The sequence below is a fragment of the Cucumis melo genome, chromosome 5 (assembly GCF_025177605.1).
Source record: "Cucumis melo cultivar AY chromosome 5, USDA_Cmelo_AY_1.0, whole genome shotgun sequence".
Lineage (NCBI taxonomy): Eukaryota > Viridiplantae > Streptophyta > Magnoliopsida > Cucurbitales > Cucurbitaceae > Cucumis > Cucumis melo.
In genome coordinates, this window is record NC_066861.1 from 25,891,643 (window position 1) to 25,963,731 (window position 72,089).

A 72,089-nucleotide genomic window follows, 5' to 3' on the forward strand; every position below is an offset into this window, starting at 1 on the left:
GTTTAAAATGTTGAACTTTTATGAATATTTGAAAATTTGAATTTATAGATATTTGAAACTTTGAATTTATAGATGTTTGAGACTTTGAATATGAGTGTTTATCAACGTTGTATAACAATTTTAAATCGTACAAACATCAAGAACGAAAAAATAATAATACAACCCAACAACCCAACCCATATTTTAAGGTAAGGGTTGGGTTGGGTTAGGAATATAATATGGGTTATTCAGGTTGTCAACCCAACCAACTCGAAAATATGGGTTGGGTTGAAAATGTGTCTCTCAACCCAACCCAACCCAACCCGTTTACACCTCTAGATGGAGAAATGGAGAGGCAAAGGGAGATGAAAAATGGTGGGAATGAATGTACCCGGAGTCGAGTTTGGTAGAATTTTATTTATTTATTTATTTTCATAATTCTTTTTCTTTTATTCCCCACCCCCACATGCTTTTAGACTAAAAATCTATAGAAGGTTGATTTTGTTGGTAAAATTTTAATAACAAATGGATTTAAATTATATAAAATTTAGAATAATAAATATCTAACCTAAACATTACCAATAATAATAAAAGTTAATTGCTACTCAAATTATTTTACCTAAATCTCAAAAAATTTATTTATTGACATAAACGAAATGAGAGAATTTTATGTTAATGTTTAAAAAAATTATGAATAAAAAGAGACAAGTACTAATCATTCATCCTAATTAATAAAAAAAAATAATTAAATTCTAATTCTAATAAATAAAAGAAACTAATCCTATTCTTTTAGCTGCTTCTTTCTTTCTCCATTATATTAATCAAATTCAACTTCTTTCTTCTTTTTCTGTTTAAACCCTAAACCCTATTTAACTCATATTTAGAGCATGATTAGGATGGACTGGTTTTTCATGAATGGACACTTTGCACTGGGTAAGTTCTTCCCTTCTACACTAGTACAAAAAAAATTTGAATTTTTTCTTTTGGAGTTTCTCATGAGTGTTAAAGACTTCTATAGGCGAGCGACCATAAGAAGAATTTCACCTTTTTCGGTATTTTAGTCTTCCATATATGACGAATTGTGGAGGTGATCTCTTGGTTAAATTGAGAAAAGTAGACGTGTCGTAGTAAAACTGCCATTAGCGTTAGGAGTTCATTTAAGACTATAAACCACCATTTAGGGGGCCCAAGAATGAAAATTTTCCAAAATTGAGGCCACGTTGTCAAGCTCGTTATTGAGCACATTTCTTTTAAGGTCTAAGTTCTACGAATGAGTAACAATACACCAACAATCACCCACAAATTCCAACACACAATGCTCAGCCTCTTGATGTACTGCCTTTGTTTCAAAGAAGAGGAGACTCCGGAACACTTATTTTTACATTGTCTCTTTATTAGGAAAGCTTGGAACACTTTTAAAACTTTTGATTTGGAGCTTTTTCTTACTAGTAAGGTTGATAGTTGGTTGATTGAAGGGCTCAACATTAAAGGTTATAGTCCGAAAGGAAACATCTTACGGAGATGTGCTACCCGATCCATTTTTGCTCCAATGGTGAGATATGATTAGAGAGAGAATTACAGGACAGAGATGTGATATTTGAAGAGATGATCAAAAGTGATTGATTTCTTGTTTATTTATTATTTATGAAGAGTTTCATCATGGTATGCTATTTAATTTGGATAATTATGTGAAGAAAAGATAAGAGAGCAATTTTGTTTGTTTGCACACTTTATTTTGGTATGCCATGCTTTTATTTTACTTGCAGAGATGATAATGTCCCATATAAGTTCTTATAAGATTTACCAAAATGATATATCATCAACTACGAAATTAGAAGATCCGACTTTGAAATTATAGATTCGATCTTGTTGAAAAAAACTTTAGATTTAAACCGTATAAGGTAAAATTTAGTCTTTGAATTTCTAACTTATTGATTTTCTAAAAGATCAAACTTTTAAAAATGTCATTAAAATTTTAATTGTTGATTGCTAATAGATCTAGAGTCCACAACTTCTAAAATTAGTATATATAGTAGATATAAATTTGCTTTTTTTTTTAATTAGGATAATATATTTTCAATTTTGTGTTTAATATCATGAATTTAGAAAACTATAAATTAACTCTTAAAAATTTAAGGATTTACCTATTGAACCCAAAATTAGATATTCAAAGGACTAATTATTAGTAGGGAACCATATTAGAAATTAACCACCAAGACTTTGAGAGCTAAACTCATAATTTAAGCTTATTAATAATATAATATGGAAAAAGATAACCATTCCATTGACTAATCGATTCTATTTTATCACTTTTACACTAAACTTGATAAGTTTAGTATAACAAAATATCACAATCTCTTCGTAATGTGATAGACTATAATAGATCGAGATATATTACCACTATTTGTATTCATCATGATACGTATATACACAAATATATAAGAGTCTATCACGATCTAACATAGATAAGATTATGATATTTTGTTATATTTTGTAAATATTTTAGGTTTCACACGCTTTGCTATAAATTTTAACTTATTAATTAATTTTAATTAAATGATTCCATGAATTTCCTTTCACTATTAAAATTAATCTTAAAAAGTCATACTCCACATTATTTTGAATCAACTCATTTAAAGTGCGATTTAAAAGGAGAGTGTATTCCATGGGAAATGTACAAAAATCTTGAAGTTGAAAGACCGTATATGAAAACCAAAGTTTATATGTTATTGTATAAGAAACAAGATCATGTAGGTATGAATAAATAGTGGTTAAGTTATAAATTTGATCCCCACCATTAGGAAAATGTTAAAATTTAATCATTAGAATTAAACTTTATATAAATCAACGATAAGGTACAATTTCATACTCTTTTTTATTTACACAAATATATATTTTTTAAATAACAACTACCATATTTTTCATTGCACATAAAGTGTAGATTGAGTCCAATAGTAATTGAAAAGATGTTATAAACGAGAATGAATTCTCATTTTTTAAATTTTTAAGAGACTGAATTTGTAGTTTAACCAAAAACTAAACTCTTTGATTTTAACTTTCTTAAGATTACTTGGTGTGGTGTGGAACCAACAAATAATTTATATCTTCTCTTCTTGATAATAATGGTATTTTTATGCTTAGAAATTGATGGCTCAAGTGGGGTTCAATTTCAACCCTACTATCAAGTATCATCTTCAACTAATCCATAAAATTTTGACTTCTTTTCTCTATATAATTAAAGGAGAATGATTACTCTAGGTTACACGTATCTATATACAACTCTTATTTATAAACGGTAGAATAATAAAAAAAAATATCAACTAGGTTAACACATTCAATAGTAGTCTCGTGGTATCCCATAGCTAATTTCAATGAATCAAAAGAAAGCACAAAGAGCAAAGAGTTTATAGAATGATCGAGAGATGAGGTTGAAATGCAAAATTGATATTAACGAAAAAAACAAGCTTTTTCATAATCTAGAGTAATTAAGGAAAAAGTTGGACATATTAATGATATCCTTCTAAAGGTGTCATTCAAAACAAATTCTATTGTTTCGATCCAACCAAATGTACGTTACGATCAACAAAGATAAGTATACTCGAGTAATTCCATGAAAATTAAAAAGAATGAAAAAAGAGAAGTTGATGTTAGTCCAAGATGAACAATGACTAATGTCTGAATCGTGGCCATTTCTTTTGCCCTTAATTTCCACAAATTTCATGGCGGCCTGTCTTTGATTAGTTGACCAAAAATATCTTCAAGTCTTTGTGGATCCTACACTCTCTCAGTGCCTCTTGCTAATCAAACATAAATAATTAAAAAAGGATTGGATTAAAACAAATGAATATCAATTTATATCTCTAGTATTAAAACTATGACATAATAATTGTAACACCTACCTTTGTATATCAATTTACATCTTCTTTTCGATCTTGATTGTCCAACTTCATGAAGAACTTATAAATTTTTGTAGTACAATCAACTTTGACCTATCATTACAATTATTTTTTTTAAATCATCCATACATTAATTCTTACATGTGTAAATACATAAACAATTTTCAAAGAAATTTTTGTCTAAATTGATTTATTTATGAAAGTTTATGAGTTTAATAGATACAATCGTAAGTTTTACCCAAAAATTTTTAGATATAATGTATGTATGGATGGTGTAAATTGATACGTTTACAGAAGAGTTTAAAATGATAAAGTTATTATTTTAAGATTTAAATCGGTACAAAAGGACTATAAATTGATATTTTTTTTCAAAAGAATAAAATCTTGTACAATGAAACCTTGGTCCATAGTACGCTGTGCATTCAAAACTAAAAAAATATACAAAGGGATACAGTTTCTTTCCTTTCGGAATAATTTTTGTGCAATGATTCTGTTGCATATGGTCTGATCCACTACAATCCTCATATTCTTCCAATGAACATCACAAGGAACTAAGTTGAGAATCAAAACCAGCAGTTGCATCATATCATCATGTGGTTTTAATTCTACTAGGTAGGTTCATATTTTATGTCCAAGACTTGCTAATTCCTTCAATTGATTGAACGAGTTGCATGATGAATGTAATGAGTTCAACCATTTGGCAAATCTTGTGTTGCATGTTTCTTGTGAGAGAGCTTACAACATAATGAAATGTGTCCTGTTGTTTATTCCTCGACCCATCGAACTCCATGTTTTGCCCAAAGATAATAAGCTCCGATAGGACCTCTGCCGCCGAACTCGTAAAGTTCTGGCTTTATGTTATTCTTCTTAATTTCATTCAGGATCGGAGTTAGGATGTTCCACGCGATTGCAAGTTCATCACTTCTCATGAACAAATGGCTGTCCCCATCAATGACATCAAGGAGAAGATGCTCATATGAATCAGGCACGTCAACGTTGTACCTACAAAGAAAGAGAAACAAAAAGCCAGGTAAGAGAATAAAACAATATCTACATTAAAAACCAAGCTGGTAAATAGCAATCACAAAGGACAATATTTCAAATTCAAAGCAAGGTCGCACTTGTCTTTGTAAAGCAAATTGAGTTCTGGAGAGTCCAATCGCAATCCCAATCCAGGAATCTTGTTATTAACGCGGACAAGAATGGCCTCTTCAGGTACATCGCGCAAAATAATCTCATTAGTTGCGGATTCATTATTATACCCAAAGTGCTCACGGTAAATGTTCCCCGGAACCTGGCGAAATTGTATGCGGATCTCTACACTGCATTTTAGAGCAATTCACCATCAAAGTTTATAGATATTCCAAAGTTGGTGGTGGTGGACCAAGTCTAATAGTTGACTTGTAAGAATAAACAGATCTTAAATCAGAATACATGTTAAAAAGAGAATATGAAGAATAATTAAAATTATGACCATAACAAAGATTTTAACTCAGTGTCAGGAACCAGCTTGAGTAAAAATATGATTCGTATAATGGTATGTTTTAGGTACAGCTATGATATGCCCTTGGTATTTGATATTGAGGTTGATATTTCAAGTTTTTCTTTTGGTATCTGTGAGGGTACAAATCAGCATTTGCACACCTCAATTGATCTCACGAAACAACCCACCTTGACCTATAACATTTAGGTATCAAGGAAACTTATAAGATATTAAATCCTAGGTAAGTGGTCACCATAAATTCAACCCATGACCTCTTAGCCTTTTATCAAGGTCATGCCCCCTATTTACTACTAAGCCAACCTATGATGGTTTCGCCTATCAAGTTCTCCTTCCTTTCAACTTTTGATTCTTAATTTCTCTTGTAAATGGTCCTCTCTTTCTTCTATTTTTTGTTCCTCTCTTATCAATAGGTTCCAATGGATGCATGTGCAATAACAATAAAGGAAACAAACAAAAAGTCATCCATTACACATATAATCTCAGGATGACAGCGAAGTCTGCCCCAGATTCCCAGTCCTACACTTTCTGACATGCAATAGCCTTACCAATGAAATATTTACCAGTGTTTGATTAGTCCCAAGCCACTTTTAATCAAAAAAGGGACGCCATCCCAACGTGCATTGTCGATATACAAGGCACCCGCAAAATATGTTGGGGTCAGATTGTCAAGAGAAAGGTCAACTTTGTCATCAGTACTAGATTTGTACTGTCCAAGAACAACATCACTGGGTTCCAGTGGGCGAATGGATCTCAGCAACTTAACCTGTAAAGAATCTATTCATTTACGTTACGGTCATTATACCATGCAATAGAACTTTCATGAAAAGTCTATTTTTACCTTCTCATTTCGAATGGCTTCACCATCAAGACTAATGGGGGGTTCCATGGCAAGTAATGCAATTGTTTGTAGTATATGGCTGTGCACTATGTCTCCAATAATTCCACCACCGTCCAAAAATCTGCATGGAAGGAACTGAATACTTGTAGATGTTCCTGTAACAAGAAATCAAGACGAAGGTAAAAGAAAAACCAGTGAACTGTCAGGTAACCTTTTTGTTTGAACTCCAAGTTCTTCTGACAAAATGACCTGTAATATTTTTTAATTTGAGTTTAGTGAGTATTGAGTGTGAAAGGATTAGAATTTACTTTATACAAATGTGTACCTGTACACTGTTTATGAATGTACGACTCCACAGTGGTTGAAAAACTAAATTAGCAAACCTTAAAACTGTAAGGTTTTCAATAAGGTTCTTCCCAAGAAGATGATCGATTCTGAAATATGACAGTTCAAAGTTAATTTATATGCAGAAATCTAAAATAATGTAAAGAAAATGCACAAAAAGGGTTAGCTTTGCACTCAGCTTGTGGAAGTTTTGGGTATTAAGTGCAGTGTTAGTGATATGGAAGAACAAATAATGAAAAGACACCTGTAAATTTGCTTTTCCTCGAATTGAGAAAGAAGAGATTTTGTCAAAAGATGAGACGACATCATATCAAAGCCAAAAGGTTTCTCAATGATAACACGATTCCAACCCTTTTTCGTTTGAGCTTTACTGGAGAGAGAGCATGCAACATCTAGAAGAGCGTCTTGTGGCACGGAAAGGTAAAATATCCTATTAGCTTTGGAATGCCTCTGCAGTACGTCAAATATTTTAGAATCATTAATCAAAGATCTCTGACTGCATATTGAAAATTTGAAATGCAATGAAAGAAAAAACTTCTTCTCAATTAGCCAGTGCTTCTATATAACCACCTCTATCTGCTCCATCAGTAAATTAAGCTTTGACATGCCCTTATTGTTGTCATAACCTCCATTTACATGGAACGTTCTACTCAGAAAAGCATCCATTTTATCACTGCAATTTTGTCTACAGAGAAACAAAATACATTTCACCAAAATTTGGTTACTTATTGCAAAACACAATGCATTTGACGTTGCAGAAATACTTGATGAAATTCACTACAATTGGCATCAGTAATTGTCAGCTCCAAAAAAATCCAGTTTATACAGTTGGTGATCACCTGAACAAATATTGAGTTTTGAGGTATAAAAATATACTTTACTGTAGAAATCAAGCCTTAATAAGCCTCCACAGCAGGCTTCGTCTTCATTTTTACATGGTATAGTTTCAAGTTGAGCATGCACTTAGATTATACCACTCCATTACATTTTTTACATGACAATCATACATATAAGATTGGGTTTTGAAATCCAATTTCCTAAACAATGACTTATGGCATCATAGAGCTAGATTTTTTACATATTTAATACATGGCAATCTAAACTATAAAGAGATTATCTAGGAGATATAGAGACATACTGATGATCAATACGGCAAGTTAAAGTGGCAGATATAATAGACCGCAGTTCTTCATCTGTTATATTCTTTCTTGAATAACCAAAAATCCCAACATTCTGCAACCATGGAATATCAAAACAGCTGTAAGTCAACCGTGTTCACATAGATATCAAACTAGGAGATGCAATCTCCATTCATATAATATATTTTGCATAAGAATCTCCAATCAATTCTTTGGGGTAGATCTCTTCAATAACCTGGAATATTTTAATGTGCAGTAAAACTAATCAAGACGCATACCATTCTCAACAATACTAAAATGTGAGTATGTGAAGTTTCTTTAGCACAAGTAAGGAGCCCCGTAAATAAAAATGAGTATGCAGAGCAACACAAAATTGAAGGAATGCCAAATGTGTGTGCGGAATATACATTTTAAACCGAACATTTCAAAACAAATAAAGTATATTTAGGAAACAACATACAGTACAGTGCACAAAACATAAGAAACAAGGATATTCTGTATTTATGTCATAGATGTGAATATCACCATACCTCAGGAAGAAAGCCACTATAATACAGAGCAAACAGTGCTGGGAAAATTTTTCTAGTTGCTAGCTCACCAGTAGCTCCAATGACAGCAATACAAAGGGATGGGACTTGATCACCCTGAACGATGTAGTTCAACATAGTGGATTGTTGCAAGGATCCGGAAGACCAAGAGGAATTTTCAACATCCACTGAAGTATCAGATTGCAGACTCTCGGATCCTTTAGAATGTGTAGCTGCTTTAGTTGTTTCTGAATTGGAATCTGATGAATCAAAATGCTTAGTTTCCTCAAAAATTAAGTGGATGAAAAAATGGAAGCCAACTACATTGACTAACCACTGGAAATTTTGGATTCTAAGACGGATTCAGGAACTTGCCGAGCATGTGATGAAGTTTCCTCAAAAGGTTTTTTTTCAAACTCATCTTCTTTATGATTTTTTATAGTCTTCAACTTCTGTGATGATCCAAATGTCCCATTATGCTGCAGAACACTTAGGCTCTCACTTATCCAGAGCTTCAAGCCATGAAATATTTGGCAAAAATTGGAAGCTCTTGTTGATCTTAAGCTATTTGCCATAATCTACATCAACCCATAAACAAAAAGACACCCATTGCTAAGTTTAGTAAAAAGAAGTTTGTTTAAGAGAATGATATTTATATAGACAAATAAAGAAAGGGAAATCCCCAATTTTTTTAATGAGTCTTCCTGCCCCCACTCTACTTCTTCAGTTATAGTATTTACAAATCTAAAATCTCACTAAGAATTTATAGACAAAGCTTTCCTCTTATGATCACCACTTCTTTCGCAACTTGAATTAACATATTGTGGAGAAGATCTTTCAATTCTTTCAACTAATCGTCATTTTTCTTTTTCAGTCCCAGAACATAGTTAGGAATTCTAACACACTAGACTCTTTCATAAAGATCAAACAACTAGGAAGTAAAATTGGAAAGTGAGAGACAGAGCATGAATCGAAGATGTAATAGTGAGAGTTAAGGATATATCAGAAACACTCACATGGGAACTCCGGTTGGGGATTCTACGGCCATGGGAGCACAGAGGAAGAGTCCCTGTAGGAGGCGAGAAAGTTGAAACTGAAAATGACATTGAAGCTTGTGTTGTTCTGTGAAGATGGTTTGATATCGGAAAATTCTCTCGTCCTACTGAGTTTAGCCGGCCATGGTAGGCAACTCGAAGACGAGTGCATTTCTCGAACTGTGTTGCAGGGTGTAGGAGATTGTAGCCTAATCTCTTTGGGCGGCCCAATTCAACTTTTGAGAAGGGATAGTCGTAAATGTAGCGATTATATTAAGTAAATAGCAATATTTTAAAAAAATTACAATTATAGCAAAAACTGTCAAAATCTATCGATGATAGGAGTCTATCACCGATAGAACATGTAACAAATATTGGTCTATCACTGATAAACCATAAGAGTCTATCAACGATAGAAGCCTATCACCGATAGATTTTGCTATATTTGTAAAATTTTTAAAATATTGCTACATACTTAATAATTATTCTAAAAAGTGTTATCCATTATAATTACCTTTTTGAAAATGAGTTTTTTATGACATATTTTCGAATTTACATCATCACGACCTCACGACTGTTAGTCGGATATTGAGACTATTGTTATTAGATCAAACTAGGATGGTCTGATTGTGATTATTATTATTTTTATTATTTGAGATTAATAACATATATGTTGAGGAAGAATATATGTTTGACTTTTTAACTAATTAATATATGGCTTAATCTGTTTAATTATACGTAGGTCGATAATAACATGAACCAATTTTGAGTAAAATAACAAATGTTTAATGTCATATATGATAACTTTGATTATAGGTCAATCATGATATATTTAGATAGACATTCTAATGTTCCATAACAAGCGTCTATTTGAGTGTATAATCATAACTTAGGTATAAAATGACAAGTAACAATAATTGATTGAAAATATTTGAGAACAAATATATATATGACTCAAATTGACATGAAGTAATTGAATGGACTAAATACGAAAGTAACGATTTAAAAAACAAAAGAAAATAAAGAGGACCAAAAACAACACAATAACAATTAAAGTAAAGAATGTCTTGTAACTTATGATTCATTTTATTTTTTTTTATCCAAATGGTTTGCTAACTATAGAAGATTTTATCTTCACAAATAGTTCTTTTAGAAAATATCATCATGTCACATATTATTCAACTTTTTTTTTTTATTAAATATTCAACTTTTTGTTTTTCTTTTCCTTTATGATTAAAGGGTATTGTTTGTTTTATTATATTATCCATCACGAAAGTGATTTTTTTTTTCTCAATTTTACGATGCTTTTGGAACATTTTTAGTGTTTAATTTTAAAAAAAAAGTTTATCTAGAAAAGAAAAATGAAATGTTAAACAACCAACTTAAAATAGTGGGTAAGATAAAGCTTTTTTTTTTTTTAAAGATCATTGAAAATTTATAACTATCTAAGTAAAAATGAATGTATAAAATAGATAGACTTACGTTGAAATTCATCAAAGAAAACATGTATGATCCCACGTACTTAAACATAAAATACGTGATCTCACATTTTAGCATGTTTGAACATAAGAAAATAAGGTTTTTGTTTAGATTTTACGGACTCTAATTTTATAATAGATAACACGTATTTTATTTCAAAACTAATTGATCATTACTAATAAAATGAGTAGTCACCTTATGTATCTAACAAATATTTTTAGGTTGATGAAGAAGGAATAAGATGTCAAAGTCTTCCGACCACCAAATAAATCTATAAACTCTAAATACATTTAAGAGTCACAGATATTCTGAGCTCATATCCTAAAATACAAGTCCTCAAAACATAATACAAATAGTTTCTTCTTCAACCTAAGTAGAAGAGCACTTATCGTAACCACTAAACATCAAGATCACATTCTTCATAACTAAGATGAGTCTCCCCAACATGAAAATAAGGCTAAAATGGTTTGGGATATAGGAAATTTAAGAAAAAAGTTGAAGCTTGATCTTGTGTCTTAACCTAAAGAAACACTTTCACTTTCATTGATTTGTCACAACATCTTGACGTTAGGTCAAAATCTGTTGCACAAATTCTTTCCATATCGACAATGTCGTGACATTTGACCTTTTTAGGCTACTATCTTCAGTATCAAGCCTAACATTGTCATGCTAGGCCTCTCTAAGCGGCAATTCTTCTAACTTTGACACCACTTTGACCTGGACATTTCGTTTGACCTATAGTTTGATCTTGATTTTCATCCTAATGCTCAAATCTACAAAACCATCCATTAACACATAACCACATAACAAACTTGAATTAAGTCCGGTGAGATACCACCTTTCCCTTGCAATCAAATGTCCATTGATTTTTCTCTGATGTGGGGTCCTCAACAGCCAAATCCAAAACTATAACTAGGAAAAATTTTCTTTACTTCTTACGTCTTACGTTTAATTTTTCAAATATGCAACAGGAATATCACTAGAAAATTGTTCTAATTCAGTTGATGTAAAATATTCTACCAGTAACAGCCAAACATAGAAATGATTTTTTTTTACTACCACGATACATATATTTTTCATTCAGCAATTTACTCGTTGGTAGGTAATATATATTATTTTATTTAATAAATCTCAAATCATTGTTAAAGTGTTTTCCCATCACTAAAAGAAGAAAGAGGAATAAAAGTGGTGGAGAAGTTCTATAGAACGTAGGATCCACAAAGACTTGAGATATTGAAGTCAATTGATCAAAATTCAAAAACAAGCCGCCAAGACATTGGTGAAAAATTAAGGCAAAAGAATGCCTCATGATTTCATTTTTGGGTCAAACCACTATGCCTCTTCATACTAAAATCTCAACCAATCAAATTAAACAATGACATAGTAAAATGCCACCAAAAATAAATGTCCATCCAAATATAATTTTAAAAAAATGATAAAATAAATTAAAATATTTACGAATTATAACAAAATTTAGATTTTATCAACGATGGATATTGATAGATTTTTATCACTATCTACCAATGACATTGATAGAAGCATATTAAGATTTATCAATATTTAATATTTATAAAATCTAAAATTTTGTTATAACTAATAAATATTTTGTCAAATTTGTTGTTTTTATCATTTTTCTTAAAAAAAAAATCACATAATTAGATTTTATTGTTTTTTCTTTTTAATTTTCTAAGCTTTGGTAACAATATAATTAGAAATTTTGACTCATTTATTTCTTAATTATCTAAAGGTAGATTCACTATTGACATCAAAATCAAACAAATAAAAATGTGAGACATCTCAAAAGGAAAGTTTTAATTGCATAAATTGAAATAACAAAATTGTTTTTTCGTCACCTTCTCCATTATTCAAATATGGATTGGCGAAGGAAAATTGAATATTATGAGTAAGAGGTAACAAAATTGCACTTTTTCTCTCTACTTTGTTCATTATCCAAATTTGTAGTATACCCCAAGATGATGAGGCTATACAAATACATAAAATAACATACAGAAACCCAATTACTTTTTAATTCTTTCAGTAAAACTTTCCACATGTCTCTGCCAAAACCTGTCTTCAACAGTTCTATGTGAATCATCTCTCTCTCTCTCCCTCTCTCTCTCGCTAATCCATTTCCACCGGCTATGGAAGGAGAAAGAAAAAGAAGAAAATTACAGAATAATGAGAAAGAAGAAGAGGAAGAAAATGAAGAAGAAGAAGAAGAAGAAGAGAAAAAGATAGAATTGTTCTATGCTTTGATTCAAAACACAAAGGCCATGAGAGACAGAACGAAATATTCAAAAGAATTAACAGAAGAAGAGAAATTAAAAGGGGTTTGGAATCCGAAGTTTCAACCAGAAGATTTCATTGAAGAAGATGGTTATTACAATAGTAAATCCAACGTAACTCCTCTTCAACTATCAGCCGCTTCATCTTCAACAACAAAACAGAGCAATGAACAGAAACAACAACAAGAACAAGGTGAAGATGAAGATAAGGTAGGAAAAGGGAAAAATGGGCTTGACCTTAATCTCTCTCTTTGATTTTTTGTTTTTGTTTTTGTTTTTGTTTTTGTGTTTTTTTTTTTTTTTTTTTTTTTTTTGCTTTTCTGTGTGTTATGAACACTGTTTTATAATGGGTTGTTCCTGGTTTTCCTTTATCCAAATTTGGTCGTTATCATCTTAGCATTTTTGTTTATATGCTTTTGAGCTTGCTCTGTTACTTGTGTTCTGTTTCCATTGAGCATTTGAAGAACCTTTTTTTGGTATTCTAAGTGGCAAATTTTAATGTAACTTTCCATTGAAGACAAAGGTGATTGTGAGAATGAAGCAATGCTTTTAAAGGACCGAGAGTGAGGTTAATAAATATGAAGTTAATATGGTCGAGTTAGTATGCTTGTATTTAAGTATAGAGGTCTAAGACTGACTCGTTAGAATCGAAAGAAGTAGATTAAGAAAGTAAGATTTAACTACAAGTTTATTAGTGTTTAATATTGAAACTGAGTCATTTACGCCAACGCTCTAAGTGAAATCTCGATTTTAATCCAATCTCATCTTTCTTTGTTATCACATTTTCTTGCATGTCACATTGAGGACTGATCTCGATTTTAATCCAATCTCATCTTTCTTTGTTATCACATTTTCTTGCATCTCACATTGAGAATCAATAGTCCATTTGTTGATCTATGTGCTATTTTGAGCTATGCAGAGCTAATTAAAAAAATTGGGTTGATTTCAATCTGTTTTTTTTTTTTTTTTTAAAGCTAAATAACCATATCAGGTGAAAACTATGGTAAAGAAATTGGGTTAAGAAATAAAAAAGTAAAACAAAATTCTTATGGAACCTGAAAACTGATATAAACATTTGTTTCTTTAAGCATTAACTTAAGCTTAGTGCTAAAATTTATTTGTAAGAAACAAAACTCATAATCTAAAATAAAATTGGTTAGAAAATGGCATGATGTTCACACATAAGATAGTGATAGCACTTTACTCATCTATGTAGTTATTGTTCCCAATCATTTGCTTTCTTTATCCAAAATTAGGCATTGAAATTCAGTTGTTATTTAGAAGAAGAAAAGAGTCCACATCATTTTTGAGAAATTGTGCAAAGAATATATAATTGGGCTCCAAAATTGTTTCAAGTGAAGCAGCGACACATACATGAACTCAACCGATAAAAACGAAAAACAAGTTGTTTCTTAATGATATGAAATGAAATCAATTGTGGCAAAAGAAATCAAAAGGCAAAGGTGGAGTTGAATAAGCTGTTGAAAGTACTTTTGAAGCCACAATCTTGTTTGCTGCTTCACTATAATGAATGCCATCCCAACTTATGAACTTTGAATCTTCATTACAAACTTCATATCCTGGCTGACCACATGTCACTCTAATGTTGTAATTGTATGGAGGTCCCCCGGCGCCACAACACGCCATTAGAGGATTGGGAAAACCTGTAAAGACGATCGTTTGTGTGAGTTGTAATGTTTAGTAAACTTATGACGAGTGCGTGTTAATGAACTTACCGTATAATGAAGAGTTTGCAATGAGATTATATTTGATAGTGTAGATATCAACATAGACAATATTTGCATCTTTTAATTCATTTCTCATGTTCTGACATAAACTTTTTAACGCTGTGTTGAACAATGTCGCTGCGGCATTGAAGCTGGAAATGCATCCGTGTCGATCGAGATCTTTCGTGGGAAACAATGAGAGTTTCTGAGGTAAACAACCTAATGGTCCTGTGTTGTGTATCCAAAATTTCCTTCCTCCTTGATCATACAATGCCTAGAAAAAACATTGGTTTTTTCATTAGAAGATGACTTGATTAAGAAAAAAAAAAAAAACAAACAGAACCGAACATAACTCAATTGGTATACAAGTGTGTTAGTATTAGTAACCACAAGGTCCACTCTCACCTTCATAGCATTCTTGATTTCAGAAATGAATGATGGAATTAGATTAATCACTTGGGAATACGAGAGGTTTTTGGCAAAAGAGTCAGCTATGTCATTTTGGCCGATGTCGATCATGTACAACGCGTTCCTAAAACCGCTATCGTCAATCAAATTACCATGACCTAAAACGAGACAAGAAATCTCAATGGACGTCGACTTTGCTCTTTACCTATAGAAATGGGGCAAAAAAAAATAACGATGACACACAACACATCTCTATCGATATAAAATTCAAAAGAATACCGAGATTGCCGTTAAGAAGTTCGAGCATTCGGGATCTAAAGTGAAGGAATTGCATGACTTGAATGTTGAGAGAAAAAGGAACATATTTGGGGAGAGTGGAGGATCCAACAATTGCAAAGTTTGCTCCATTTTTGAAATTTGATCCTGCTAATGAATCCATGTAAGGGTTTAACAAGTTCGTGTTCAAGCTTTCACCTGCAAAAACTCAAACGAAACAAAATTCCATTATCACCTTGTAGTATCCATTCGATAACAATTTCGTTTTTTTTACTCTTTTTACATTAGATGTTCGAATAATCATAGCCAAACATCAAGAATAAAAGGGAGGTTACTTTTACAATTTAATTTTTTTTCTTTAATCAAAATCATTATAAATGAGGCTTTAGAGTTAGGTGTAACTTATAAGTTACAACTATTGATCCTTTCAAAATATCTATATTCCATTTTAAGATTGATTGAAGTGATGATTTCTTTTGCTTTTGGGTTTGTTCCCAATTAGAGTTATTCAATTTACAACCTTTGCTAATTTAATTATTCTTCTTTTCTTTTCTTTTTTTTTTTTCTTTCTAATGATTTGACAATAAGCAAAGGAAAATCCTCTTTTTTATTCTATGGGGCAATCACATAATGACAAATTATCCATTAACTCTAGAGAATTACTAAAATTTAACTTCAACTTGTTAAAGTATTTTTCTAAGAATAAATTTGTTAAGAAAAGAAAAGTTGATGCAAACTTGATTGTGTTATTTTATTATTGTATTAGAACTTAAATTGCATAAATACTATGGATATGAATATATAAATAGTATTTCAAATGTTGGGATTACAAATTTTGGCCCTTCATATAGTTTTAAAACTTAGACTAAAACAATAGAATTTAAAATCTTAAATTTTGTCACTTCGAGTTAGTATTTATCCAAATGGATCAAATAAGAATAGTAATTTTCCAAAAAGAAATCTAATATATGAATATGATTTCACATTTTAGTGTAAAAGTGTTAATAGATGAAAGAAAAAAAAACAGTGTTTAAAAGAACCAAAATAAATTAGTTTTTGAGACTAACTACGAGCAACCAAAATTAAATTATTAAAATTGTATCATCTATAAATTTTAATATTTTACAACATTTACAATAATTTCTCTTAATTTAATTTATTTTTATAGGTAAAAGAGAAAAATAAATATTAAACATATTCAACTATTTTTAAATATAGCAAATAAAAAAAATATAAAATATAGAAAAATACCACATTTTATTTGATTTTGGTATGTCACCAAATTTTATCATTTAAAATTTAAAATATATTAAAAAAGATTAAATACATTCATAAAATAGGAGAATTTTTATGAATAAAAAAAATTAAAATTTTTTATAAAGTATAGCAACAAAGACTCGAATGTGTTAAAGAAAAATTCAATAGCTATAGTTTCTATTTTTTTTTTTTTTTTTTTTTTTTTTCCTTTTCTATATTTGGAAACGAAATTCAAAAGTGAAATTAGGAAAGAATATATGTAATAAGAGAGGATAGGTAGGACCCACTTATGACGGAGAAGGTGCCACGTAGATTAGAGAACACGAAATCTATACTATTATTAACCGCACAAGATTGGGACCCCGGACAACTGTCAAGTCGTAAACATAATGGGTCCCACACAGATTTCAAATTTTAATAACAATCGTCCCCAAAACTCTCATAAATTACAACAATACCACAAAAGACTTCAGATCTCAAAGCCCATTTCATCAAACACAATAAACCCTCAGATCCAACGCCACGTAATAATTAATAAACTTTCTTCTAAAAAGTTTGTAAAGAGAGGGGCCCACTTACAGAGAAAGTCGATGAGAAGACGTCCGTCGGAGAGGCGGCCGGTGGATCGGCGGAAGAAGGATCGTCCATTGGGGAGAAGAACTGGAAACCCAAGTCCGGCGACAAGGCCGCCGGTGTCGGAGTTGGAATCCCCGAAATTAAAGATCACTGGCGGCCGGGCAATGCAGTGAGAACAAACGAGAGTAAAAAGAAGATGGAGAAGAAGAAGAGTGAAGAGACCGACAATGGCGGCCATTGTTGCGGAGTCGAAAGAACTCTGGAAGCTTTTTTAATTTGTTGGATCTTTTAAAGTATGGGTATTAGATGCCGTGCTTTTATTTCTTTTTTTTTTTTTGTTATTTGAGTTTGGAATTTGGTTTTGTCCTTTTGGAGAAAGTGGAGACATGGAGTGTCGGTGGGTAGCATTTTCTTGGAGGGTTTTGTTTTTTAACTTCATGGGTTTGGAATTTTATTAGTTATTGCCCAAAAAATCATAAAAAGTTTGTACTTTGTAGAGTTAAAGGAAACATTTTAGAAATAAATTTTTTTGAATTATTAGCAATGAGAATGATGATAATTTAGAAGGGAATTTGGTATGTACTATGAACGAAATCCTAATAATGCTATGGAGAATCCATGGAGGACCTTTACATCTTTGTGCTAGGGAAGGGAGGTACGGTAGTGGTCTAAATTCTTAGGAACAATTCATGAGGGGTTGATGAAAAGTTGAGCGAGTAAGACATTAGTTGTCGCTTTCGGCAATGGTGTTGTGACTATCCAAAAAAGGATTCTTCATCAATTTCATGACTTGATCAAGAGAATTCAGTTATGATTCTAAGCAGCAGCAGTTATATCATATTAACTCACATCAATTCTTGGTTAATTTATTTGATTATAGAACAAAGCTCCAGATTATTTACGTTTTAGAAAGTAACTATTGTTTTTCATAAATCACATATTTACTCCTCGTTGGTTTTGAACTTGTATTGAATTCTCATTCATCTTTTTTATATTACTATTTCTCATTTTTTATATTTTCACTTTTTCTTGTCTGTGATTTCTTCATCTTCTTTTCCATTATTTTTTTTCTTGTTCATCAACTTTCATCTTCTTTTTTTTCCTAAATTATTTTTTCACTAGGTTGTGTACCAAAACTTAAACAATAGTTTTTTAGGGTTTTTTTTTTCTTTTTTTAACGATTAGAGATAGATAAATGGTCGATCACTATCACTATCTATCCCGGATAGATAAAGAATAAATCTAAATGATCGTTTACTAAGATTGTTTAGATTTAGTACACGATCATGTTACTATAACCAAGTGTACCAATATCTAAACGATCAGTTGTCTATCTCAGATAAGCAGAGATAGATCAATATCATTGTCTATTTCAGATAGATAAGTGGGTTATACTATATTATACGATCGTTTAAATTATAAGTTTTTTCGCGAGCGTGTGTGACCGATTAATCACGATATACTTTTTGTTATTTCACGTCATGGGATTGTGTATGAATTTTTTCCTTTTCAAAATTGTTCTATACGATATAGATATCTTTTTGTTTTGTTTATTTTTTTTTAAAAAAAAAACCCCTCTAAATTATATTAAAGTCGTTGTTAGAAGGTATGTTAAAGATTTTCCATATTATGTACGGGCAATTTACTCAGAAACTCGAGGCTGAGTTAAGTATTTGGGTGTGCAATGTGGAGGGCAAACTATCATGATTCTCTTTTCCTTGTATTTGTAGGCCATTGAGCTATTTTGTTTCTTAATGATAATTTACAATCCATCAAATTTTCAATTATTTAAAAGTTTCATTTCTATACTTCATAAAATAGACTTTAATTTAGCTAACATCATTAGCGTGATTGATAATGTAATCACTTTTATAGAATGAGAATTATGGATCTATCGGTATTGTTAACATTATCTTTAATGTTAAAGTCCAACGATAAAAGTAACAACAAGTGATATGAAAATGATTCATAATCGTAAATAAATATGATTAAAAACAATATTTAGTTACGTCTATAACTAAGACCCATAATATAATGAATCCATCAATAGAATTTCATTAGGATTACAACAATTTTTATTAACAAATTATAAAACATAGCCTAAAATAATGAATCAAACACTTAAAAGTGAAAGAATTAAAATAGAATATATATATATATATATAAACCATACAAGAATAAATTACCAAAATAAAGGTCTTGCCCTTCTCAAATAAACCAAAATTTAGAAAGAAGAATCAATCTTATACATCTAGATTTATCTATAATTAACATGAACTTCAAGTTAGAATTTAATTTTATTCGTACTAAACAAAGATTTGTTTATTGAATGCAAGCACAAAAAATTATTAAACTCTAAAAAAAAATCCATATTTTCTCCAATCAAAGGAAAAATTTCTCACCTATCATAATCTTTGCCAACCTCCCCCATTATTCATAAGTTGTTATTACATTGCCATAAATGGTTGCATTTTTGTGGGACTTATCCTCTTCCCTAAACATTATATTATATTTCCAATGCAGCATGAAAACTTTATATTATAGCTACAAATGGATCATTTTCCCACATTAATGAATTCCTCTCTATATCCAAACAAATTGCGCCACCTTTCACTAATCCCAAGCTTCGGCCATGCAAAACCCCAAATGAGCTGTATGCAACCCAACAAGAACAAAAGTTTGGCAAATGAAAAATCCCAACAGGATTATTCTCATTGTAATATTATGGAAATAATTTCTTTTCTTTTTGGTTCAAGTTCTAATTTTATCTTTTTCTCCAAATGTGCCCATAAGAACCAACTTTGTAGCCTAGTGGCAACTTTCTGTTCCATGCAAATGCTTAAATTGTGCCAACAATGTTGACCTATGTGTCTTTCTTTTCTTCCATTGTATTCTTTCCAAAAAAATAAATAATAAATAATAAAAAAAACCTCCCTTCCAATTATATCTTGAAAGATTATTCATTAACAATGTATGATAGTTTTGATTGACAGCATAAATTTCTAGCTTTCTTACTAAATTATTTGATGTATACAGCATTACAATTTACGTATACATTTGTTCATCTCTCTGCATCGTTTATGATTAGATATATCTTTCCTCTATCGTTTCTTTAATCATACCATTTTTAAAATATTATTCAAAACTATTACCACACGATAATACATAACATATTCTCAGATTTGATACCTTACAAGTTAAAATATAATTTTGATTCTTATATTTTTAGTTCCATTCTTTTTTTAATTACATATTATCTTTCGTTTAGTGTTAAAGTTTATTCAAATAAAATTTAGTCTATGTTAATCTTATCTCTAAAAATGTTTTATTTGAAAACATATGGCCAATATGGTTTTTTTCCATAAAGTTGTTATTATTATTTAACCCTTGCCGATACAAATTAGCCTCCAAATAACTGATTATTCTAAACTTTAAAACTAAGTTTAAACACCCGAAAGCACAAAAGCATAAAATAAAATAAAATTTGGAGTACAAATGAATCGAAATAGTATTTTAGTTTTTTTTTTTTTTTTTTGAAGTTTAACAATATATAAAGAAAAAAATTCAAATCTCAATGTCATTTAGTCATCCAATCCACAAGTACAAATATAATCAATCCAAAGTACATCTAAAGAAAAATAACCATTATATAGTGCAGAAAAAGATGGCCAAAAAAAAATTGAATTAGAGTTAACAACATAAACTACTAAATTAAGATTCTTTCAAATTAACTAGTTAAACAATTAATACTCAAGTTAATTTACCATTTAAATATTGATCAAATTCAAAATCAAAACTTTTAAAATTCTCTCTCATACGTCCAACATAAATCAACATTATTACATAACTTCTCACACCTAATTCCCTCTCTCCTTATTAACCTCACACACGCACACGTATATATAATATATACTTGTTCAAAATATATCTGTCTCTTCTCTCTCTCACTCTGTGTCCCCCATGCATGGATTAACAACTTACCTCTGATCTTCTCTCTCGAAAAGATCTCTGATCAAGAAAAAAAGAAGAAGTAATGGAAGGAGATGATATTACAGCATTAATAGGGATGATTATATTACAAATATGTTATGCTGGTATTAACATTATCTCTAAACTTGCTATGCAATCTGGAATGAACCCTCTTGTTCTTCTCACTTATAGACAGATTTTTGGCACTTTGGCCATTGCTCCTTTTGCCTTTTTCACTGAAAGGTATACCCCTCAATCTTTAATTTCTTTGTTATGGTTTTTTTTAAAGTAATAATAATAAAAGAATCTTTAGTTTCTTGGTTTTCTTGTTTGTCATCTTGTAAAGATTCATGTAATGTTGTGTTATTATATTTCTTTTATACTATAAGTTTTTTTGAGTGCAGGAAAACAAGGCCAAAGATCACTTTTACAGTTTTGTTTCAAATCTTTGTGTGTTCCTTATCAGGGTGAGTCAAAACTCAAAAGGTTTCATCATTAAGTTTTGAACAATTTGAATTCGATAACGATTTAGGTTTTCTTAGTTTTCAAAAAGTTTTTTTTTTTTTTTTTTTAGAATTTTAAATATAAGTAAATAATTATAATTGAAAAATTGGACATAAATGTGCAAAAATTAAACGAAAAACACAAAGAGCAGACCTAACCTAAATATTCTGAATGTTATGGGACAGAGCAACAGGGAACCAGATATTCTTCTTTGTTGGGTTAAAGTACACAAACCCAACAATTTCAAGTGCTATGGCCAATGTTCTTCCAGCTGCTACTTTTATTCTTGCTGTTCTTTTCAGGTCATTTTCTTTTATTTTCAACTTTTCTTTTAAGCGTTTGAGTTTGATACTATATGCATCATCTTTGTTCCGTTTTATATAACGTATAGTCCACTCGTTGCATCTAATAGTCTACAATATATATATATATATATATATATATATATATATAGAGAGAGAGAGAGAGAGAGAGAGAGAGAGAGAGAGAGAGAGAGAGAGAGAGAGAGAGTGTGTCATACACTAATTCTATCCAATATTTGACACGTCGTCATCAGAGAAAATATATTAATAGTATTTTATGGGTCCAACTATAATATATTCCTTTAAGTATTGGAATTGAGGTAATATGAAAAATGATTGTAGTAATAGAAATTGTAATATAGCTTTAAGTTTTTTTTTTTTTGGGTTTAGGGGATGTTTTTTTAAGATAAAATTAAGGGTTTTTTTCCCTTCTAATTGAAAGGGCTTGATAAATAGTGTATATAATATGCAATATTTTCTTGGGCAGACAAGAGAGTGTGAGAATCAAGACCAAATCTGGTTTTGCAAAGGTAATAGGGACAATTGTGTGTGTAAGTGGAGCAATGCTACTGTCTTTCTACCATGGACACATCATTAACTTAGGTGAATCAAAAATTCATTGGTCATATGTTGAGAGATTGATCAAGGAAACAACCCCGACGAACGGTCAAGGAAAGCACGTACTCGGTTCGATTTTGTTGCTTTTGAGCTCTTTTGCATGGGCATTATGGTTTGTCATCCAAGTAAGTAATCATAATCATGTAATTATCATCAAGTAAGAAAAATCTTCTTTAATTTAGACACGGACACAACAAGTACATATTACCCTAATTTTGCGGCATTTAGTTTCCAATCCACTTGAGAAGCTTATTATATATACTTTGTAGGCAAGATTGAGTGTCAAGTTCAAAGCTCCCTATACAAGTACTGCATTGCTGTGCTTCATGGCCTTTTTCCAATGTGGACTTATAGCTGTGATTTCAGAGCACAATATTGCTGCTTGGTCTTTGAAAAGTACAATCCGACTCATCGCAGCTCTTTATGCAGTATGTACCGTACTTAGTTGTCATTACGAAACTTTTGAGAAAGTACTCTTGCATATATGATATGTTATATGTTGTTTATTGACAGGGAGTTGTGTGTTCTGCATTGACATTTAGTATCACTTCATGGGCTATACAAAGGAAAGGCCCTCTCTATGTCTCCATTTTCTCCCCTTTATTGCTTATCATTGTGGCCATCCTTAGTTGGGCTCTCCTCCATCAACAACTCCACGTTGGAACGTGCGTATTCCCATACATTTCTTCACTTCTAAACATTACCATTATCGAACGGTCGTTTTAACCATATTACTCCTTAAAAACGTATATAAAACTTATCATGTCTTAGTTTAGATTGGTGTTTAATTAAAATTTAATCTTTATATGAACTTAAGTTTGTATACCTCGTTTGAAAATTATTTGTTTTGTTTTTTAGTTTTTATGTTTTTTTTATAATGTTTTAAAAACAAATCAATATTTTTGTTTTTGAAATTCAATTAGGAAACTCAAGTGTTTCTTCTTCGCGCAATTGAAAATTTTGAAAGCAGAAAACTAAAAACAAAATCGTTATCATGTTTGGACCTTAATTTCAACGTTTTCCGTGTAGGATTTAGTCTTAATTTCTAAGATTGTTAATTTCATTGTTTTTTTTTTGGGATTTGACAGAGTTATTGGCTCTGTTTTGATAATTATTGGGCTTTATGCTGTGCTATGGGGAAAATCCAAAGAGATGAAAGTAGAAGATCATCAACACAACATGGAAAAGGCAACTATAGAAAAGCATAATGGAAGTCATATTGTTGAAGAGAAGGATGATTTGGAATTGCAAATCACAAACATCAAATAAATGTGGAGAGGAAAATGATCAAAGAAAATCAAATGATGTATGGAAAGATTCATATATATTCATTCCAAAATTTGACTTCAAAAAGTTCTTTTCAAAGTGTTTAATTCGAGTGCTTTGTATAAGTTTTTCTTTTGCAAATTTCATCCTTGTGTATAATATATATGATATGTTCTCAAGAATTTGTATTCTTCTAAAATTTCTATATGAAATCTATTGCTACAAGTTTCTTTTTTGTTTTTTTGGTCAAAATTAGAACATGAAGCAGCTGATATACATGAGTTTCCATAGAGCACTGTAGAGTTGATATATAGAAGGAAAATGATAAGTTTTTGGCGAATATAATGTCATATACATTTAATTATGTTTGGATGTTAGAAGTACAAGTATACTAGTAACGTGAGACATTTATAAGAGGAAAATTGTATGAGATGACAAAAAAGTTTAGAAAAAAATAACCCATAATACTTTTTTTTTTTTTTTTTGCATATTGTGAATATGACAAATATGACAAGTAATTAATGATATCAATCGACTATTAGATGGCTATCAGAGGACTATCAGAGAGTTATTCGCTTTTAAATTTGTTATTTTTGCAATTTAGAAAATGTAGTAACATGGATCATATTATCATAAATTCTTCTGCTATTTTTGCAAGTGTCTCGTTATAAAATTATTTATGATATAATGATATATAATATTAACCAAAGTTAAGCATAACTCAACGACAGTCGATATACGTACTCATTTACATGAAATCTAATATAGTCATAATCAATGAAACAAACTTTAGGGAGGTGGGTATCCCATTAGATTGTTGGTGTGTTTGGATTACATTTTCAAGTGTTTAATTTAAAAAATAATTTTTTTTTTTTAAAAAACTAAATTGTTTGGAAACCACTCAAAATAGATTTTTAAATGTATTTTAAATAATTAAAAAAAAAGTTAAAAAAAATGAGTTTATTGAAAAACAATTTTTTTAAGTCAATTCAAACAAACCTTATCGAAAATCCTCCCTGGGTTTAACTATTTTTTATTATGTAATATCACATTGCATATTACTAGGACCAACACCATAAATATTTTTCACTTTACATCATTTTCCCTTTCTCAATTTCCTTCTCATTTTTCATTAACTTTTTCAAACAAATTCACTCTTTCGTCTATTTTCTTTCTTTAAAAGAAAAACTAAGAACTTGTTGAAGCTTTTCGATCAAAATTTATATGCAAATTTTCTTCTCATCCTAATACTTCTCATGAATTTCTCACTTTTTGAAACAAAATTTTAGATTTATTAAGTAGGATGGAACTAAAAAAAAAAAGAATGGAAAAAAATGCTTAAATAGAATAAACTTGGAGGACGAAAATGGTATTTTGAACATTTATTTATTGTTGTTATCTTTAATTTATCTATCAAGCAAGAAAGTGTTTGAAACAAAAAGAAAAATAAAGCAACAAGAGCAAACGATTCGGTTTAGCTTGAGTTGATGGCTAAATCGAATCGAACCGATTTATTAGGGTTCGCTTTTTTCTTTTGGTTTGAATGGCCACCCCCATTACAACCCATAACCCTAGAAATCATCGAGCTCCCTCCAGAATAAAACCTTAAGCGCCGCAACACTTTTTATATATAATGCCCAATTTCCAATCTGCCGTTTCTTACTTTCTTCTCTGAATGATCGTATTCCTTTGCTACTCCCTTTGATTTTAGTCCCCATTTTATGCATTTTTGAACCCATATGAACACATCTTGCAACTTGTTTTGTTTTCAGCATGATTTTCCTCTTAATTACCACTATAGTGCTGATGGGTTTGCCTCTGTTTTTGTCAATTCCATGATTTCAAGCTCAATCTGCACCCTTTTTGTTCCGATTTACATTTTGATTTGTTTGTTTAAAGCTTTAAATTTTGTTCCTTCATTTTGCTTATCACTTGTGGAAGTTCTTGTTTTCAGAATTTTGTTGTTATTCATTGCAATGATGATTGTGAGAGCTTGTGGTTGGCTTGTGATTCTTCTAGCTTCCAAATATCAATGGCACTTTTTGTGTAAAAAAATCCACTTATTTGAAAATTTGATCTTCTCTTCTGAGATACCCCGAGTCCCTGAGTGGTTTTTTTGGTCCATTCCATGATTTAACAATACAATTATTTTATTTGCATTGCTGTATGTATAGTATTTTTCCTTTAATTGGGTCTTAGGCCACATTCATTACATTATGTCTCAAAGGTAATTTTGAGGGCTTCACCCATCTAATGTCTAACCCCAATAATTTTTGTGTTATTTAGTTTTTTCAACCTGTGGTTTGCAAAGAACTTCGGGTGAATGTGTTTACTCTGCTGTGATCACCATCTAGGATTCACGGATATACAAAAGAATTTTTTGATCTACGGTTTGCATCAGTTTCAATTATCTTTTTAAAAGATATCCTTGAACTTTCCAAGTCCTTAGCAGTTAGCACGAAGAAGGTGCATGAAATGTTGTGTATAGAAATGACATTTTTGGTTGTTTATGCTATTTGGTATTGGTGTGCTTATGTACGGTCGTGTGCTGATTAATTTACCATCATCGGCACACAACATATTCATAAGCTACATTCTTGCCATCTTTGTCTTTCAAGTTTTTTCTTAGTTTTTTAACGAAAAGCTATCCATGTTATGGCAAATATCTGAATCACAACATTGTGCTAATTTATAATCATCTGGCTGTTGGTGTTTGTGCTTATGGACGGTCTTGTGCCGATTAATTTCTCGCTATCGGTACATAACAAAAACCTAAGCTACACTCTTGCCACTGCGTCTTACAAGTTCCCCTCTATAAAATGAGGTGAACTATCTGCGCAATGGCATATATCTTTAAACACACATCTCAAGCCTATTGATTATTCTGTGGTTGTCAATGTCTTTCTATCACATAGCTCTTGCCTGTTTCTATTTTTGTGAATGACAGTTGCAATGTGCTTATATGGTCTTCTGCTGATTAACTGGCTCTCATGCATCGTGATGTTCAAGTTTGTCATTGTGGAATTTTAGGAATAGCTTCCATTCCATCGGCAAATATTTGAAACTAAGCTGTTTGTAATGTAGCTGTTATTGTTCTCGTGATTGTGCTGATGTCTTGGATTTAGTTAATTCTCTAGATTATACAATTCATATGCTTTGTATGTTGTTTGAAGTCAATGTGCTTATGGACGGTCTTGTGCTGATTCGATTGTTGAGCCATCAGCACATAACAAAAACCTAAGCTATATGAATGCCACTTGTTGTAATCCTTCAGTTTTTCCCAGACTTTCTATGTGGGGAAGCTTTCAACAATATGTGGCTACATATATACAACCTTGTTTCTCTCCTAAATTTTTCTTTTACACTAAATAAGCTGCATATTTCCTCTATACTCCAGCTAGTTGAGATATCTGGATGTGCTCTAGAACCTTTGTTCACTTTTTATTTGTTTGTACTCTGTTTAAGAAGAACGCCTCTTCACTCCAGGCATTTTTTACAATTAAATTGGATCACAAACTTGCACATTCAACAGTCAGATTATCATTTGTTGAGAATTAGACATTTGTTGAGCTTTTCCCCCTCTGCGTCCCATTGTTTCCCAAAGTTCCATTTTCTTTCATGGAGTATCAATGTAGGTTTTACCAAGATCACTGTTGAGCTTGATCTTAGTCGTTCATAGATTGTGCTAGTTTGTTTTCTCGGTGAAGACTCGTCTCTTGTGTAGCCTATCCAGCGATGTGTTTGTTTGCAGGTACACACGTAGCCACTTTGAAGCACATTTATGGCCCTATGATCATCAATCAAACTGGGTTCAGCAAGAAAATAAGTGAGGAAGTCCTTTTCGATTCGAGGAGGGAGATGCAATGGACAACTTTCCACACATATTTCTTAATTCAGGACAGAATAAAGTAGTAATTTGCTTCTTTCCTAGAGTTGGGAGGATGTCACTCTTGATTTCAGAAGAGATGGAAGCAGTAAAGTATTTAGTAGGAAAGGCACCATAAAGACAAAGAAACAAGGGGGAAGTGGAAAAATTACAATTTTAGAAATTTCAAGAGGTTGGTTTTGGCTTTGAATGAATGTTCGTTTATGTCTTGAATCTTGGACATTAATACATCAATTAGGATCATATGATAAAGAACTCCCTTTTATTGACCATCAATTCTTTGCTGATATTCAAGTGACCAAAGCATCACACAATCTTGCAAGTGCTTTTTCTTCCTATACATTACACCAATTGTTCTAAATGATTCCAGGAAGACCATTGAATTAGTTTTCTCAACAAGGAATAGGAAACTCCCAAGGAAGGGATTACATCAACTTAGCATTTAGTTCTATTAATTTTAAACTTTCAATTATATTCCTATAATTTGGTCTAGATCTCAGTTGGTCTCTTTAAAATTTTGTATATGTTAAAAAAGTTCACATTAAATCATTAGTTCCGTTGAGTCCTATACTATATAGTAACTATTTAATAAGAAATATCTTTCTATAGTAACTATTTAATAAGAAATATCTTTCTAGGATTGTTTCAAATATAGCAAAATAGATAAGTGTATTTACAAATCTAATAAATTGTCACTATGTTTCAAAATATTTACAAATCTACAAATATGGTAAGAGATGTCATTAATAAACTATGAAATTTGTTATATTTGTAAACATTTTCAACAATTTTACCATTTAACACATTTTTTTTATTCAACTTAGCTAAATAGCAATAATTTTCATACAAGAAAACAACCCTAATTCAGGGAAAAAATGTAGACGGTTAACATTTTTTCTTAAAATAACCTTAGACTAAATGTAGTATTTTCTTAAAAAAATATAATAAAAATTAATTATCTAAGAGGGGCATTTTCAAAAATATAAAAAAGCGGCATGATATTTCACTCCAAAAACGAAGAAGGCATTTTACTTGCATTTGGCTACTGATTTTTTTCTATTTTTTCCTATATTTTTACAGGAAAAAAAAGAAGAGAAAAAGTGAAACGAAAAATAGAAAAATAAAAAGGATGATGGAAAGAAATCAATAAAAGAAAAGTCAAACCTGAAATATTTAAAAATATCTAATTTAACCTTTGGGCGGTGTTTTGTTGGAAGAGTTTTTCCTATTTAAAATATAAAAAATTAAATTAAATCTTTTCAAATGAAAAAGAAAATTTAAAATAATTTTAATTAAAGTATTTTAATAGGTCATTTTATAGATGTTAAAATATTAAAACTAATATAAGTTAATACTCAAATTCTCATTTTAATTCCTCTATTTTAGCGTAGAAATTGAGAAAGAAAAAACAAATCGGCTATCAAAGTAGTCGTAATTACATTTGATCCGCCACTAGCAACCAGTCTCGCTCCCCCGAAACTCTCCCCTTAAGATCGGCGTTCACTGAAACTGGATTTTGCGCTTTCCAATCTACGTTCTTCCCCACACTTAATCCCTATTCACAACCATATTTATACTCATTTCCTTCATAATTCTTCAAAATTTGGGTAGATCGAAAGACGATGGCAGCAATTTACAGCCTCTACATCATCAACAAATCTGGTGGTTTGATCTTCTACAAGGTAATCAACCAATTCAAACTACCTGGTCATGCAATTGGAAACACAAATTTCCGTTAATTCCTACCTGGATGTAGAATTTTTATGCTTTATTTCGTTTCTGGGAACCCCAATCAAGATTTCAGTTTTTTCATCTCATGTTGCAAAGGTATATAGTTCGGTATGTGGGTATTCTATATGGATTGAGCCTCTTATTGGGTTTGTTTTAAAATTTTAGGATTATGGGTCTGCTGGACGGATGGATACGAACGATAGTTTGAGAGTGGCGAGTTTGTGGCATTCTATGCATGCCATTTCCCAGCAGCTTTCGCCTATAGCTGGTTGTTCGGGTGTTGAACTTCTTGAAGCTGACACTTTCGATCTCCATTGCTTCCAGTCACTCACTGGTACGTTTTTCCTTCCTGTATTTTGTTTACTTTTTTGCTTCAAACACATGGTTTCTGCCTCAAAATCGGTGATTCCAAAGATAAGCAGTTAAGTGAATCCCAAAATGGGAAAGCACAGCTGAAGTTCTAGAAACGTTATTGATTTTTGTTTAGTTTCTTATTGAGTTCGAGAATTTATGAGAATGGGGATTCAAACATAACCTTTGGTTGAAATTATTGTGCCTTAATTGGTTGAGTTTTGCTTGATTGTAAAAATGATATTGATGCTCTAGTTGAAAAATGCAGCCTTTTTTTTTTTTTTTTTTTAATCATGCTATAGTCTCCATAGATATGAGAGTGGGGATTCAAATATAAATTTTGGTTATTGAAATTGATGTTTGTTCAGTTTCTTGTTTCAAGTTTAAGAATGTATGAGAGTGGTGATTCAAACATAAATTTTGGTTGAGATTATTATGTCTTGATTAGTTGAGTTGTACTCAGATAGGTAGAAATGGCATTAATCCTTTATTAGAAAAATGTACCTTTTTATAGCCATACTAATATACTATAGTCTCCTTCGCAAATATTTTTGTGCTGTCAAACTTTTGGAGGAAAAAACTAGCATGTGGTGCAACAGAAACCACAAAATTAGTTTTTTGAAATCTCGATTCTGTAACTGTTTGTGTTTAATCTTTTGTCATTACACTTTGCTGCTTGCATAGGGGGAGGAGAGTTAAAGATTGTTTTGATATGGATATGAATGGCTTTTGGTGTGGAGGATTAATAATTTCTTCACTATCAACCAACCTACATAAGAAATAGAAATGCTTGTTCCGTAGTATAATTTTATATTTCCTTGTTCAAATTTTCTTTTTATCTCTGCAAAGTCTCACGGCAGTAACTTCATAAAGAACCAGAATCATGGATGGAAATTGTCTGTTGCAGGGACAAAGTTTTTTGTTGTGTGTGAGCCTGGGACTCAGCACATGGAGAGTCTTCTGAAGTACATTTATGAACTATACACAGATTTTGTCTTGAAGAATCCATTCTATGAGATGGAGATGCCTATACGGTGCGAGCTCTTTGACATCAACCTAGCGCAGGCAGTGCAAAAAGAACGTGTTGCTTTGCTTGGCCGATGAGCTTAGGATATCCTTCATTTTGTCAGTATTAAATTCAAGAAAAGGAGGCTCATGATATTATTGTGCAAAATACTTGATAATTTACCATCCTTAATGCTAAATGTACTCCGTTCCTAGTGAATCACGTGAGATTTGGTGGAAAAGGAATGTTTCTTTTCATTGTTCATCAGGAAGTCAGGGTTAATTTTATACCCATTTTTTGTCAATTGTATACAGATGTGGATCCAGTTAAATGACAGAGCAATGTTATAAGCTTTTGGGATATGGTTAATTTAAGCAGCCAAAGTATTTACATTTTACTTCGACCTATTTAGATGAATGAAAGCATCAACTTCATGATGTTCATCGTTGAAATATAACTACAAAGAAATACAAGATAAACCACCCTCGAGCACACTAACTCAAGCTCTTGATCACTAAAAGGTTGCCTACCTTCTCTAACTCACCCTATCTTTATAACAAGACTCCATAACTAACTTCCTACCAAACTACCCCTATACCCCTTAATACTACCATACAATTGTCTTCCTATCTACGTACATTACACTATAACATAGTTGTGTAAGAGGCTGTATGCACTCAAGTCTGGCAGGGATGAGCAAATAGATCAAGTGGGGAGAACATGACCCGCGACCGCAGCCATTGCAATGAGGATTCTCAATTCCCTCTTCCTCTTGACCAATGGGCTATCTGGTGTTGGTGGTCTACAGGAAGCCTCTCCTCTTGGTGCTGCTCATTCAGCCTTGACCATATCGGCATAGTCTTTCTGATTGAAGCAATAAATTGCCTGCACGAATGCCTGCCTGACCTGGCTTCAACCGATTCTGCAGGCCTCGAGAGCAGTTTTCGTTACTGGATCGTCAGTGCTGGCTTGAAGTTCAACAATGAACTGATAAGTTCTGGAAGTGTTTCTCAGCACTTGGTTATTTGCTATCAAGACCAAGCCAACGTCATCTGCTGGACCTTTCAGATTTTCATTGGAGGTTTTGTTGCAAAACCCATAATCCTCATTTTGATAGCATATTCGATCGATCCACTGCTGTGTTTCCGGGTTACCCAGAGCTGGGTGAACAACGAGGAGAATGAGGAAGAGGGTTTGCAGTTGTGAAGAATATGAGAAAGCCATTGTTACTTGGGAGCTAATGTTTGGAATTCTGACAAAAGCAGAATAAGGTGAGAGTGGCTTTTATAGGATACTTTGTGCTGCTATTGTTTGCACAATCTTGGCATGCTTTCTTAAAAATTTTCCCTTGATTTTCTGGTTCATGATTTCAGTTCAAATAACTCAAATTAAAGTAAAAAGGAAGATATACATTCATTGCTGGTTTATACAAGTTATAGTAGATCTTTTTGCATATCGTTTTGGAAATTATAAGTTGAGAGAAGCAAATCTGATCTGCATGCTATAGTGGTACATCCAAGAATTTAAATTCCTCCCTTGTATGTTATACTCCTTTTCTAAACTTCCATGATTCACATTTCTTTTCCGTATATTTACAAAATTTTCCAATTTATTTCTTTTATCATTTACTTTTCTTACTCTAGGGATAAATCAACACATTATGTAGAAGAAAGATTCAACTAACAAACTTATTTAGTTCTTGTTCATCAGGCAAAATCAAACAAAACAATAAGAACAACTGAACAAGAAGGGTAGAGAGAGAGAGAAAAAAAAAAAAAAAAGAAAAAGAAAAAGAAAAAACATGTTCATTGTTTCATTACTTCTTGCTTTTATAAAAAATTTACTGAATGTGACCATTAGCTGCAGCACATTGATTTACGCTTATTGAAATATCACAACATAGGATCATAAGTTTGTTCATGACTTCAATATGCAATGAATTGATTTTAATGGCTTGACTACACCTTAGAACAAGTCTCTTTGATGCCACCAATGGACCATTCTCTCTGAAGATCTTCTGCTGTGAGAACTGATAAGCTTTTTGGATATTTGATTGAATTTCATGGTAATACTCCACACAATGCTCAAAACTTTTCTTCACCTCAGGATCACTCTCATTCTTACTTAGTTTGTAGAAGGTATCAAGGTTTTGATCTGCTTGTTTTTTTGCTAGATTGCTGCATATAAGTGAGAGCTTAGGGAGGTCGGCCGAGACGGTACGGGAATCATTATTAAGGATTTTCTCACAGAGTGACGGATTGGAGGTTTTAGAGCAAATGGTGACCAGATTTTCATGGGGGATTCCATGAGAAGGGAAAATGGTCAGGGAAAAAGTTGCCAAAAGAAGAGCTGGGATGAAAGAGGTAAGATTTAGACAGCAATTCATTGTTGGTTTCTTAAAAGAACAGATTATATGAGCAGTGGCTTTCTTTGGAAACTTAGAAGAAGCTGTTTAAATAATGAGTTTGGGAGAAAAAGTAACTTCAAAAGTAACTGATTGTGCTTTGTAGGATGCCACTTTCTTTTCTTCAAGTACATTACAGGGAAAAAGTTAAGGATCCTTCTTGGAAAAACAGCCACATGGGCTACATGCAAGTTAAACTCTTGAGAAACAACAATGGGAAGAGCTGTACATCTCCTTCATTTTAGATATGACTAGACTAGAATCTTACCTGCTTTACGACCTTACTTCAACAAGTCAGTTCTCTAGGTTGTACAATTGTGTTATTGAGTTCAAAGAACGTTTTCTACTTGTTCACCTTTTACATTTCCTATTAACCCAATACAATTTGTTAGACTGTGGAAACTTCTTTTAAAGGTTAGAGGTTTGAGATCTTTAAGAAAATAACATAATTTTTCATCTTTGGCTGATTTATAAGTCTGGTTGGTTTGGCCAAATGTGTTTTTGCTTCACCTTTTTAATTTCTGTTTTAGAATTCTCTGTTAAGAATTTCATAGTAGGAAACAATCTTTTTTAAGTCAATGAGATTTTAGAAGTGTATTTAGTTCTTAAAATTCCAAAGCGACCATTTGGAGTTGCTTTGATTTCTAATTTGAAGTAGGGAGAGATTTAAAAAAAATAGTTACAAATATAACAATTAGACTAAAATATTAGATTTACAATTATACTAGTATAATGTAGATCTTTTTATTATTTGATATAATCAAATAAAATTCTCTCAAATTGTATGTGGTATAATTAAATAAAATTCTCTCAAATTGTATATGGTCGACAATTTTCTTGAAATTTATTTTAATGTTGATTTTCTGTCATATTATATTATTACAAAGCATAGAAGGTCACCATTTTGGAAACTTCATTTTCATTTATATTCTTTTTTTAAAATAAAAAATCTAGCTAGGATGACACCTAGTTTACTAAATTTCTTAAAACAGTCCTAAATATTTGTATCAAGGAGTTTTAGTTGGGTATAAACTTCATGTGAAAACTTTATTAGTAGAGATCAAAATGATCACTTTTAAAAATATATAGACTAAAGAAAAAAAATTTGAAGTACAATGATCACACTGAAAGTTAACAACACATGGATCAAAAATCAAAGAAATAAATTGATATGTATGATATCATTTGTTGTTAACATTTGCACCTCATTTTCCCGTTTGATATTTTTGTACTAAACAAAATACCAAAGTTTATATATACACACATGTTCATATATCAAAATATGGCATCGTGGCAAATATCCAAAGCAATTAAAGCATGCCAAATAACATATCCACCAAAATGTGGTAATGTAGACCAAGCATATAGGCTATGGGTTGTGAATGCATGCGTTTGATGCTCAAACTCCTTGTTACCCACAACCTGTTTGATTCCACAACATTTGCAAAAGAAGATGTATAAAAAACTTGCAAGATTAATAAATTTTAGGTAGGTGACTATTAGTATATTTGAACAAATTCGCTCAAAATTCTTTAGTAGACTCATGACTATTTTTTTAGCATCGAGTCAACCTAAAATAGTTAAAGTAGAGAAATAACAACAATAACAATTGAATAATATAAATTCCATTTTTATTTTTGAAAATCAATCAAAGATTTGTATTAAAGTGTGATCCCAAATGATCATTAAATGGGTTTACATCATAAAACAAACACAAGCTTTTATGAATTTAAAATCAACTAATGCTAGAGCCAGATACTATAGCCATAGCAATGAGAATTCTCATCTCCCTATTAATTTGAAAAAGTGGGTTTTGTTTGGGTGGTGGTGTAGTGCTGAATATTGAAGTACAACTTGCTTGTGCTCTCGGTGCTCTCTTCTCAGCATTCAACATTTCCTTATAATAATTTCGTGAGAACCACTGGATCCCTTCTACAAATGCTTCATTTACTACATAATATCCTTTTTCACATACTATTAACCTGTTTTTTGTTGTTGGATCACTTACACTTCTCAAAAGTTGATCAATGTAAACAAGTGTACTAGATGCCTTCATGTAGACTTGATTGTTTGCTATTTCAGTTAGTCCTATATAGTCTGCTGAACCACCTTTCAAGTTCTGATGGAAGGTTTGGCTGCAAAACTCAAATTCTTCCATCTGATTACATATTCTATTGATTTTATCTTCAGTTTCACTATCAGCTGCCATAGTTGACCGAAAAATGGTGATTAGAACGATGAACAAGGTAAGCCACAATTGAGAAGACAAAAAACTTGTTGAAGAAGTCATATTTGAATTTCGACGAAGCGAAAGGAAAGATGAGTGTTGAATTTATAGGACCATCTTTGTTATTTGATTGACCCATTTTGTCCAATTACACCCTCACTTTATTCCATTTATTTTCTTCAATTTTCTTCAAACATCTTCTAATTTTGGTTTCTTAAATGAGGAGAGAGAATAAAACCATCAACATTTGGAATGGTAATTAATGACTTGCCTACTATAGTATATATGTTTGAATTGACACATTCCTAAGTTGGATTTATTAATTATACTAAAAGAAAGGAATGTCAAGTAAAATATTTATATTGAATATCATTCTTTATATGATATTAGCACCAAACCATGGATCTTGAACAAAAAAAAAAAAAAAAAAAAGAATTGTTGTATAAACATTAATGTAAAATTCATTAGATTGGATCATGTCTAGTAATGGTAATTAATTCATTTTATTCCACATCTTTCCATCCATTTCCTCCCATTTTTCTTAAATACCTTCCTAATTAGTTGGATTATGAAATGGAATATGTATTTCCAAAACTGAATTTACTGATTTTGCTTTCCAATTAAGCAAGTGTGGAGTGAGAACTCAAACGAGACTATAATAATTTAAAAAATGTTAGAGGGTACCAAAACATTTTCTTTAAAAACATTTTAATTACTTTCATAATGTACTAGAGGAGAAGGAATTAAGCCTACAATTTGTAAACTTACCATCAAGTTAGGTTTGTAAAAGCAATTATATATATAAATGGTCTTAGGGGTTAAGAAATAGATACTCAGATTTCTTAAATATAAACTTTTTTAGTACAATATGTTAGGGGATTAGAACCTGGTTCATGTTGATTATCGTTAGCTAAGCGCACTTCTACTAGTAAATTAAGTTTAACTCTTACAACTTTCGGTAAATTATATTAACTCAAATTCTAGATAAAATACATCAATATAACCTTTACCATACAATGTCATAATTCCAAATCCCGATTTCTATATTGATTTAAGTCTAAAAAATTCATTTCATCACATTAATGTAAAATCTTTTGAAGGTATAGGGTCGTTGATTATCCAACATTTATTTGCTGCAAAAGAGAGATATGTACTAGAATATATCCAACTTTCAATAGACTTGGTTCTTTTTTCATATATACTTTCCAAAGAAGTGAAAGTACTTTTAGGTAAGAAATATTTATCCAGTTAGATTTTTTTTTCTTAAAGTAAAATAATAAAGATTCGAATCATAGACCTCTTGGTCACTAACTCATTTATATGTCAGTTCATTTGTACTCTCTTTGGCTATTAGTTGTCGTACTTACAACCATTATCAAACATTTTAGTATTTTTCCATTTTATGATATTTTTGTTCTTGCCCGTGGATTTGCCTTTTTTTAGTTAAATAACCACAAGGATGGGAATCAAACCATCAACTTAATTATTGTTTTATTTAACTAGGGTTTTAGCTCACCATGTAACTTTTCTGTATACAAAATTAAAGATAAATTAAATAACTTCAAACTGATGCATAGTTAACGAGTATATCAATATTTTATTTAACTTAAGTAATTATGTGATCGATAAATGTTTGAATGTCTAAACTGGTTGAAGTTGAAATATACTTGAGTTTTTTTTAAATATATTTGTATTTTGTATGTTTGATGTATATAAAAACTTCTTCAAATTGTTTTTTTGTTTGATGATCAATCCAAATACTTGTAAGGTATACATTATTCATGTTATTTCTTTGATGATGGCTATATTTTAAGTGTGAGTCATGAATGTTGGTGGTCATATTCTTAATCTTGTCCTACAAGATAATGTTCTAAGGACGATGTTCCTCTCAACTAAGTTTCTGGTCTAGAGATTTTTTTATATAGTTATTCTGGAAAATGTTTTATATAGTTATTCTCAAGGACTTTTTTTCTTTGGGATTTGGTAGATTATATTATGGCATTGGTCTATTTCTTCTTTTTTGTCGTTTTTATTTAAGAAGTTGCGTTATTCGTTTTCTAGGTTTACCACTTTCGAAAGAGAAGGCTTTGGCTTTTTATTGTATTTTGCTGAGCATATTAACAAAGACTGCCAATTCGTGTGATTACATATGAAGTAAAAAGTATGGTAAATCTCTTTATATAGTTGTTCTTCCTTTTAATCATTTATGAAAGTGTTGTTTTTTACTTGATAATGTATTCTCAAACTTAGAGGAAGCCTGTGTTAGTCAAGTGATAAGCGGGCTTAATTCAAGTTGAGAGAGAGTTGTCTCACACTTTTAGAGAACCTAAGTATTTTTTCACTAATTAGTCAGTTGTGTGTACCACCGTAAAATTTTTCGTATTTACAAAAAGATATAGTACCAATATAATGTTATAAATGTTTAGCTATTTATTAGTGAAAATATCTTTCTTTGGCTTCTCTGATGAGTTGAGTTATAAAAAATTTGTTTGTTTTTATCTTTTTATTATTATTATATATATATATATATATATATATTAATTATATGTTCAATATTGTGTATATCTTATGTTGTGTGTGTCAGATAGTCTTTTTTTCTATTCAAAATTATAGCACACAGAAAATTAAAGCACGTGCATGGTGAGTATAATTATATAACATAGATGGGTAGGTTATCATATATTTTTTGGAATGTGAAATGGTGGAATGCCTTTAAATTATTATGTGGCGTTAGGGATGACCTAGTACAGGGTCTCACAAGGGTTTGGAGAAGTATATGTGGTTATTTATGCATGATGTATAATAACTTTCTAAACCCTCTAACATACAATTTTGACCTTAGAAGTTTAAAGAGAGAGTTTAGAGAAGTGCAATATATAAACTCTCTAACCTAAGAGTGGCGTCGTATTGTATTATGAAATATTGTCTTTACTAATATTTGTTCTTCCTTTGCCCATTGACGACGTCGCTAAAACACTGTTAGTAAACCATGTATATCTATGTATCGATCTTTACCTTCTTTTTATTGTTTAATTGTTGATTTCGTAACAATAGAAAAATGTGGGTAGATTTCTTTCTATTTATTTTCTTTTAAGAAAATCCATGTGGGTAAATTAATAATATGACATATCCATTAAAATGCTTTATTTCTTATGGGTATTGGCATGAGCTTGGAGATGAAAAGCTAACGATTGAGTGGACGAATGACAAAGAAGAGAGAAAGAGAACTAAAGGGAGCGCCGGTGGTTCACGCAAGGAAGAAGAAGGGACGAATAGTTTTTACTTTTTCTTCTCTTTAATTAATTAATATGTATTAGTCCTCTTACAAACTCCTTATATAAGATAGATGAGCTATTTCTTTCATTATGGATTAATTTTGAGATGAAACCCTATAATATCAAATAAGGTGACAATGAATAGATTTGGTAAACACATTTGCTCAAAATCCTTTAATAAACTCATGACTATTTTCTTAGCACTAAGTCAATCTAAAATAGTTAAGTAGAGAAACAACGATAACAATTAAATAACATAAGCTCCATTTTTAATTTTGGAAATCAACCGAAGATCTTTATTAAAGTGTGATTCCAAATGATCATGAAATGGATTATTACATTAATCCTCTTGAACAAACACAAACTTTTATAAATTTAAGATCAACCAATGCTAGAGCCAGATACTATAGCCATAGCAATGAGGATTCTCATCCTCCTATTAATATCAACAAGTGGATTTTGTTCGGGTGGTGGTATAGTGCTGAATATTGAAATACAACTTGCTTGCGCTCTCGGTGCTATCTTCTCAGTATTCAACATTCCCTTATAATTTCTTTCTGAGAACAACCTTATCCCTTCTAAAAATGTTTCATTTACTACATAATATCCATTTTCACATACTATTAACCTGTTTCTTGTTACTGGATCACTTACGCTTCTCAAAAGTTGTTGAATGTAAACAAGTGTACTTGCTGTATACGTGCTCACTTGATTGTTCGCTATTTCAGTTAGTCCTATATAGTCTGCTGAATCACCTTTCAAATTCTGATGGAAGGTTTGGCTGCAAAACTCAAATTCTTCCATTTGACGACATATTCTATTGATTTTATCTTCAGTTCCACTATCAACTGCCATAGTCGACCGAAAAATGATGAGAACGATGAACAAGACAAGCCACAATTGAGAAGGAAAAAAACCTGTTGAAGAAGTCATATTTGAATTTTGACAAAGTGAAAGGAAAGATGAGTGTGGAATTTATAGGATCATCTTTATTATTGGTTGGATCATGTTATTCAATTACAACCTCACTTCTTTCCATTTATTTGCTTCAAAAACTTTCAAACATCTTCTAGTTTTGGATTGTTCAATGTGGAGATATAAGCAAGTCATCGATATTTAAAACGGTAATTAATAACTTATCTACTAAAGTATGTTCGAATTGACATTTATGAATTAAGTTGGATTTATTTACATTAAAAGAAAAGAATCTCACATAAAATGTTTATATTGAATGCCGTTATTTTCATAAGATCAACACTAAACAATGGATCTTTAAATGTACCAACTAAAATTAGAAAGTAAATAGGCCACCATTAGATAGACTTACTTTGGAAACATGATATTCTAATATATGATATAACTTCAAAATCCTCACATAAGCTTGAACAAAAAGATCAAAAAAAAAAAAAAAATTAAAATTAAAATGATTGGTGTATAAACATTAGTGTAAAATTCATTGGATTAGATCATGTAGTTTGCTCATTTTATTTCATGCACTCTCCCACATCTTTCCATCCATTTCCTTCCATTCTTTCTTAAATACTTTCCTAATGAGTTAGGTTTTCTTGAGAAGGTATTTTATTATTTTACAGCCATTTTTCATATATGCTAAGCAAAAAACTTCTTCTTCTTCTTCTTTTTTAATTTAATTTGATTGGTTTCAATATTTTAAGAATTTAAAATTTTTCTTTATGTGGTGTGAAATGGAATATTGATTTCAAAAACTGAGTTTACTAGTTTTGCTTTCCAATTAAGCAGTTTGTGGAGAGAGAATTCAAAGTATCATTTGTAATTTTGAAATGGTAGGTAGTGAACTTAACATTTCTTTAAAAACATTACACATTCAAAATGTGGGAGGAAGGAATTAAGCCTACAATTTATAAACTTATGATCAATATATTTAGGGTTTATAAAAGCAATTATATATAGGGTCTCTTATATCGGTTAGGATTTAGATACTTGATTTATTAATTAATATAAATTTTTTTAGCACAACAATTTGGAGATCGAGGAATTAGAAACTTCCATCTCTAAGATGGAAGGTCATACCAATTATCGCTAATGTAATGACCGAACTTTTTGAGATCTCTAACTAATATTGTTCATAATTGTAAGAGTAAAATACAAACATTTGAATTATTGAAGTGAAATTTTTATTTTAAAACAAGAATAATTACTTTAAATAATTTATAAAATTAATAAATAAATAAATGAAACTTTTGTTTGGCGTCTCCTAATGGTTATAATAGATAACAATAAAGTAAAATAAAAAGATATAAACGAAGATAACATCAAGTTTCCTTCAAAATATTTAAAATAAATTGAAAAAGAACCAAGCAGAAGCAATCCTCTAGTCCCATATGGTGTAATTACGGGTCGACCCGTTACTCGCTAATATAGCTCTTGCTTTTACCTAAAAAACATGAAATAAGAAAAGATGGGTATAAACATACTCAGTAAGTAATCTTCCTAATTGAGGTCTTTAGGTGAGATGTTAAACTCATTCCAACATAGACATAATGTACAAATCATAACATGGTGTAAATAGTGAATCTAAAAGAACACAAAACATAGTGTAATTAGTGATCTTAAAGAAACATAGAACATAAGATGACATAAGCCTCTTAGAAGGGTTAATAGTCACCTCTAATCTTAGGATACATAGAAACATAGTTTAACACAAATTCTAGTTCATTGCATAAAAATCATGGTTGATAGAATACATATCAATCCATTCTCAAAATCAAGCTCATAAGGAATAATTTCTCACTCACTGATCATTGACTTACTTTCCACTAGGTTATAGACTTTTTCGATCTCCAAACAATCCAAATAAATTGGAGAACAAATCTTAACATCTTCCAAACTCCTATTATCCATATTTCAACTTACAGTATCTTAGAGCTTCCAACCTGTTTAGACAATAGCTCCAATTTACTTCAACAACACTAATTCTAAAACTAGGCTTTTAGTGATGGACAAAAGATGTCACTCATCTTCTTCTTCCTTTAACTCACAAAATTTCTGCACTTGCCCTGTTTTTTAGTAGTTTTACTTAATTAAGGTTTTTAAGCTTCGTTTTCGTGCAATCCAGCCCCAAATTACCATTCAAATGTCTTCTACAAAACTATTTAACTACCTCCAAATTGAATTATCCAATAGGTTAGAGCTCACGAATTACCTCAAACAGTCCGGAATTTCGATTGAATTTTCAAAAATCAGCACATCTCATTGTTTTATCTCAATTTAATGGCCTTTCCAATCACAGTTTTCTTCACAAAACCCATGGATTTCTTTCCTTTTTGATGCTCTACAACTTTTGTCAATAAATGTCATTATTCAAATTCACGATTGATAAGCGGATTTCATTTTACACTCGAAAAGATTAAAACTATCGTCGACAAAGAGTCTCACACTTAGGATAGCTAAATATTTCTTTCACTGGTTTGTTAGTAGTATGTGCCACCCTAAAATATTTTGTATTTACAAAAAAGTACGATAAAATGCTATAAATATTTAGCTATTTATTAGTGAAAATATCTTTCTTTGACTTCTTTGACGTAGGTGGTATTCCACACCGAAATGATGTTTGTTTTTATCTTTTTATTATTTTAACTTTTTAACTATATGTTCAATAGTATTGTGTATTTCTTACGTTGTGTGTCAGGTAGTCTTTCTTTCCATTCAAATCATGGCAGAGAGAAAAATTAAAGCACATGCATGTGAGTAATTATATAACATATGGTAGGTTATTATATATTTTTTGGAATGCGAAAAAGTATTGGTGAAATGCTTTGAAATCGTTATGTGACCATAAGGACGACCTGGTACGAGATCTCACAAGGATTTAGAAAAGTATATGTAGTTATTTAAGCAAAATGTATATAATAATTCTTTAAATAACCCTAAATCATATGATTTTGACCTTAGAGTTTAGATAAATGCAATATATAAACTTTCTAATCTAACAGTGACGTCGTCGTAGTGTATTCTTGAAATATTCTCTCTATTGATATTTTTTCTCCCTTTGCTTATGGACATCATTAGTTAGTGTTAATTAGTGAACCACACACATATATTGTGTATCGATCTTTACATTTTTTATATTGCTTAATTGTTGATTTCGTAACAATCACAAATGTGTCTTTCTATTTTTGTAAGAAAATACATGCATGTGTAACAATTGAATAATATGACATATCCATTAAAATTCTTTATTTCTTAGAAATATTGGCATGGCCTTCATATCAAGAGGCCAAAGTGTCAATCCCTCCTTATCTTTCTCATTCCGATTTCAGTGTGACTGATGATAGACTTTCCTTCCTTTCACTTCTTCTAGTAATAAATATCGTTTCGTTGCTTTAATTCATTTTGATTATTGTATATTTTTTGTGACATCCCAATTTAAAGGCAATTGTCTATTTTATTTGGATTTATATTATTTGGAGTGATGATGCACGACGTCGACGATGAAAAGCTAACAACTGAGTGGGAGGATGATAGAGAAGAGAGAAAGAGAACCAGAGGGAGAGCTGGTGGTTCATGCAAGGAAGAAGAAGGATGAAGAGTTTTTACTTTTCCTTTTCTTTAATTAACATGTATTAATCCCCTGACAAACTCCTTATAAGATAGACAATCCATTTCTTTAATTGTGAATTGATTTTGAGATATGAAAACCATAATATCAAATAAGGTGACAATCAATAGATTTAGTAAACTCATTCACTCAAAATCCTTTAGTAAACTCATGACTATTTTTTTTAGCACTAAGTGTAACGACCCAACTCTTTATACTAAGTTGAGGTCATTACTAAAAAGAAAACAATAACAAGAGACACTTTCTTGAAAAGAGGAAAACTAAATTTTCATTAAAAACAGAATACTGAAACACTAATACATAGACGTGGAAGCAAAACTAAGTCCCCATATGGCATGCCACGGATCGTTATCTGTCGCTCGCCAGTTTTCTTCTACCTTTACCTTTGCCTGAAATATTAAACATAGAAAGAGTGGGTATAAACATATACTCAGTAAGGGACCCGGAACGATAAAACTGGTCTTCGGTGAATTCGAAAGAACACCTAGGATAAACTGGTCTTTAGTGAACTTGAAAGAGACACTAAGACAATCGGGCTATGAGTGACCCCGTCGAGTCACTCATATAAGTATCATCTCATACTGGACTGGTGATCCCGTCGAACTATACAGTCATAAAAAGGTGGTGATCCCGAGGGACATCCATGTAGATACGACTCTAATAGACAAAGTTAACAGAATGCCAATTCATAGCATGTAGCATATCATAAACATCATAAACAAGACATGAATATTAATCTTAACGTCCTTAATCATGTGATTAATATATAATGCATCAACATTAACATCAACAGTCATCATCATCAACATATTATGCATCTTAGCTACATCAATGCATAATGAAAAATTACATGCAAGCTCTTAACTTCAATTCGAAAGTCTAGTAGGAGAATCTCTTACCTGAAGATTTTAGCCAAACAAAGTACTCCCTAGCTGATGGTAAAAATTTTCCAATTAATTTGATCCTAATCATAAAAGGAAATTTCAATATCTTAATTAATAAAAATTAGCAATTGGTTATCATCCAAAAATTTTCCAAATTAATTAACTTCAAAATAAAAAAAAGGGGTTGAAACCAATTCAACCTTGATTGGAAAAAATATTAATTTAATTTCATTGGCTTACCAAGGTTATCCAAATGAAAGTTGAAAAATTCTCTTATCCTTGATGAGAAAATTCATCACTTTAAATCTTCAAGCTTTGACAAAGGGACCAATCTTAACTAAAACTAGTGAGGCGGCAGCGACAAAGGATTATCTTAGAGAAGAAGATGAAGAACCTTTTTTATTTTTCCTTTTCTTTACAACTTAAACATTTCAATGTTATTTATAGACTCAAATAATAACAATAATATTTATTATTATTATTTTCTTTTCTTTTTAGGATATATATATATATATATAAAATAAAATATACATATATCTTTATTCTCATTATCTTTCCTCAATAAATGCCTTAAATGCATAAAATCTTAAACATTTATAACAATTAATAATAATAATAATACTTATTTATTATTATTATTTTTCTCTCACCAAAATCTACAATAAACATATATATTTATTTAAACCATCATTCTTCCTTCTAAATAAATATATATTTTTTTGGGGCGACAAGAAGAATAGCAAAATCTAAGTTTTATTTTGGATAAATGACAAATTTATTTTTAAATTGTCAAAAAAGAAAAACAGTTAATTTTCACATATTAAATGTGATAACTATGCCTTAAATGCCCCTACCTACTTTACAATATAGACTCCTAAGTACAATAGTAAGAAAAACCACAAATACCCTGTAATTAATACATACTATGCACTCCCAAAAAAATAAATCATCTTCTGTAAAGGCTTTCCGGTGCATTTCCACCGTCGCTTTTCCACCGTAGCTTTCTCTTCCATTTTTCCACCGTCGGTTTCTCTTCCGTCGCTTTTCCACCGTTTGCACGTCCTTCCTTTTTAATCGATTTGCACCACCCAAAGTATGGGTGAGTTGTTTTGTTTCACGCTTCTGTTCCTTTTTCAACCTTTGGATTTTTCCTCTGTTTTCTGCATGTATCGGTAAAAAATACCGAGTTCTCAAAAATTTCTTCAAATTTTCTCCGGTTCTAACATTCTTCAAATTTTCAAATGATTTTCCATCCGCATTTGTTTTCCACCCACACCGTCGCTTTCCACCTTCTTCTTTTAGTACAAATTTTCGTTTCCCTTAATTCCGGTTGATTGTCTTTGGCTGAATCTTCTATTTTTGTTTTCCTTAATTCCGGTTGGTTGACAAAATTAAAGATAGATCACAATTTTAGGGAGGGTTGGGATTTGATTCTAAACTTAAGTATTTCCATTATATTTGCCATAATTAAATCACATTTTATTTGGCATTATTTTAGGGCGGATTGAGATTTGATTCTAAACTTAATAGCTAAAGTTTGAATATATAATTATTGAAGGTAAAAATCAGAATAATTAGGGGATATTGAAACCAATTGAATATATTTAGGGATCTTTGAAAGAATATAATAATTTTTTGATTTAGTTAATAATTATCATAAGTGAGTGTGTTCACAAATACACTGTAATCGAATATGTGATATTTTATTTGATTTTTGGATCTCCTTAAATATATTGTTTCTCATCCGTTGAGGGGTAATTTTGGACCAAAAAAGTGGGAAACTATTTCAGGCAGTTAGTTTTGCCATAAATAAATAAATAAAAAAAATAACAGTTTGCTATTTTTCTAATTTTGATTCTTATATTTGCCATTTACACGGATTCCCCTAAAAATAATATTGCAGATGAAAAGTTTAGTTTTCTTTTTACAAAAATATAAAGGAGGGATGAATATTAAATTAAATTATTGTTTCATATATTATACGGGTAACATTTGTAGGGATCACGTTTTAATTTGATGTAATGGTCGGATATTACGAAAATATGGTAGACAAGGGCAAAGAAATAAAATGTATATAGCATAATCTTATGAATATAATGTTGGGAAGACAATATTAGTTATTTTTCTAAAGTAGTTTAGAATATAAAGATGTTAAAATTTCAAAAAGAATATGCTTTGCTCCGTTCTTCGTTGAAATTTATGTTTATTAGGCCATGAACGTTTCAGTGAATTTTGTATTTTTCTAATATATTCAAATTTGAGATTGTCTTTCGGTGAATCTTGTGTTTTGGTTTCCATTAATTCCGGTTTGTTGGCAACATTAAAGATAGGTCACAATTTATTTGGCATGATTTTAGAGATAGTTGGGATTTGAATCTAAACTTAAGTATTCCCATTATATTTGTCATAATCTTAGGGAATGGTTGGAATTTAAATTTGAATTTTAGTGATTTGAATTTTGAATGTTTTATGATTTTTCGTTCCTTTTTTTTTAATGTTTTTGTATATGGTTAATTATTGCATCATGTTTATCATTATTTTAGGAAGGAAGAATTCATTGCATTAAAATTTCAGAACCTATTCATTGCATTAATAGTTATTGAAGGAAAAAATCGGTAGCTAAAGTTTGAATATATAATCATTGAAGAGAAAAATAGGAATAATTAGGGGATATTGAAATCAATTGAATATGGTTAGAGATTTTTGAAATAATATAATAATTATTTGATTTGGTTAATAATTATCATAAGTGGGTGTGTTTACAGATACACTGTAATCAGCTATGTGATAATGTTTTGTTTGATTTTTCGGGTTCCTTAAATATACTGTATTTGATTATGGATAGTTTTCATCCGTTGAGGGGCATTTTCGGTCGAAAAAAGTTGAAAATTATTCAAGACAGTTAGTTTTTCCATAAATAAAAAAATAACAGTTTGCTATTTTGACAATTTCCATTCTTATATTTGCCATTTCCACGGATTCCTCTATTTTTTTCGTCTAATCAAATCAATCACTACAAGACACGAGCCGGGGGGGGGGGGGGGAGGGAGGTACTCCCGACGCTAAAAAACGTCGACGAAAATGAAAAATGTGTCGGGAAAGGATATGCCGATGTACATCATGGTGTCGGGAAGAACGTCAGGAGAATCGCGTTAGGAAAGAGGTATTCCTGACAGACCTTATGCCGACGCACCTTGCGACGTCGGGAATGCCTCTTTTCCGACGTGTTTTTCCCGACATTTCATTGTGTTGGGAATTCCTTTATATATATATATATATTTAATATTTCATTTCTATTTTTTTCCTTAAAATATTTTGCTCAAACATTCACAACGATGTTCGGATTGCTCAAATATTTTTTCCGATGTTTTGGATTAAATTAAAACAAATTGAATATAAATTAAAATAAATTAAGAAATATACAAACACAAATTTAAAAAAATTTAAAATTAATAATATGAATAAGTTCAAAAAATATTAGTAAGTTTAATACAAAAAATAAAGTTCTCATAATACAAAAAAACACAAACATAACAAAAAGTCTCCCAACGAGGTGCGTATGCGTCATTCTACACCTTCGATCCTAAAAATGATATAAAAGTAACTAAATTTAGAACCTAATCATATATTGCAAAAACTTAAGAATAATAGAGACATATATACGTACCGTAGAGATAAGGATCATGTGGTGGTCCCTGTTGTGCACGAGTTAATTCTTCTATCATCTTTTTCATTGTTTCCACTTGTGAAGCTAACACTTGGTGATTTCTATCTTGTACTTTAATCCCTTCCAAAGCTTCATGAAGTTTAGCTTGTAATTCAATCTCTTTTTCTGTGGACTGCGAACAAGATGTCGAGCCATTCTGCGGGCCTTCGGCTTGGGTCCCCAACCAAGGCCTTTTGAGTAGCCTGGTTGTCTACCCAACACCTGATCGCATATCTCATCCTTAGAGAGTGGCTGACTACCCTCTGGGGTAGGTTGGAATTGGAGTTCCAACATTTGATTCTGCAACAAATTTAAAAACTATGTTAGGTAACGCGTAAAAATATATAATGAAAGTGGATAATTAATAAGGGCATATATTACATGCGCATCCTCAGCGGCCTGCGACACGAACGTCCCAGCTCGAACATGTGTTTTCCGAATCAACTCCACACGATAGACCAACTTCCCTTTTCTCTCTGCGAGCTCATACTGTCGTTGTAGAAACGACTTGGACCCGCTACTATGATTGTAAGGCTGCTTCTGTCTAGCAGCCTTGTTCGTCCGTGATTGCTCCTGCATTAAAACAATTATATTGTTTATTTCTTATACATATTAAAACCTGTTATCATAATTAATCATGACAAATACCTGGAATGCAGGGCTGATATAGTGGTCGCAGAGGAAGTGCTAATCCTCATGACGTCCAACCAATGCGTTTGGTGGGTTGGCACGAGCCTCCTCCGTGTCGCTGTACTTTTTGAAATGTTTGTCACAGTCGGCCCGGAACTCTTTAAAGGTCATGAGCATTTGATGCTCAACAAACCTATTCATTGCTTGATCATTGAAATCAAGCACAAACAATCGCTACACATTACAAACATAACACATTAGATTAGTTAAAGTTAGATATGTTTCATATGAAATCATATATAAATGTGTAGTGCACTTAATTACCTGGAGGTCGCCCTTGACGACCTCAATGTATTCTCTCCCAACGTCCGCCCACTTAAGACAGCGAACGGGAAATATCTTTCGCACGCACACGCCTATCGCCTGGCTGAAGCGAATGGCGTGTGGAGAAATAGGCTTCTTCGCTCCAGGGGCGATCGTCATTGGAATGTACCCATTTATTGCAACCTGGCGCTCTAACTCCAAGAGTCGAGACTGCGCACGTCTCCTAGTCGGAGTCGCATGTAGTTAAGAAGAAGACCCTGCTCAATAAATCGATAATAACATATAAAGTTAGAAAAAAGAACATGAAATAATCATAAGTTAAAATGAAGAAAATTCTTAGACTCACCCGTATTGTTGCCCACAGACGACGACCCTCCCGCGATGTTATCTAAATCGTCCTCAAACTCGAGGAATATATCGTCCGTCTCCATAAAATTATTACGTCGATATGACATAATGGTTGTGGACATAGAAAACAAACATTCAATAAGCAAATACGAACACATAGCTAGAATCAAAATATATAAACTAGATAAATATGTGGGTACGTGGTTTGTCACTATAATTCGTCATCGCTTGCATGTGACAAGTGTTCATCCACATCGTCGATGAAGTCGTCATTGACATGACGCATAACTGGTCTTTGAACGATTGTGGGATCAACGTCATTTCTGCATAGTGTCATCCTCGATGTGGTCATCCACTTGATGGCTTACAACAACTTCTAGTATATTAATATGGTCATTCTGATCATCCTTTACTTCTAGCACGTCCCATATACGCTTATTTTGGATGACTTGCATAATTTTCCAATTCTTACCATTTTTTGGATCATCTACGTAAAAAACTTGATGTGCTTGAGTTGCAAGAATTACAGGTTCCTCCGTGTATCAACAACGGGATGTGTTGAGAGATTTGTACCCTACTTCAACGTGTGTTCTTTGACTTTTGTTTACGTCGGTGTCATACCACCGACACTTAAATAGCCATACATTTCTTCCCAATGGATATTATACGTGCAACACTTCGTTCAGAACACCGTAGAAATTATTATCGCTAGTCCACTTGCATCGCTTTCACCAATGACCATGATTCCACTGTTTTGAGTAGTACGTTGGGAATCAAGTTCAATAGTGTGAAATCTTACACCACCTACGATGCATCCATTGTAACAACAAACGTCAAAGGATAATCCCATCGCTAGTGAGAAGAAATCATCAGATAGGTTTGCAGACTCACGCAGTTCTAACACCTGAAATGAATGTGACAATAATTATAAACTTCTCACGTGCTTAAATATGTTAGTTCTTACATGTCACACTTAAATTTGTTATATACCTGTACTCAAAATCATTCAGGGAATGCCCGTTCATGTATTTTATACAAATCCATAGAATTTTGAGCATGTCGACGTTGGAGCCTCAAATGTTTCCTAATAGGGATGAGTTTAATTTCTGTAAGAACAATATATAACAAATATTTAAAAGTTACGAAGATGAGGAATATGCTTACTTGCGATACTCCGATATTTCGTCAGCATTTTTCAGTATGTACCAATGGAAGAGTCGTTTCTCTTCCTGTGATATAGCACAAATACTTGATGCACCTAAGGGTTGTACTTTCTGCTTGAAAATTTCAAAGTCACCAATTACCTCGTTCGTTACAATGGTATCATCATTTCGCTCATCTCTTGTGAATCGAGTCTCTATACCACGTAGGTAACGTGAACAAAAGGTGCTTGATTCATTCATGACATAGGCTTTAACGTGCTTTGTTTCTAACATATTGCTTTAACGTGCGTAGACTTCTTTCAATCGGATACATTCAACTGTAAGAAACCGAACCAGTAATCTTCGTTTCATATGGTAAGTGAACGGCAAGGTGTACCATAACGCTAAAGAAGGCAGGTGGAAATATTCTTTCCAACTTATAAAGTATGATTATGATATCTGCTTGTAATCCATCTAGATCACTTACTCTTATCGTTCTGGCACACAAGTCACGAAAAAATTACATAATTCGGTTATAGCAATGTATATGTTCTTCGGTTAGAATGCTCGAATACCAATTGGTAGTAGTCGATGTAATAAAACATGAAAATCATGCATTTTTAGTCCTGATATTTTCCCCTCTCTTTCATGCATACATCTCGATATATTGGAAACAAATCCATTGGGAAACTTAATTGATTTTAGAAACTTGCAAAACTCTACTCGTTCACTGCTAGTCAACGTGTAGCTCGCATGTGGCTTCACCAATCAGTTACCCACTTCTACAAGATGTAAATCCTTTCTTATCTTCAGATCTTGTAGGTCCAACCGAGCATTCGTGGTATCCTTCGTTTTTCCTTCGATGTTCAATAACGCACCAACCAAATTGTCACAAACATTCTTCTCAATGTGCATTACATTAAGTTTGTGACGTAACAGTAGTCTCGACCAGTAAGGAGATCGAAAAAAATAATTTTCTTCGTCCAATTAAGAGCTCTCTTTCTTTTCTTATCCTGTATTGAAGGATGTTTACTCATAACTGGAAACTCCAACTGATCTAGTTGTTCTAATATTTCATGCACATTCATCACCACTAGAAGAGCCTTACGCTCTACCTTTCCATCGTGTAGCCTACTTCTACGCCACACGTGATTCTATGGACGATAGCGTCTATGTCCCATGAAAGATATTCTACCTCGTATCCCGAAGGACGATCTATCACCCATGCATATAGGACATGATTGATACCCCTTCGTATTCCACCCTAATAGGTCACTATACGCAGGGAAGTCATTAATCGTCCACAACAAGGCTGCGTATAGCTGAAAGAACTGACCTGTAAGAGAGTCATACGTATGCACCCCAAAAGTCTATAACTCTTTCAATTCCTCAATCAATGGTTGGAGATACACATCAATTTCCCTACCAGGAGATTTAGGACCGGGTATGAGCAGTGATATAAAGAAATTTGTCTCTTTCATGCATTTCCATGGTGGCAAATTGTAAGGAAGTAACACAACAGGCCACATACTGTACGGGGTACTCATTTGACCAAATGGGTTAAACCCATCTGAAGCCAAGACCAAACGCACATTCTGTGGATCAGAAGCAAAATCAGGAAATTCAGAATCAAAGTGCTTCCACCCCTCTGCATTAGCTGGATGTCTCAAGACATCATCTTTTTCAACACGTTTATCCCTATGCCATCTCATGTCAGCAGACCCTTCCTGCGATACAAACAAGCGCTGTAATCTAGGTACCAAAGGAAAGTGACGCAATACCTTATGCAAAATTTTTTTCCTCTATTATGATTAACCTTGTACCTAGGCTCGCCATATGTAGGATAATGTTGCAAATCAGCAAACTCTTTCCAATACAATACACAGTCATACTTGCACGCGTGAATAGTCTCGTATCCCAAGCCCAAGTCACGAAGTTTTCGTTTTGCTTCATAAAATGAACTAGGAATAGTACTACTACACATTGGAAACGCTGCTCTTAAGAGTTCTAACAAAATGTCGAACGATTTGTTACTCCAACCATTTAGAACTTTCACATGCATCAACTTAACCAAAAAATTCAACGACGAAAATTCAGAACAACCGGGGTACAACTCATTACATGCTTGATTCAATAAGTCCTAAAATATATTATTTGTTCTATCTTCATCTATATCTACCCCAACATTCATCGACATTTCATCTTCCAAACAAAATTCCTCTATTTCCTCTTCATGTTCAATAGAGGCTTGTAAATCATTTAGCATACCAAATATATCACATTCTTCATTAAATTACCTACTACTAGTGCTTTCATCAAAAGGATTACTACTAGTTCCTTTCTCAAAGTTTTCTGTACCTCTAGAGCTTAATGACTCTCCATGATACACCCATTCTGTGTAGTAGGGGGATATTCCAATAGTCAGTAGATGTCGTTCGACACCCTCTAATGAGCTTCAATTTAAATTCAAACATCTCTTGCATGGATACCTTAATCGTCCGTAGGCATCAACGTGAAAATTAGCAAATTCTAAAAATTGGGTCACTCCATGTCTATACTCAAGGGAGAACTTATTTCTAAGTTTCATCAGAGGCTACCATAACTGCAGGATAGCCAACACAACCTAATTATTTACAACAAAATATTTCAAAATCTTCGCATCCTACAAACCCCTCCAAACTACAAACGCTACCATAACTACAGGATAGTCAACACAACCTAATTATTAATAACAAAATACTTCAAAATCTTCGCATCCTACAAACCCCTCCAAACTACAGAGGCTACCATAACTGCAGGATAGCCAACACAACCTAATTATTAACAACAAAATACTTCAAGCTATTCTACTACCACCCCTTGAAACCATCCCAAACAGAAGAAAATTCAAAACAAAAAAGGCTACCATAACTTCATAAAAATATTCAACACAAACAGGCTACCATAACTGTAGGATAACCAAAACAAATCTTAACACACATATTACATTTTCAATTCAAATTTGAATTCAACCATAACCCCCTACAAATTTGAATACAACCATAACCCCCCTCTTCCAATTTCAATTTTCAATTCAACTATAAATCCCCCCGCCCAATTCAATTTTTAATTTAACTATAAACCCCCTCCCCCCAATTCAATTTTTAATTTAACTATAAACTCCCCCTAATTCAATTTTTAATTTAACTATAACCCCCCTCCCCAAATTCAATTTTCGATTTAACTATAAATCCTAAACCCTAAACCATTCAAATTTCAATTTAACTATATTAACCCCTCCTCCCCCCAATTCAATTTTGAAATTAACTATAAATCATAAACCCTAAACCCTTCAAATTTAAATTCAACCATAAATTACACACATTCTATACAAAAATACATTTAACAAACAAAAATCTATTCCAAAAGAAAATCCTAAAACAATTCTCCTAAAAAAAACCCTAAAACATAAATTTAAACTAAGCAAATTTTAATTTTCCACTTACCTAAAGTGGCAGACGGCGGCGAGGGACGACAACGGAAGACCGTTACGGCAATGACGACGGAAGCGCTTCAATCTCCTTCCTTTTCCCGTCTCGGTTTCACCTCTCGATTTCAGTTCTGTAAAATACAAAACTAAAATGATTATAAAGGGTATTTCCTAACGCCGCATGACAGCATCGAGAAATCCCCAAAACGGCGTCGTAAATCTCCTTTTTTCTGACGCTCATTAAACGGTTTTACCGACGTGTTACCGTGCATCAGGGAAACCCCCTATTCCCGACGCTGTTCCTGACGCATTGTGCACGGCGTCGGGAATAAGGTATTTTTTTAAATTAATTTGACCTTTTCCCGATGCCGCGTGGCCGATGCGTGTTTGATGCGTCGGGAAAAAGAGTATTCCTGACGCCTCTCCCGACGCTATGAACACTGCGTCGGGAATACACTTATTCCCGACGTTCTTTATGCCAACATTTTTTTGGCGTCGGGAATCCTCCATTTTCTTGTAGTGAATTATCTCTCTTCTCCTGGATTATCTTCTTTTCCAAACAAATATAATTTATATTCCGTCATATAATTAACTTTATTTTTCCATATTAATTATTTATACAAAACCAAATAATTAATATCATAACCCACAAAAAATCCAAATTATTAATTATATATATACTCAACTAAATCCAATTCCACCAAAACAGGAATTAAATTTTATATATAGGTGGCAATCATATAAGGTATTAAATTTTACGTATTGAGATGTCTAGAAAACTCATATAGGGTATTAAATTTTATGTATAGGTGACAATCAATAAACTTGAACACATAAGCTCAAAATTCTTTAACAAACTTATGATCATTTTATAGCACTAAGTCAACCAAAGATAGTTAAGTAGTGAAACAATGATAACAATTGAACAATAATATAAACTCCATTTGTAGTTTTGGTAATAAACAGATGATCTTTATTATAGTGTGATCGCAAATGATCATCAAATGGATTATTACACCATAAAACTCTCATAAATGGAAACATAAGCTTTTATGAATTTAAGATCAACCAATGCTAGAGCCAGATACTATAGCCATAGCAATGAGAATTCTCATCTCCCTATTAATTTGAGAAAGTGGATTTTGTTTGGGTGGTGGTGTAGTGCTGAATATCGACGTACAACTTGCTTGTGCTCTTGGTGCTATCCTCTCAGCATTCAACATTCCTCTATAATCTCTTTGTGCAAACGACTGTATCCCTTCTCCAAACGCATCCTTCACTACCTTATATGCATTTTCACATACTATTAATGCATTCTTCAATGTTGGATCACTTACGCTTCTTAACAACTCTTCAACGTACCCAAATGTACTAGTTGCTTTTGTGTAGGCTTGATTGTTTGCTATTCCAGTTAGTCCTATATAGTCTGCTGAACCACCTTTCAAGCTCTGATGGAAGGTTTGACTGCAAAATGCAAATTCCTCCATTTGACGACATATTCTATTGATTCTATCTTCGGTTCCGCTGTCAGCTGCCATAGTCAATCGAGAAACAATGAGAACAATAAATAAGGTAAGCCACAATTGAAAAGACAAAATACATGTTGAAGAAGTCATATTTGAATTTTGGCAAAGCGAAAGGAAAGACGAGTGTGGTATTTATAGGAGCATCTTTTGTTATTTGTTACTTCATGTTATTCAATTACACAATTACTTCTTTCCATCTATTTCCTTGCATTTTCCTCAAATAAAAATAATTAAAATGATTGCTCTCTAGAATTAAGGTAAAAGCCTATGAATTGGATCATTTCTAGTCATGGTTAGGCTCATCATTTTAAGTAACAATTCACATCTTTCAATTCGTTACCTGTCATTTTCCTTAAATTCCTTACTAAATTACTCCACATAGCCATATATTTTTCATTTATGATGAGCACAAAATTTTTCTTTTTTTGGTCCTCACAAGTTTAAGAATTTAAGATTTTTCTTCGTGCATGTGTGAAATGAAATATGAATTTTAAAAACTAAATTTGCTTTCCAATTCAGCAATTGTGGGATGAGAATTCGATGAACAACTATAATTTTGAAATGGTAAACATGGCATGGGTATTACTCATAACGTTGTCAATCATGAGATTAATATTTCATGCATTATCATTAACATCATTATCGCTTCTCCCTTTTTTTAAAAAAATAAATATCCTCTCTCCTCAAATCTTCTTTTCTCTTCTCCCAAAATAATATATCTTTTCTTAAATAATTATATTATCCCCAATAATATAATTATTCTTAACATTCTCACAATTTAACATGATATATACACACATATATAATTAATCATAATTCCCTCAACTTCACCAAATATAAAATGTAACGTCCCAAATTAAGATAATTTATTCTTAATTATCTGAAGTTTAATTTTGATTAGTGTTGGAATTAATTTGGGTGTTATTTGATTTAATTGTTGAAATATTTGATTAGTGGAGATTGGAATTTATTAGATATTGTGGAAAATATCTAATTGTTTAAATTTAGAATTTTTTATTAAAGTTGTTTGTTTTAAGAGATTTGTATTTGGGAAAAATTTGATTAATTATATATATGATTATATAATTAATTGAATTTGAAGTTGAAATAATTATATTATGTAGATAATATAATTATGTGAGGATATTTATTTTCGGAAAGATAAAGGTGATTTGATTAGAGAGAGAGAAATTTAAGTTTAAAAAGAAGATTTGGTTGATTTTTAATGGAGAGAGAGAGAATGAGACTTTTGGGGAAGAGAATAAAGGAAAAAAAAAAGAAATTAATAATAATCTTATATTATTATTAATTTTCTTTAATAATAACTATTCATCATCTTCTTCTTCATCATCTTCCTCATCACAAGAAAACCCTAAAGAGAAAACCCTAGCAAGCAAATCCGCTGCTTCTACCATTTTTCCTGTTCGACAACCACCGAAATCAACCGTTGGCCGCCGCATCCTTTTCATCCCGGCTACTGTGTCAGCTGTTCGTCTTCATCTCCGTCGTTTGTGAAACATCATCGTCTTCGTATGTCGCAGTCATTCGTCTCCATCTCCGTCGTTCATGAAATATCGTCGCTGATGAATTCACAATCGTCTGTCAACCGACCATCCGTTTTTTGTCGTGTCGGCAGTCGTCTGTTAGTCATTCGTCTGCGTCCGCCTGAGTGTGCAGGTCACCGGTAGCAACCACGTCCTTGCGTAAGCAGAGCCGCACGATGTAGCCACGCCTTTACTCGAGCTGTCCTCAGTCGCGCCCCCAGTCGCCGAGTCGTTTCTCTTCAAGCTGCACGTGTCTGTACCCGAGCTGCCCTTGCGCGTGCGAGCCGCTTGCCTAGCCGATTTCTCTCCTTCAGCCGAGCTGCCTAGCTAATTTCCCCTCTAGCCAAGCCATTTTGAGCCACCAAGCTTATTTTTGGCTCTTTTTCCCACCTATTTTGGTAAGTTTATTGGGTTTATGTTAATGCCCAACAAGAATTAATTTTAGACCCTAATTAATTTAATTTAAGATTATTTAGTTAGATTTTATATGGAAGTTGGAGTTGTAGATTTTTCTCAACCAAGGATAAGTCGGATTCAACCTCAACTTTGGGTAAGTCGAAATAATTGAACTTTTGGGTCTTTAAGCAACCATTAAATTTATTTTCTTAGTATTTTACCCTTAATGTTTAGATTTTCTTGGGAATCTTGACTTTTCTGTTAGGAGTTTATTTCTGTGGATTAAGCTAATTTTCACGTAAGAGATTCTCCTACTAGATCTTAAAATTGAAGTAACAGCTTGCATGTAATTTTCAGTTATGCGTTGATGTAGCTTAGATGCATAATGAATTTATGTTATGATGACTAATAATTAGGACAAAGTTTATGTTTATGTTGACTGTTAGTTATGACATGGTAGTGTGATGATGATCATGTTTGATGATGTTTATATTTATGAATGAATTATTAATCTCATCATTAAGACTGCTACGATTAATATTCATGCCATGCTTATGATGTTATATTATGCTACATGCTATGGATAGGGTGTACTGTTAGTTTTTTCTATTAGAGTCGTACCCACATGGGTGTCCCTCGAGATCATCACCTTTTTATGCCTGTGTAGTCCGACGTGATCACCAGTATGAGATGATATGTTTACGAATGGCTCGACGGGGTCACTCACAGTCCGATGGTCTTAGTGTTTCTTTCGAGATTCACTAAAGACCAGTTTGTCCTAGGTGTTCCTTGTGTTCACCGAAGACCAATTTTGTTCTAGGTGTTCCTTTGGGTTAACCGAAGACTAGAGATGTTCCTACAAGATCATAGATTGCGTGTGTTCGAGAACGTGCTAATTAGGGGTACCACTTTACAGGACTCCAATAGAAAATTAACAGTCACCTAGCGGGACTAGTAATAAATCCCTTACTGAGTATATTATTATAGTCACTCTCTTATGTTTAATTTTTCAGGCAAAGGTAAAGGGAGAGGTAGAGGAAAGCTGACGAATAACAAGAAGTGACCGTGACATGCCATAGGAAATGTTTTGCTTTCGCTATAATTTTGAAATGGTAATTAAGACGAATTACTGTTGTTCAAGCATCTTAAAAAACATTAACATTTTCTGCAAAAACATTATACACCCAAAAGTGCGACGATGGAATTCAGCCTACAATTTATAAACCTATGATGAAGATAGGTTTTTGTAAAATTAATTACGGTTGGACTAAGTTCACGACAATTATGGTTGAACTAAGCTCACCTCGGTTAGCTAGCATATTAAGTTTAACTCTTACAACTCTCTCTAAATTATATGAACTCAAATTTTACATAAAATATGTTTGTATAACCTTTATCATACAATATATCATAAAGTTCAAATCCTCATTCCTATATTGTTTTAAGTCTCAAAGAATCTTCTTCACAAGTTAAAAAACATTAACATTTTCTGCAAAGAATCTAACCTCGTGCCCATGGTAGCCTGAAGTTGATGGAACAAAAACAAAAAGAGCATGCACAGCGAAAGACTAGGATCATGCTTTACTCTATATGCATATAAACGATTTAGAAATTAACATGCTGCAACTAAACAACAGACCGAATAGAGAAGGTAAACGATGAACTTACCTTTGTAGTTCTTAACTTCTTTGTTAGACCTCCAATATTGTTCCAGTACAGTAGAAGGAATAAGAGAAAGAATTAGTGGGGATGGCATTTTTGTAATAAATGGTGATTATTAGAAAGTTTGTTAGAAGTGGTTGAGAGAATAGGAAGTCGGTGAGAGATGTTATAAAAGGGTTTAGGCGGGAAACTGTTTGGTAGATTTTTGGAGAGTGAAAGAGTTCTTGCATTTCTTGAGCGGAGAAAGCAAGAGAGATTGTGACGACTTCTTGTAATCGAATTGAGATCTCCTCAATTCTGTTTCTACTGATTTTACTAATAATATACTACTGGATATTCATACTCAAAATCGAAACCTATCATATTGGTATCAGAGCCGAAACGATCCATAAGGGAAAGTAACAATGGTGCAGACCAGAATCGAAGAAAGGATGGAGTCGTTTGAGTAGGAAGAGGCTGGAATTAAAAAAGAGTTAATGAAGATGCCGGTGATTGAATCAGCGTTGGTAGAATTAACGAAGAACATGGAAATGATGCGTTTACAATCCGAGAAGCAACAACAGGCCATTCTGTCGTACATGGAAACCAATGCGAAAGAAAGATCTATGATCAGTGAACAAATGATCGAGTCGAATGTTCGGGACTCGTCGGCGATGAAATCGAAAGCGAGCGAAGTGTCTTCCAGCCGCGACGTCGAAGAAATCGGTGTAGAAAGAAAATCCGATTTGGATGAGATTTCGACCGATAGAAGTAAGTTTAAGAAGGTGGAGATGCCAGTATTTACCGACGACGATCTAGAATCTTGGTTGTTTCGAGCGGAAAGATATTTTCAGATTCATAAGTTGATAGAATCGGAGAAAATGTTGGTATCAACAATATGTTTTGATGGACCAACGCTTAACTGGTATCGTTCACAGGAAGAAAGAGAGAAATTTGTGAGTTGGACGAATCTGAAGGAGAGTCTGCTGGTACGATTTCAATCAACCAGAGAAGGAACACTTTGTGGCCGATTTTTGAGAATTCAACAAGAGACGATGGTAGAGGAATATCGAAATCTATTTGATAAGTTAGTTGCGCCTCTGTCCAATCTAGAAGGTCGGGTTGTTGAAAAAACGTTTATGACCGGTTTATTTCCATGGATCTGAGCCGAAGTTATACTCTGCAGACCCAAAGGATTGGCTGAAATGATGCTAACAACTCAATTAGTGGAGAATAGAGAAATTCTGAGAAATGAAGCGAATTTAAATGGTTATGCTGACGGGAAATATCCATCGCACTCATCGACAGGTACGAAATCTTACCATTATCAACAAAATAAAGAAAATAAAGCAAATACTTCGTTTTCGATAAGAACCATTACACTGAAAAGTCCAAATTTTGGAGAAATACGGAAAGAAGGGACATCTAAGAGGTTACCTGATGCAGAGTTCCAATTAAGAAGAGAAAAAGGGCTTTGTTTCAAATGTAATGAGAAATACTCTGCTGATCACAATTGCAAAATGAAAGAACAAAGAGAACTCAGAATGTTTGTAGTGAATAATAATAATGAAGAATTGGAAATTGTTGAAGAAGTGGAATCTGAAGCTGCTGAGTTAAGAACTGCAAAGGTACAACCTCATACCACAGCTTGTGTAGAATTGTCGATTAATTCTGTGGTTGGATTGAATGACCCGGGAACTATGAAAGTCAGATGATCATTGCAAGGTAGTGAGGTTGTGATTTTAATTGACTGTGGCGCCACACACAACTTTGTGTCTGAAAAACTGGTAAATTCATTACAACTGCCGATTAAAGAGACTGCTCATTATGGGGTGATCCTTGGATCCGGGACAACGATACAGGGGAAGGGAGTTTGTGAAGCGTTAGAAGTTAAAATGAAGGACTGAATAGTGAAGGAGGATGTTTTGCCATTAGAGCTTAGAGGAGTTGATGTGATCCTCGGTATGCAATGGTTGTATTTGTTAGGAGTGACTGTATGTGACTGGAAGAATTTGACATTGACATTCTATGACAATGAGAAACAGATTTGTATTAAGGGAGATCCGAGCCTCACTAAAGCAAGGGTAAGCCTGAATAATTTGGTGAAGAGTTGGAAGGAGCAGGATCATGGTTATTTAATCGAGTGCAGATCCATTGAAGTTGCTGAGTTGAATGAATTGATGATTCATCAAAAAGAAGAAAGAGAGGAATTTGAAGAGAAGTTGATTCCAATACTGAATCAGTTTAGTGATATATTTGAATGGTTAGAGAAGCTACCACCACGAAGAAGCATAGAACATCACATACACCTTAAGGAGGGCACAAATCCGGTTAATGTCAGGCCGTATCAATATGCTTATCATCAGAAAGAAGAGATGGAGAGACTAGTTAATGAGATGTTAGCTTCGGGAATCATAAGACCAAGTGCGAGTCCTTACTCAAGTCTAGTACTATTAGTTAAAAAAAAGATGGTAGCTGGAGATTTTGGGTTGATTATCGAGCTTTGAATAATGTTACTGTTCTGGATAAGTTTCCAATTTCGGTGGTAGAGGAGTTATTTGATGAATTGGGAGGAGCTTCGTTATTTACTAAGATTGATTTGAAGGCCGGGTACCATCAAATCTGAATGGTAGATGAAGACATAGAGAAGACCGCTTTCCAAACACATGAAGGCCATTATGAGTTTCTTGTGATGCCTTTTGGGCTTACTAATGCACCGGCTACTTTTCAATCTTTGATGAACTCGATTTTCAGACCGTATTTGAGGATGTTTGTTCTCGTCTTCTTTGATGATACATTGATCTATAGTCGAAATATGAAAGATCATTTGAAACATATAGAGATAGTTTTCTTGGTTTTGCGAAAGCATGAGTTGTTTGCAAATCGAAAGAAATGTAGTTTTGGCTTGGCTAGAGTAGAGTATTTGGGACATCTTATATCAAACAAAGGCGTAGAAGTGGATCCGAAAAAAATCAAGGCCATAGCTGATTGGCCCAAGCCAACAAACGTACGTGAGACCCGTGGTTTCCTTGGATTGACGGGGTACTACCGGAGATTTGTACACCATTATGGTGCTATGGCAGGTCCACTAACCCAGTTACTGAAGAAGGGAGGGTTTAATTGGACTTCCGAAGTAGAACAGACGTTTGAAAAGCTCAAAAAAGCGATGATGTCTTTGCCGGTACTAGCCTTACCTATGTTTGACAAACCCTTTGAGATTGAAACTGACGCTTCAGGTTATAGTGTGGGAGCTGTCTTAATACAAAACAAGCGTCCTATTGCTTTTTACAGCCATACATTAGCCATCAGAGACAGGGGCAGACCAGTGTATGAGCGGGAATTGATGGCTGTGGTATTAGCTGTGTAGCGTTGGCGCCCTTATTTGTTGGGCAATCGATTTATTGTGCAAATAGATCTAAAAGCATTGAAATGCTTATTAGAGCAGCGTGTGGTGCAACCGCAATATCAAAGATGGCTAGCTAAGTTGCTGGGCTATACTTTCGATGTGGAATACAAATCAGAAGTTGAGAATAAGGCGGCATATGCGTTGTCAAGAATTTCCCCTACTGTACAACTGTGTACTATAACAGCTCCAGTTTTTCTTGATTTGCAAATTATTAAAGAAGAGGTGGAGAGGGATGCAAAGCTGAGGAAAGTTGTGGCTGATTTGAATGGCGATATTGCCCAACAAGATTGCAAGTTCAAGATATGCAATGGTATGTTGAAATACAAAGACAGACTAGTAGTATCACAGTCGTCCAAATTGATACCTTATATATTGCATAGCTATCATGATTCTGTTGTGGGGGGGGGAGGGGCATTCGGGTTTTCTTCGTACCTATAAACGCATTGCGGGGGAGTTATATTGGCAAGGTATGAAAGCTGTTATTAAGAGGTATTGTGCTGAATGTTTGATTTGTCAACGAAATAAGACTTTATGCTTATCACCAGCTGGTTTACTACTTCCTTTGGCTATCCCTACACAAGTTTGGGGTGATATATCTATGGACTTTGTGGAGGACTTACCTAAAGCAGTTTGTTTTGAGGTCATTTTTGTGGTTGTAGATCGGTTGAGTAAGTATGGCCATTTCTTACCGCTAAAATATCCATATTCTGCAAAGACAGTAGCAGAATTATTTGTTAAAAAGAGGTGATTCGGCTACATGGATTTCCTACATCCATTGTATCGGATAGGGATCAGGTGTTTCTTAGCAATTTTTGGAAGGAAATGTTCCGTTTGATGGGTACAAAACTGAATAGAAGCTCTACTTATCACCCGCAATCCGACGGGCAAACCGAGGTGGTGAATAGAGGAGTTGAGGTGTATTTGAGATGTTTTTGTAATGACAAGCCTAAGGAATGGATTAAGTGGATATCATGGGCTGAGTATTGGTACAATACCACTTTCCAGAGGGCCTTGGGGATGACATCTTTTCAGGTTGTTTATGGGCGGAAACCTCCTCCTTTGTTGTCTTATGGTGCTCAAGTCACCTCTAATGTTACTTTAAATGAACAGTTGAAGGAAAGGGATGAAATGATATTATCCTTAAGGGAAAATTTGCGGTTAGCCCAAGATTAAATGAAGAAATATGCAGATAAAAAGCGACGGGATGTTGAATATAGTGTGGGTGATTTTGTTTTTTTAAAGGTACGACCATATCGTCAGCTGTCCTTGAGGCGAAAGAGGAATGAAAAACTTTCGGCCAAATATTTTGGTCCTTATAAAATTCTTGAGAGGATTAGACCGGTGGCATATAAGCTGGAGTTACCCGAGGGGGCGCTGATTCATCCAGTTTTCCATGTTTCTCAATTGAAGAAGCTAGTGGGTGAACATACTGACGTGCAACCAACTTTACAGCAGTTGGATGAGAGTTTTGTATGGAAAACACATCCTGTGGAAGCTCTTGATTACCGTCAAACTAAGGCAGGAGAATGGGAGGTTATGATACGGTGGGATGGGTTGTCAATTCATGAAGCAACCTGGGAACAATATGTTGATATTGTCGACAAATATCCGGACTTCCACCTTGAGGACAAGGTGAGTTTGGAAGGGAGGAGTAATATTAGACCTTCAATATTGTTCCAGTACAACAGAAGGAATAAGAGAAAGAATTAGTGGGGATGGCATTATCGTAATAAATGGTCATTATTAAAAAGTTTGTTAGAAGTGGTTGAGAGAATAGGAAGTCGGTGAGAGATGTTATAAAAGAGTTTAGGCGGGAAACTGTTTGGTAGCTTTTTGGAGAGTGAAAGAGTTCTTGCATTTCTTGAGCGGAGAAAGCAAGAGAGATTGTGACGACTTCTTGTAATCGAATTGAGATCTCCTCAATTCTGTTTCTACTAATTTTACTAATAATATACTACTGGATATTCATACTCAAAATCGAAACCTATCAGTCTTCTTCGTTCCAAAACTTCTTCTTACCTGAAGATAACGAGTAAAGGACAATCACTATGTTGACCTATTAATCTCAAGACTAAGAACCGAGTTGTGGGACTCGTTTTTATGAAGGAGAACTTAGAGAGATGGATGGGAAAAGGTGTATCGTTTAGAGATTTTTCATGAAATTTTCGTCATCCCCTTCTCATTTTGTAAATGGAAGTTTATAAAGAAAATTACATACAAAATGCATGCAATTTACTTCATGAAATCTCAACACCTAATTAATCCATTAACTATTAATGGAATTAGTGGCTTATAATTGCATTATAAGCTGCCACATTTCCCACTAACATTTAGTAATAAATATATTAGTCAAAGAACAATTAGGTCATTTGTCCAATTAAGTCAAAGTCAAACTTTGACTTTTCTTAGTCAAAAGTCAACTTTTTGAGTTTTTGCTATTTTATCCATCTTGACTAATTCCAACCTCCCAAGTATGAATCCACATTCATTTTTCTAAAATTCAAATCATATTTGAATATAAATCTGGTCAAAGTTTTGTTTTTCAAAGTCAAAAATCAACATGTTGACTTTTACAACTTTGACAGTTTCAAAACTTTCCAAGTTTCTAAATATGAATCCATATTCATATTTTTATTATTTAAATCATATTTAAACATAAAACTTAAAGTTTATATTTATCGATTTATATCATATATACTTGTCGGTTTCTCTCTCTTTACCTAATTCGAACAATTCGAGTTATTCCAAACATATTGTTCTAAGTTGAATCCATATGAGCTAGTAGGGGAACCTAATGGACCTATAGATCATGGGCTCCAACGATTCGAGATTAACTGGCTAAACTCTTTTAAACCAAACTTAATCAACATTTGTTAACTAATGAGTCATTCTACTAAAGACTCGTAGTTGCACTCCCCTCACTATAGATATATTTCTGTCCACCTGATATAACCATGATGGGTAAGTTGATCCTTCACAGGTTGTTCATAATCTTGGCTGGGTTAAAATACTGTTTTACCCCCAAGATTACATCTTGCTCCCTAAGACCCACTGATCCACTATTGAACAATTGGTTTAAGGTCAAACCTATAAACCTGAATCCTTCTCGGGCCAAAGAGAAGGTGGGGCCCCTTGTTCAAGACTTGGATTCAATCCTTAAAGGAACAACCTATCTACTATCCCAGAAGTGGGTAGGAGTGAATTCCATCTTGCACTCTATGTCCCTAGCTATCCATTCGATCTTATCCCTGAAATGGGAGGCTTATTTGGCCAGGGATGATGAGCTACCCTCACCTATGCAAATCTAAGGATATTACCGAATAAGCAGAAGTTCATAGTTAGCTCAGGATTAAGATCAAGTTACCTAGGTCATCATAATTGAAATAGTTAGTTTATATAATTTACGGCGTTAGAACTAAAAGTGACTATTTCATGGTTCCAGTCTTATGCAAACCATTTACATAGGATGCCCCCACTCTCATGTATTCACATGAACGATTCAAGATTAGATCGTTCGTACTAACTATGGAGCGGGCCGCATCAATAGTGTTTTTCCAGAATAAGGCGCCCAACCTTATTCATACACTATAGACTATTTGGGCTATTAACTTGAACTTAATCCATGTTTATGTCTCTACATAAAGTTCAAGTGTATTGACAAACTTAGTAAAATAGCCTCGGGACCTTAATTTATTGGTTTTAAGATTATAGCATTTAATAACAAATTTATTGAATCAAATAACAAAGTACGAGTTTTAGGACATAAATTCTAACAAACTCCCACTTGGACTAAAACTCCTAGTAGGATAAACAAAGTTAGAATTTTAACAATGAGAGAAGAATATATATGAGTACAATAAACATATATATATATATATATATATATATATTAAACTAGGGCACATTCCTAACAAGTCTCCCACTTGTCCTAGTTTACAAACAACGTAAACCTAAACCATGTAGGTGGCTCTCAAACACTTTAGCCGTGAGAGCTTTTGTAAACGGATCAGTCATGTTTTGCTCGAAGGAGATTTTTGTTACTGTAACATCTCCTCGATGTACGATTTCCTTGATAAGATGGTACTTTTGTTCAATGTGCTTTCCTTGGTTATGACTTCTAGGTTCTCATGAATTTGCAACTGCACCACTATTGTCACAGTATAAGGTGATTGGCAAATACATATTTGGAACAACTTCCAAATTTGTTAAGAACTTTTTAAGCCATACTGCTTCCTTTACTGCTTCATAGGTTGCTATATATTCAGCTTCCATAGTGGAGTCGGTAATACAAGATTGTTTTATGCTTCTCCATACTACTGCTCCTCCATTTAAAGTGAAAACTAATCCCGATGTAGACTTTCTAGTATCTTTATCAGATTGAAAATCACAGTCAGTGTATCAAGTAAGGATTAGATCCTTATAACCATACACAAGCATGTAGTCTTTTGTTCTTCTAAGATATTTTGGAATATTCTTGACGACTGTCCAATGATCACGTCTAGGATTGAACTGATATCTACTAACCATCCCTACTAAATAGCAAATTTCAGGTCTAGTATATAACATTGCATAGATCAGGCTCCTAACAGCAGAAGCATAGGGAATGTTACTCATATCCTCAACTTCTTGAGGTGTCTTTGGACATTGTTCTTTTGATAAATGAATTCCATATTTGTACGACAATATACCCTTTTTGGAATTCTGCATCTTATATCTTGACAACATTTTGTCTATATAAGATGTTTAAGACATAGCTAGGGTTTTGTTCTTTCGGTTCTGATCTATTTGGATACCAAGAACGTATTAAGCATTTCCCAAATCTTTCATTTGGAATTGCGTAGCTAGCCATTTCTTAATATCAGTTAGATAACCTACATCATTCCTAATGAGTAGAATGTCATCTACATACAGAACTAAGAATGCTACAATGATATTGATGATCCTTTTGTAAACACAAGGTTCATCAACATTTTGTTCAAAACCATAAGATTTGATCGCAGTATCAAACCTTATATTTCAGGATCTAGATGCTTGTTTTAATCCATATATGGATTTTTGAAGCTTACAAACCTTTTGTTCTTGACCCTTTTGTATAAACCCCTTTAGTTGGACCATATAGATACTCACCTCAAGATTTCCGTTCAAAAAGGCTGTCTTGACATCCATCTGCGAAATTTCATAATCATAAAAAGTGGCGATGGATAAGAGTATTCTAATCGACTTCAGCATGGCAACAGAAGAGAAAGTTTCTTCATAATCCACTCCCTCTTTTTGTGTATAACCTTTTGCCATTAGTCGAGCTTTGAAAGTCTGTACTTTACCAGCTTGGTCTCGTTTTCTCTTGTAGATCCATTTACAACCAATAGGTTTTACATTATTTGGTTGATCTACTAGAGTCCAGACAGAATTGAAATACATAGATTCCATTTTGAGGTCTATGGCTTTGACCCATTGGTCACATTCCATATCATTCATTGTCTGTTTATAGGTCAATTGATCCTCTATTCCATTATCAGATATGACGATTTGAGCTTCACTTAAACCCAAATAGCGATCAGGTTGTTGTACAACCCTTCCACTACGTCGAGGTTCTCTCAACTCTTGAGAAAAATGTTTTTGACCAATATTCCTAGTTTTATTAACTACTTTAGTAGATGAACTAGGTTTATCTGTAGTATTCTTGAAAATTTCTTCTAATACTAGTTTACTACGAGTTTGATGATTTCTTATGTGGTCTTCCTCTAAAAACGTAGCATTTGTCGATATAAATACTTTATTTTCTTGAGTGTCATAAAATAAACCACCTTTAGATTCTTTTGGATAACCTACAAATAGGCATAATTTTGAACGACGTTCCAACTTTTTAGGGTTTTGCACCAATACGTGTGTTGGACATCCCTAAATTCTAAAGTGACGTAAACTACCTTTTAGAGGGAACGTTGTTTAAAATATAGATAGCTGTTTCTAAAGCATATCCCCAAAAAGAATCTGGCAACTGAGCAAAACTCATCATAAAGCGAACCATGTCCAACAAAGTTCGATTTCTTCTTTCTGATACACCGTTCTGCTGAGGCGTATTAGGTGTAGAGAGTTGTGATTGGATTTCATGTTCTATCAAATAGTCTTGGAATTGTAAGCCCATATACTCTCCACCTCGATCTGATCGAAGTGTCTTTATAGTTTTACCTGATTCATTTTCAACTTCAGCTTTATATTCTTTGAACTTTTCAAAAGAATTAGACTTGTTCTGTATTAGGTAAACATGACCATACCTTGAATAATCATCAATAAAACTAATGAAATATTCATATCCTCCCCCGAGCTTTGACATTCATTGGTCTACAGAGGTTCGAATGTACGAGCTCTAAAGGTGTTTTGGCTCTAAGACCTTTTCCAGTAAAAGATCTTTTGGTCATTTTTTCTCTAAGACAGGAATCACATGGAGGTAAAGAGTTATCTTCTAACTGACTTAGAAGTCGACTCTTAACCAATCTCCCAATCCTATTGAGATGTATGTGACCAAATCTTAAGTGCCACAAGAAGGCATTTGAAGAAACTTTTCGTCTTTTATTCTGAGTTTAGCTTTTCTAAACATTTCAGTATTTAAGATAAAATTTGCTTGTGTTGGTCTTAACTTATATAAGTTGTCTTCAAGTATAGCATAACAAACTTGAATACCTTTTTGAAAAATGAATGCTTCATTAATTTAAAAAGATATTTTGTACATATGTTATAACATACAAGAGATATATATTAAATTTCTCTTCATTTGAGGTGCATACAAGACATTCTTGAGCATGATATATCTATCATTAAAAAACAACTTCAAGTCTCCCACTACTTTAGCTGATACCATTTCTCCAGTTCCAACTTTGAGAGTGATCTTGCCCTCAGAAAGCTTTTTCCAAGAACTATTTTCCTGAAATGAGAAGCAAATATGATTAGTGGCTCCTGAATCTAATATCCAAGTAGAATTTTCATTTTCCACTAAACATGTTTCAAGAACAAGTAAATCATATTTACCTTGTGCTTCCTTCTCTGCCTTTTTCTGAGTAAGGTATTTTGGGCAATTTATTAACGAATGCCCATTCTCACCACAGTGATAACACTTACCTTTTCCTTGAGTCTTCTTTCCCTTGTTCTGTTTGGGAGTCTTCCCCTTTCCCTTCTTTTCTATTTTTCGATTAGGTTTTGAGGGACCAGCTTTAGATTTAGAGGACGATCCTCTTGAGAATTTTCCTTTTGTAGTAGCAATATTTGCTTCCACTTCCTTTGCCTTACCCATGGTAAGATTCTGGAAACGCTGGAGCTCATTTAGAAGGGTTGTCAGATTAAACTCTATCTTGTTCAGGGACACATTTGTTTGAAATGGTATGAAGCTCTTCGGAAGAGACTCTAGGATAAAGCTAACCTAATTAGCCTCATCGATGGCACCACCATTTACCTCAGCAATATTGAAGTGTATCATCATGTACAGGACATGTTCTCTAATAGAGGTCCCCTCCTTCATTCGCTTAGTGTAAATGTATTTAATTGCCTTGTGTCTTAGGGACCATTTTGGTTGCCCAAACATTCCTTTTAATGAATCCATTATCTCTTTAGCCGTGGCTAAGGATTCATGTTTCTTTGCTAAAACATCAGACATGCTAGCAAGGATGTAGACACGGGCTTTTTCATTTGCTTTTATCCATCGATCGTATGCTTCCCGACTAGTTCGGTTTGCATTTGAGGTAGGGGTTTGAGGACATTCCTCAGTTAAGACAAACCTTAAATCATCAACCACTAGTATCGTGTTAAGATTCGATTTCCATGTCGTATAATTATCGCGATTAAGTTTTTCGGAAGCTAATAATTGAACTATCAAGCTATTCATGCTGAAAAACAAACATACTTTGTTTAGAAACTTTAATACTAATAAACCAATCTTTTTAGCAAAAACTTTTAATAAAGTACCCCTTATTATGTTTTGCAACGATATTTCAAAGGTTCAGAATAATCGAGGGGTAGCCGATTACTCGTCCTTTTGAATCAAGACAATCTTGACCAAATGCTAACTCACAAATATCTCATATTTACTTAGCATTTAGTTACCGTTACTTCGGTCAAGAATATACTAACTATTTAGTAATTCTTGTAAGTGTAACCCTCCATTTTTGGTCCTCAGAGATGAGAATCATTATGCTTCTGAAAGTGGAAAGACATCATTTTGATCCAGCTCTATAGAGTATACCGGTGATATATAGGCTATCGCTTATTGTTGTCTAAATTTTGTTATATTTGTAATTCTTTAAAAAAGTTTCTCCAAAATTGATTTTCCTTAATTAAAAATAATATCAAATATAATTATCAAATAAGAAAGTTCAATTATATTATTTTGGCTAATTAGCTTAAAATATCAATTATTATTTTATATGATTAAATAAACCTTCTCAAATTGTACATTGTCCACAGGTTTCCTAACATTTATTTTAAATTTTTAATGTTGAATTCATTATTATCATCTCATTCTATCACATTAAATTAAGTGAAATACAATCAGTTAGGTTACCCTCAACTAACACCAGTATGTACCGAAGAACCAGAGGTATTAGGTTCTCCGGTTCATATCCCCACCCCGGATGTACGTACTTAAAAAAACTTTCAGTAAAAAAGGTGGCTATCAAAACATATTTAAACACGTGCGTTCGCTCATAATTCTTTATAAGCAAACTCATGGGTCATGACCATAGATTTTTTGGCACTATGTCAACATATATAAGATAGTTAAGGAGAGAAACAATGATAACAATTCAACAATATATGTGAACTTCATTTTCATTTTTGATAATCAACCAATGATAATCTTTATTAAACTGTGATCTCAAATGATCATCGATCAAATGAATTATTACATGGTAGAAACGTCTTAAACAAACATAAACTTTATTACAAATTTAAGATCAGTGAATGTTAAAGCCAGATGTTATAGCCATGGCAATCAAAATTCTCATCTCCCTATTCCTTTCATCCATTATTGGGCTATGTCTTGCTGGTGGTGTACTAAAAATTACATCACAACTTGCTTGTGCTCTTGGTGTAGGTCTTTCAGCACTCAACATTCCTCTATAATCTCTTTGTGAAAAAAACCTAAATGCTTCACCAAATGCTTGCTTTACTATCTTAAATGCATTTTCACATACTATCAAATCGTTCTTCAGTGCTGGATCGGTTGTGCTTCTCACTTCCTGTTATTCAATTACACACCCACTTCCTTCCATCTATTTCCTTCCATTTTCCTCAAATAAATATAATTAAAATGATTGTTTTTTAGACATTAAGGTAAAATCCTATTCATTGAATAGTGTCTAGTAATGGTTAGGCTAATCGTTTTATTCGGTAATAGTCCTCCATATCTCTCAATCCATTTCCTTTCACTTTCCTTAAATACCTTTCTAAATTAGTTGGATTTTCTTGAGAAGGTAATTAATCCATAGCCATTTTTCATATATGATATAAGCACAAAAATTTTTCTTTTTTTGTCCTCGCAAGTTTAAGAATTTAAGTTTTTTCCTTGTGCATGTGTGAAATGAAATATGAATTTCAAAAACTAAATTTTGCTTTCAATTCAACAATTGTGGAATGAGAATTCGATGAACAACTATAATTTTAAAATGGTAATTAAGATGAA

General features: G+C 32.7%; 7 protein-coding genes and 1 long non-coding RNA gene across 8 annotated transcripts; 3 read left to right on the top strand and 5 right to left on the bottom strand.

The window, feature by feature from the left end:
* Window positions 1-4,211: 4,211 nt before the first annotated feature.
* Window positions 4,212-9,507, bottom strand: LOC103493988 (inactive glucose-6-phosphate 1-dehydrogenase 4, chloroplastic). Its single transcript, XM_008454981.3, has 12 exons — window positions 9,245-9,507; window positions 8,563-8,806; window positions 8,232-8,488; window positions 7,701-7,795; window positions 7,133-7,247; window positions 6,807-7,012; window positions 6,543-6,651; window positions 6,429-6,466; window positions 6,218-6,338; window positions 5,940-6,142; window positions 4,997-5,197; window positions 4,212-4,877 (listed from the first exon to the last, which is right to left on the bottom strand). The coding sequence occupies exons 1-12, from the start codon at window positions 9,332-9,334 to the stop codon at window positions 4,640-4,642; spliced, it is 1,917 nt and encodes a 638-aa protein (XP_008453203.1). The 5' UTR covers window positions 9,335-9,507; the 3' UTR covers window positions 4,212-4,639.
* Window positions 9,508-14,339: 4,832 nt separating this feature from the next.
* LOC103493998 (GDSL esterase/lipase At1g09390) lies at window positions 14,340-17,622 on the bottom strand. The gene is made up of 5 exons (XM_008454992.3): window positions 17,274-17,622; window positions 15,441-15,635; window positions 15,159-15,319; window positions 14,763-15,027; window positions 14,340-14,690 (listed from the first exon to the last, which is right to left on the bottom strand). The coding sequence occupies exons 1-5, from the start codon at window positions 17,506-17,508 to the stop codon at window positions 14,458-14,460; spliced, it is 1,089 nt and encodes a 362-aa protein (XP_008453214.1). The 5' UTR covers window positions 17,509-17,622; the 3' UTR covers window positions 14,340-14,457.
* A 3,596-nt stretch (window positions 17,623-21,218) lies between these two features.
* Window positions 21,219-24,154, top strand: LOC103494009 (WAT1-related protein At1g09380). Its single transcript, XM_008455003.3, has 7 exons — window positions 21,219-21,482; window positions 21,644-21,706; window positions 21,929-22,045; window positions 22,533-22,788; window positions 22,933-23,091; window positions 23,177-23,328; window positions 23,752-24,154. The coding sequence occupies exons 1-7, from the start codon at window positions 21,304-21,306 to the stop codon at window positions 23,930-23,932; spliced, it is 1,107 nt and encodes a 368-aa protein (XP_008453225.2). The 5' UTR covers window positions 21,219-21,303; the 3' UTR covers window positions 23,933-24,154.
* Window positions 24,155-29,194: 5,040 nt separating this feature from the next.
* Window positions 29,195-31,300, top strand: LOC103494018 (uncharacterized). The gene is made up of 3 exons (XM_008455015.3): window positions 29,195-29,497; window positions 29,712-29,880; window positions 30,805-31,300. The coding sequence occupies exons 1-3, from the start codon at window positions 29,438-29,440 to the stop codon at window positions 30,999-31,001; spliced, it is 426 nt and encodes a 141-aa protein (XP_008453237.1). The 5' UTR covers window positions 29,195-29,437; the 3' UTR covers window positions 31,002-31,300.
* A 308-nt stretch (window positions 31,301-31,608) lies between these two features.
* Window positions 31,609-32,127, bottom strand: LOC103494023 (uncharacterized). Its single transcript, XM_008455028.3, has 2 exons — window positions 31,821-32,127; window positions 31,609-31,730 (listed from the first exon to the last, which is right to left on the bottom strand). Exons 1-2 carry the CDS (start codon window positions 32,125-32,127, stop codon window positions 31,609-31,611), a joined length of 429 nt encoding a protein of 142 aa, XP_008453250.2.
* A 60-nt stretch (window positions 32,128-32,187) lies between these two features.
* LOC127149407 (uncharacterized) lies at window positions 32,188-33,770 on the top strand. Its single transcript, XR_007820956.1, has 3 exons — window positions 32,188-32,968; window positions 33,077-33,266; window positions 33,414-33,770. It is a non-coding gene; the product is annotated as an uncharacterized LOC127149407 (long non-coding RNA).
* A 5,420-nt stretch (window positions 33,771-39,190) lies between these two features.
* Window positions 39,191-39,664, bottom strand: LOC103499331 (uncharacterized). The gene has a single exon (XM_008462315.1). It carries the CDS (start codon window positions 39,662-39,664, stop codon window positions 39,191-39,193), a length of 474 nt encoding a protein of 157 aa, XP_008460537.1.
* Window positions 39,665-54,973: 15,309 nt separating this feature from the next.
* LOC127149592 (putative invertase inhibitor) lies at window positions 54,974-55,447 on the bottom strand. The gene has a single exon (XM_051085364.1). The coding sequence runs from the start codon at window positions 55,445-55,447 to the stop codon at window positions 54,974-54,976; it is 474 nt and encodes a 157-aa protein (XP_050941321.1).
* Between the last annotated feature and the right edge of the window lie 16,642 nt (window positions 55,448-72,089).

Bases quoted from the DNA above. Each gene is read 5' to 3' on its own strand.
- LOC103494018 (XM_008455015.3), top strand. From the start codon at position 29,438: ATGGCAGCAATTTACAGCCTCTACATCATCAACAAATCTGGTGGTTTG. The intron at 29,498-29,711 runs GTAATCAACCAA...TTAAAATTTTAG, and splicing joins GTGGTTTGATCTTCTACAAG to GATTATGGGTCTGCTGGACG. The intron at 29,881-30,804 runs GTACGTTTTTCC...TGTCTGTTGCAG, and splicing joins TTGCTTCCAGTCACTCACTG to GGACAAAGTTTTTTGTTGTG.
- LOC103494023 (XM_008455028.3), bottom strand. From the start codon at position 32,127: ATGGCTTTCTCATATTCTTCACAACTGCAAACCCTCTTCCTCATTCTC. The intron at 31,731-31,820 runs GTTGAAGCCAGG...CTGAATGAGCAG, and splicing joins TCTCGAGGCCTGCAGAATCG to CACCAAGAGGAGAGGCTTCC.
- LOC103493998 (XM_008454992.3), bottom strand. From the start codon at position 17,508: ATGGCCGCCATTGTCGGTCTCTTCACTCTTCTTCTTCTCCATCTTCTT. The intron at 15,636-17,273 runs GTAAGTGGGCCC...GAGTTTTTGCAG, and splicing joins TCTTCTCATCGACTTTCTCT to GTGAAAGCTTGAACACGAAC. The intron at 14,691-14,762 runs GTAAGTTCATTA...TCGTCTTTACAG, and splicing joins TGCAAACTCTTCATTATACG to GTTTTCCCAATCCTCTAATG.
- LOC127149592 (XM_051085364.1), bottom strand. From the start codon at position 55,447: ATGGCAGCTGACAGCGGAACCGAAGATAGAATCAATAGAATATGTCGT.
- LOC103499331 (XM_008462315.1), bottom strand. From the start codon at position 39,664: ATGGCAGTTGATAGTGGAACTGAAGATAAAATCAATAGAATATGTCGT.
- LOC103494009 (XM_008455003.3), top strand. From the start codon at position 21,304: ATGGAAGGAGATGATATTACAGCATTAATAGGGATGATTATATTACAA. The intron at 21,707-21,928 runs GTGAGTCAAAAC...GTTATGGGACAG, and splicing joins TTTGTGTGTTCCTTATCAGG to AGCAACAGGGAACCAGATAT. The intron at 22,789-22,932 runs GTAAGTAATCAT...TATACTTTGTAG, and splicing joins CATTATGGTTTGTCATCCAA to GCAAGATTGAGTGTCAAGTT.
- LOC103493988 (XM_008454981.3), bottom strand. From the start codon at position 9,334: ATGTCATTTTCAGTTTCAACTTTCTCGCCTCCTACAGGGACTCTTCCT. The intron at 7,248-7,700 runs GTATGTCTCTAT...GTTTCTCTGTAG, and splicing joins ACTTGCCGTATTGATCATCA to ACAAAATTGCAGTGATAAAA. The intron at 7,013-7,132 runs GTGGTTATATAG...GACGTACTGCAG, and splicing joins TACTGATGGAGCAGATAGAG to AGGCATTCCAAAGCTAATAG.